Here is a 72,089-nt window from a genome sequence, read left to right as displayed (position 1 = left end):
ATGGATACTCTCAAAGTACGCCTAGGAACGAAATGTTGCAATCCTGATACACTGATTTACAAAACGAATATGACTATTCCATGGCAGATTTCTATCATAAGTGGCAACATCAACCTCTTTGATTTCCTCTCAAGCTATGTTCAGTTTACCATTTAAAGCCTCTTTCTACTTATCAACATGAAATACGTTTTCATTGAATTGAGTTTTTTTTTAGCAATGCAACAATTTTTCTGTGTGTTGTTCATTACTTCATCCACATTAATTTTGCCATGGTCAGCTGGAAAAGTATGAATTGTGTTTAATAGAATCATCGGCAAACAGCCGCAAATTGAAATAATTAGTTACTGATGGCAGATCAATTATATATATATATATATATATATATATACATATATCAAAAACAGAGTTGGCCCTAGTACTGATCCCTGTGGAACACCACATCTTATCTTATATCTAATGGATAACGTTTAACCACATTGAACAATCTGTTACTAAGATAGTCCTTAAACTATACAAAAGGTTAAACTTGATTGCCACGATTAGAGAGCTTAGCTAGTCAGTATATTTAGATTAATGGTTTAAAAATTGCTTTCTTAAAATCGATGAATATGCCAAGAGTGAATCTCACCACTTCGTTCCTGTAAAAGTAACCAATATAATAATCTTGATGCAGCGAAGCATATAAGAGGGTAAACGTTTACACACTAATGGGTATAATGTACTTATAATTGAATAAGGTTTACGCAATATTGGGTAGTAATGATTTACCCAACCAACAATTCTTTAACTAATGTTTGGTCAATTTTATAGGCCAAAATTGTTCTCATATTTTAACCCGACGCTGGATTAAGACTTTTGTCAAAAAAGTAGTTAAAAAAAAAAAAATTGGGCAGAGATCTAAGTTTTCCTTCAAACTAGATTTTAGACCCTGAATAGGACGTAAATGAATCAGGAAAATACGGACCTTATAGTATACCTTTATTATGTTTCGTGCAAATCTAATGATTTGGTTTGTTAAAACCAAATGACAGGTAGTTGGTAGATGTAGGTTGTAGGAATAAAGAGGCATAGATCCTGGATTAAAGGGTGATATGGAACAGATTGAGCTAGTTCCCTAATCACTGGAGTCTGTGTCATCATCTTCCATTTGATCCTTCCGAGAATCAGCTGACTTTGTTCTCTCACACGCATAGTTCTCGCAGAGCTCTTGACAATCCCCACGATTCATGCGTTCGAACGCCTTGGCCAAGTCCCCAATGTTCTGAATCTTCTTTTGACTCTCTGCAAGTACGAGTAGTTCTTCAGTCGGATTCTTGCACTGCTCCAGTGATTGTATGTAGTCTCCAAGTCCCAGCTGATCGGCAAGACCCCTCCGGTCACCAAAAACTGGGCTTTCTCTGTTCAACCGGCAACGCAGCTCATGCTGTAGCATAGGAGGTACTATGGAAGCAATTGCAACAGGAGCATGGGCAACAATATTTCCTTGAGGATTATTCCCTTGGGGATTGTGGATGATCATCTCTCGGACGTAGATATTAACGTTCCCAGAACGCTGGTGCACTGGATCTGCTAAAGGTCCTGGGACCAATTCTTGAACAACGTTTGCCGCAAATGCATGTGGGGCTAAGACTCCCATTGCCTCCTCTGCTGAAGACTCTAATGAATAGTCGGGCACTGTCGATGATGTCGGAGCTTAAAACAAATTCGAACAAAAAGATGATGTCGTAAAATCAATAACATCGATCAAATTTCAGAAGAGAGTGTAAAGGAAATAAGCGTATATCACAATTTTATGTGCTTCCAAAGTACTTAATATATTATTACCCCGGTTAAGTTCCAGCAACTATTTCAGGTAGCCTATACCCAGTTATTACACATAGGTCGAATGTAGCATACATAGATTAATGATTTGCCAAAGGATTTCGTTCGTTACTATTTGTAACATAACATCAAATGTCACCTTAACGTTGCGATTGATTGAGGAGATAAGCGTAATTTTGTTGAGGTACAATTGACTTTGTTGTTGTTACAGAGCCCAGAACACGACTTTATCTTTCAGCTCCTTACCAACTGTCTCTGTCTCTGTTACCAAGGCATGTGTGACTTGATAGGCATCTTCACATGACAGTGACTCAATTGATGATGGAGTAAACGGTCTAGGTCCTGTAAGGACTTCAGCATGACTACTTCCGTCTGAAATAAAGCAACGTAGAAAAAGGTTTTAGAAAATGATTAAACCTGACCTGTGCTGTAAAGAGTTCTGACTGATCCGTTATAAATCGCAAGTCGACCCTTTGAATTATAATGCATTAGTTTGGTTTATTGACATGATTGAGATAAAATCATGGAACATGTAGCAAAGAGATAAAAATTATACGATATAAAAAATGCATTGATAATACATTAAAGGATATTTAAAACAAAGTCTAATTTAAAGAATATGGACCGCAGTAGCTGTTCTATAGCCTCCTCCTCATAACAAAAGCACATGTAGAAAACGAATGCTTGAAGACCACACACCCTGCAACCCCCCCCCCTGCCCCCAAAAGAGAACAACATAAACATGTATTCCTCCAGAACCGCTCCTGATAGGACATAGTCTTACCCTTTGTGTCTGCAGGCTCAGGTGATGTTAAACCTATCGTTTCAAGATGATGCTCGCTTTTCGTCAGCTGTTCGGGGAGCTGAGATGCTGAAAATGCAATGTTCAATCAACATCAAATCAGAATCGAACCAGGATAGCACAAATACATGGTTATTTGTTCGATTTCGTTCAAATCGTCTCTTTACAATAAGGAAATTGTTTCATATAACAAGCTCGCCGAAATCCCATGAATGCGTGTTATTTTTACACTCGTTTTTCACTTGTTTACCCATGACGCTTTCGTGAAACGATGCCCTGCATACCAAAAGGTTTGTGTATGAAAAAAAACAAAAAACAGACAAACAGAAAAGAAAAAAAAGTATTAATACATTTTTTTTAAATCTTACATTTGGATGTTCCCCGTCCAACATCAGATGGTTTAGCTTTGCCTTTGCACGATGCAGTTCCTGTCGGGGTTGATTGGGCAATTGGATTCTCATGCATCACATCTAAATTGTGAATATATTATACCAACGTGATTAGAAGCGATTAGCCTAAAATGATTATTATTCCAAATTCGACTCTCTTGCCATGTTGCTATTCTTCACTAAATGATTGCTCCTAAAAATAATGTATATATATTATATATATAATTATATAGAAATAATAATCAAAACAATTCTAGAAATAAAAATCCTTAAAGTTCTCTTCTTCAATATGACCGGTTTCATTTTCATTTCAAGTGTCTTAATTATTATTAATGAATAGACACAAACAGGGTGGCCCAATATAAACGGAATATCAAACTATCAATGATGTTGGGTCAAATTCACTCGAAAAAGCAGTAGTATAATCTCTTCACATAAAAAAAATGATACCAGGATCGACAAAACTGGTAAAAAGTTTAATTTTGTTTTCGTGAGCATTACATCTGGTATAAAAAAAAAAATGCGTTTTTTTAAATTCGTATAATATCATGTCTTTACTACACAAGTCATTGAAAAGAAATAAAGTTTGTGGAAAGTAATTTTTGTGTTAAATCTGATGTTTTGTCACAGCTTGTTCGAAGCTCAGGCAAATAACCATTCCTGAAACTGCACAAGAATACGATTTTCTCTGCCAGCACTGCCAGTGAAAGTCTTTAAGCCACCCCCTCCCTCCCCATCCCCTCCCCCGAAAAGAATTCATGCTCTTGATATTACCGTTGTACTGTACTGGAAAGGTGATCTTCTTCGTGATTTTTTGCTTCAAGATGAGAGTGACGAGAACTCCAGATACTATTTGTTCACGTGGCTGAAGAGTGAACGGCATCCGATGGGTCGTCATGTCAAAGAAAGCACATTCTTCAAGTTCCTAAGGAAATCAGAGATAACCATTAATTAATATCCTACGAAGTTATAGGGAACGGTGCCATTGTCGAAATTTAAATGTTATATCATGAATCATGACCCATGTTTGAATCGAGTTTCCTGAAATTATATTATAATGAGATGATGTTGTGCAATGAACAGTATGCTAAGGTGGAAAGTTCATCAGTTCGATATCGCTTTAAGAAAGCTCTATTTCTTTGGTAATGTAAAAGATATATCTATTAAGACCTGCAGAATAGGTAACGGATGATTTGTTTGTCAGGTTAATTTTCTTCGGGGAAAACAACAGTAACAATTATATTGGGATTGTTACCTCTTTTGACACTTCCTCTTTGTTTTCCAGATGTCTGACAGAAAGGGGTCCTTTCCCCCAATATACACAGTACTGCTCACCAAGAAAGGCTACCTGGTAGTCTCGTATGGTATCCTGCAAAAGGTTGAACATATATGAATCAATTTGAAAGAATGATAATGACAATAATAGTAATTATAATAATAATAATAGTTGCAATAATTGCACTGAATATACACTGAATATTTACTTCAAGTGTTTGCTATACAAAAAAAAAAAATTATTATATATCTTAGTTGCATGGACTTACTAAAGGATTTCCTGTACAATTAAACTTTCATTTAAATTCAATAAATGTTAAAAATGGACTTCAAATTCTTATTCAGCTAAAACTATACCGAACCGTTAATTTGTGATAAATATACCTCTTTCATGCCACAGAAGTCGTCTTTAATGACGAGATAGATGCGGTTTAACACATCTCTGTATGTTGATAGCGGAACGTAAGGCGTACAGATGAGCCGTTTACCGATGAAGTATCTCCTGATTAGGGAGATAATCCACCATTCCGAGAAATGGTCTAAGTACAGAGTGAGGTGATTTTTGGCGACTACACACCGAGCAGCTTTGTCAGAAGCAAGAACTATCCTTGAAAATTCATCAGACTCTGTCAACAACAACAACAAAAGAAAGGGAACCGTGTTAATTTTGTTACGCAGTGAAATGTCATACTCTGGGATTTACTTTCACAAATAAAGAAATTAAATAAGTTTTGCGGGTTCACTGAGGAGCCTTGTTGGAGGTAATTGTTGACGATGATGATCATTGACGTAGACAAAAATGTCAAATGCTTTTTGGTAATTGGCTATTAACAAAATGTTTTATGCATTAAATCATTCTCATATTTTCCTTCGATCTTTCTACAAGAATCCCGAAAAGAGCGGCTGTTTGAACTGTGCGATGTAAAAGTTATTCAAACACAAAGACTGAAACAGTTTTTATTTCAAGCGAATTTCTATTCTAATAGAAATTTATCAAGTAAAACTCAGTGAATAAGAACATTCTGAAAGGAATATAAACATTGAAGTGAGGTCATATGATACCAAGAATAGTAGGGAAGCATTAATTTTGTGTGAACACCTCTGTCATAATTGTGATGGTTTCGTCGTGGTAGTCAGGGGCTCTCTGCACTGTCACAACGAGAGAAAGGAATTTATATGGAAATATGGGATCTATGATAATAGGAAGATCTTGCCAGTTCTTCGGGTGTATAGCACAATTTCTGCCTTGTCTGGGTTGGTGAAAATAGCGCTATGCGAGACCGTGACTTCTACCGGAGTTTTAAACTGAAGACCAGGAGGGGATAGCTTGAGCCCAACTGAGATGATAACTTCGTCTTTCTCCAGCTTTAAGTCAGGTGGAATGGTTGTCAATGCTTCTGCTGTGATATATTTGGCTCTGTCCACATCGTCTGGTGAAATTGGAACCTTGATGCTGTACTCGTCTAGACTTATAATCTTTGTCTCTTCTGTGATACTCTTCCTCGAGGAGCTAGAGATGTCTTGTTTACTGGTAAGATATGGATCGTCTGTTGGGGAGTATGGGCGGGGCATTAAGCTAGGGAGAGCCTTACTACCGAACGTACTGGGAAGGTAGTCATAGTGGTCCTCTTCATTAGCAAGTTTCCCCAGGTCTGCACCTTTACTAACAAGGTATTTGACAATATCAAGATAACCATTGAATGATGCTCTGTGGAGAGCTGTAACCCCATCTTTATTACCAATTTCAATGCATGCTCCTTCGTTCACAAGAAACTCGACGACTTCAAGATGGCCTTTTTGGGAAGCATAAGACAAGGGTGTCCTGTAGTTGTTGTCACATATGTCAAGCTGTGCCCCTTTCCTAACAAGGTATTTGACATTATCAAGATGACCCTTGAATGATGCAATGTGAAGAGCTGTAACCCCATCTTTATCACCAATTTCAATGCCTGCCCCTTCGTTCACGATATACTCGACGACTTCTAGATGGCCTTCTTGAGAAGCATAAGACAAGGGTGTCCTGTCGATATCGTCACATTTGTCAAGCTGTGCCCCTTCGTTAACGAGAACTTTGACAATGTTAAGGTGTCCCTCCAATGAAGCCAAACTAAGTGCGGTCTTACCATCTTCAGTGCTCCTATCCAGCTCAGCTCCATGACTGGTTAGATATTTCACTCCATCAATGTTACCAGTTTGTGAGGCAGTATGTAGAGCTGTACATCCACCTTTACCACACCTATTAATGTTGGCTTTTTTTGTCAAAAGGTACTCCGCGATGTCTAGATGGCCACCGTCTAAAGCAAGGTTTAGTGGTGTCCAGTAATCATTAGCAAGTCTCTCCAGCTCTGCCCCTTTGCTAACAAGGTATTTGACAATGTCAACATGACCCTCGAATGATGCTATGTGAAGAGCTGTAAACTCATCTTTGTCACAAATTTCAATATCTGCTCCTTCCTTCACTAACAGCTCTACCACATGAAGATGGCCTATCTTTGAGCATAAGTGAACCGATGTCTGTAGGTTAGCATCGATTACATTCACTTTTGCTCCATGATGGGTAAGCCATTCAACCGTTTGCAAATGTCCGTTTTCCGAAGCAATGTGAAGGGGTGTCTTGCCAGACGCATCCGAGCAGTTTACATCAACTCCTCCCGAACCCTTTGATTTGTCTTCTGAGACGATTAATGATTGTATCTTCAGGACGTCTCCTTTTGCTGCTGCTGAAAACAGCGCCATGTTAAACGTAATTCAAACCCGCAACGTTTTTGTCTCTATGATATTACCGTGCTTTCCAAACACCATGTTACTTATTGTAATGTGACATTGAAATACTGGGTAAATTGGCACGTACCCTTTAGTAGCGTTTTCTATTTGGTCTATTCTGTAGGAGCAATCAAGCGTGATTATATGAAAACATTTCATAAATTGGACTTTGCACTCATATCCCTATCGGCTTTAGAAGTCTGAAAACAATACTGGACAGTGTATTACAACAATACAATCCTATTGCCAAAAATATACCTGGTTTCTGATTTGCGGGAAAAAAGAAAAAAAGAGAAAGACGAAAGGGAGAGAAAAAAAAATGGTCTCTATCATCGCTTTCCTTGAACACTCTATAGATTGTGAAATGCTGTTACCTGTTGATGTAGAGTGCTCGCTTCATTTCTCTAGAATTGTCAGGATATAAACCAAACTTGTCAGTATATCTTCATCAATTAGTCATTATAACATGCTATTAAACAAGGTGCTTACTATTCGTCTTTCTTAATTTAAATATGCACTTCATACCCGAGCCCTTCGCTCATAATTCATGCATTTGCAATAATCTCATATTTAATACATTCTCAGAACTTTGTTAGTGAAAAAGATAAACTAACATCCTCTTTTTTTGAAAACTAGTTCTTCAAATGAAAGAGAGAAATTTAGATTCACGGATTGTTCAACTAACAGAAGACGCCAGACCGACAAAAGACCGGACACACTATTATATTGCCCCGAATCGCCGAGAATCGGTCGATTTGAAGTCGGTTTTTTGGAGGTATGATTAATACCTCAGTCACACTGCATGGCAAACCGACTTTGCACTGACTCCAAAGAGTCCAAACTGACTTATTTTTGGCCACTGTGGATAATGTAATCGGTTGTCTGGTCTGGGTGCACGTGGATGTCTTTGTATTGGATTTGTAGTACGTAGTACGTATTTGATTTCTAGTTCGTAGTACGTATTACAAGATAAGGTTCACTTCTATATTTCTCCGAGGATCTACTTAAATATCACCTTTATTTATGTATTCCATTAAGAAGAAAATATTATGTTTCATGATTTTTGTGTCACTGTCCTCCAAAATGTTCAGAATATATAATTGTTATAGTGATGGACTTTGACAAACTATCCCTTTATTGTACTTTTCTTTTCTTAAATGTAAAAGGAACCAGGGAAAAGAACAAAAAATCTCAGATATTTACTTAGTGCAAGGATAAATATTCTAACTTCTGTACAAGTAACCTAAGTCTGCCCATATCAAATAGTATACAAACTGGAGTACTGGATCCGAGAAAGGCGTTGCTGAAGGTTCATTTGTGGGTTGAAATACCCTTAACATATCTTTAATTCAGTATTCTGAAAATCAGAAGTTTTCAGAATATCACCCACAATATGAATAGCTTGGTGGTATAAAATATGAATCTGTTGTAAGTAAATTGCCCCTAGAATGGTCAAAAGCTGTGGCGCTGAAGTTTTAAAATCATTGCCAAGAATCGGGTAATTCTCTAAAACAACCAGCAGCTACCTACATGCAACTTAATTCTAAGAGCGTATACTGATTAGCGTTCACTTTGTTACCAAATACACACACGGATGATACATGTAATAATCTCGGCAATTTATTGTCTTTCTGCCAAAATTATATGTGTATAAACCCCTCGACTGATGAAGCATTGAGAGCTCTACAGAGTGAGTCAGAAAAAAAATGTCCCACTTTTTAAAAGTTGTATTGTTTGAAGTATGAATATTTAATCGCTGATTTCATGATATCTCTTGATAGAGTTATCCTCCCAGTACATTTAGGTACCATTTTCATTTGAATCTCTGCATGCATGACTGAACATCAGACATTCTTTACAGGACTGCCATATTTCACTTGCGCCAAGTAGCTAGGTGAGGAATAGAATAGTGTTTTGAACACAGACTGCCAGGCCGACAAGGACCACCCAAACCGTTACTTTTTGTCGGGAATTCTTCTTCTCGTACGAAAAGTGGCCGCAGTCCTCTTGGTGCGTATTGGCGGATGTTGTGCTTCATGATGATGATGATGATGATGATCGAAGATTAAGATGATAATGATGATGATGATGACATGATGGTGGTAGTGAATTTGTACTAAAGGGAAATATTGTCAGGGCTATGCCACTTAAACATTCAGCGATCTTGATAAAAATCATTGCTTAATCAGAAAGGGGAAATTATGAAATAATCGTCAAGGTGTGTGCTGTGTGTGCGTGTGTCTGTGAGTCTGTTTCTGTCTGACTGCCTTTGTTCAATGCACTGTTTTATACCTCACCCAGTAACTTGGCGCAAGTGAGATCTGGCAGTATTGTAAAGATTGTCTGATGTTCAGTCATGCATGCAGAGATTCAAATGAAAATGGTACCTAAATGTACTAGGAGGATAACTCTATCAAGACATATCATGAAACCCATGATTAAATATTCATACTTCAAACATTACAACTTTTAAAAAGTGGGACATTTTTTATGACTCACTCTATATAGAACCGCGTTCCAGTCAATGCCCTTTTTGAATGACTGGTATTCTAACGTCATTGGTAGTGCAAACATGTAATTTCTTTTCAAACTGAGATTCTCACAATATATTCAATTTAATTCGATTCAATTTATTTCAAACACAAATAAAAACACATATCATATAAAATATATAATATAATATGCTATCCATAATACATTGTATGTAGGAGTGCCCCATGGAAGAAGGCACTAAGGAGAAAAACAGAAAATACTGATATTTGTGTACACAAAAAACGAAATAATTGTCCACGAATACAGTCATCACAATCCATTGACCCGATTGCCAATTTGAGATTCGCATATAGATTAAGAGATATAATGTTTCAAACATTCATAACTGCTTCATTATTTGACCGATTTATTCAAACGTTTGCAATCATGGATTTCTTATTTTTCTGCTTTCACACAAAATTAATGAACTTATATATAACAAAGGAGCGCCTATCATACCTATCTATAACGAATATCATCATGATAACATAAAATTTCAATCAATCCATTGCAATTAAATATTTATATATGTACATAAAGTATACATACACGGTTTGATAAGTATGAAGAAGAATAAACGTGGAATAAAGGTGACATAAAAGACGAACCCCTTTGTAATAAATGTTTGAATGAGAAGGATCTCACGCAAAACGTAATAATGTTCAGTTTTTATGAGGGATCCCCTTTATTCCCCGCTATTTGTCAAGGTGTGTTAGTTTAATTAAATGCAAAGAATGCTATCAAAGAATGCTATCAATACATCTTTAATGTTGCGTTTTCCGGCTGTTGCCCCCCCCCCCAAGGAATAAAATCGCTGGCTTTACATACAACAGGAGCTCATTGTTTTCATTAATAAACAAAATGTTCAATTTAACACCTGTGGTTCCTTCTGGATTCATTCAAATGTTGAATTCATTTCATTTGATGTGACTTGAGTTGATGTTAATTTATTTCCATATCCATCTACATCACTTTTATAATCCTGTCAATGTTAAGAATTTTTATGAGATTTTTGTATTCGATTGATTCATTTACCAACAGCAAATAAGAACCATGCATTTCATACAACGGTATTTATGTGAACAAGAAGAGAAAATATTGGTTGGTGAAATGGGCGAATAATAGCATATGTGCTAGTCAACCCTAACGTCTTACAGCTAAACCATGTATTTTGTACAAGTTACCTTCAGAAAACAAAACAAAAACAAAGAAATTGATTACCATTACAATCAATAATATAAAAATAAATAACTTTAACAACGTCTTACAAGATACAAACTGATGATATGAAAGATAATTTGTGTACATATACAGACTATTTGCATGGATTTTCGATTCATGATTTGTTCAACAAATGTGTTGTAACAGAATCTGACATTAATATGAAATCAAGTAACAGACCACAAGAGAATCTTCTGCTTGCCTTGTGGAGTAGCTATACTCTAGAATATCACAGTTATCTATCCAAATATGAGGCAAACTTTTATTAAACAGATCAAACACGAGAGTAGTTTAGCTGTATGAGTTCTTCACTCTCTCAATGCAAATGTATAGGCATACCCCCCCCCCTTTAAGTTGTTGTAAGTGATTTGTTATTTTTTGTAGCGTCCTTAATGTATTATGTTACAGGGTCAGCTAATCACAAGGCTTGTTCCTTTCTTGCTGTCCCTCTCATACTTAATCCAAATGTATACTTTGTTATTAATTTTTCTTGTGAATTTTACCCTTTGTATCATGTCGATTTATGAATGTTTGCATGTGTTTTCTGGATTTTTATGAGCAAATAAATTGAAATTAAAATTGAAATTGAAATTGAAAAAAGCACGAACTGCCATTTTCTGTGAATACTATATGCTTCTTAATAGGCTAACCTAATATTGCTTCCCCACACCTGTGTGGTTTTATCCACGTTTTATATGATAATGGATAATGTCAAAGTACGCCTAAGAACAAAATGTTGCAATCCTGATACACTGATTTACATAACGAATATGACTATTCCATGGCAGACGTGTATCATAATTGACAACATCAACCTCCTTGATATCCTATCAAGCTATTTCCAGTTTACCATTTATACCTGTTTTTACGCATACTACTTATGAACATGATATAAGTTTCATTGAACTAGTTGAAGTTTGTTTATAGCAATGTGCCAGTTTTTCTGTGTGTTGTAAACTACATCATCCACATTAATCTCGCACTGGTCAGCTTGATAAGTATGACTTATGTTAGAATCATTTGCAAAAATAACAGCAATAAATTGAAATAATCAGTTAATGATGGCAGATCATTTATATAGTTAAAAACAAAGTTGGCCCTAGTACTGATCCTGGTGGAACACCACATCTTATCTTATCTTATTATTATGAATATTCCAACAGTGAATCTCACTTCTTCGTTCTTTTAAAAGCAATCTTGATGCAGCGAAGCAGATAATAAGAGGGTAAGCGTCTACACAATAGGTATAATGTACTCCAAATTGAATAAGGTTTACGCAATATTGGGGAATAATATATCCGACAAACATGCATATATTCTCTTTAACTAATGTTTAGTCACTTTTATAGGCCCGAATTGTGCTAGTATTTAAACCTGGCGCTGGATTCAGACTTTTGTCCATAAAAGCAGGTTCAAAAAGGAAATAGGTCTGTCATTCTAAGTTTTCTTTTAAACATGAATTTTATACTCTGAATATGGCTTAAATAAATCAGGGGAATACGACCTTAAAGTATACCTTTATTATTCTTCGAGCAAATCCAATTGTTGTGTTTTTAAACCAAATGACAGATAGCTGAATTATAAGTGGCGGACTACAACAACCATAAAGTGCTGTTTTGATAGGTTGTCCAAATAACGAGCCATAGACCCTGGATTAAAGGGTGATATGGAACAGATTAAGTCTGTTTTCTAATCACTGGTTTCTGTGTCATCATCTTCCATTTGATCCTTCCAAAGATCAGCCGACATTGTTCTCTCAAACGCATAGTCCTCACATAGCTCTTGACAATCCCCACGATTCATGCGTTCGAACGCCTTAGCCAGGTCCCCAAGGTTCTGAATCTTCTTTTGACTCTCAGCAAGAACGAGTAGTTCTTCAGTCGGGTTTTTGCACTGCCCCAGTGTTTGTATGTAGTCTCCAAGTCCCAGCTGATTGGCAAGACCCCTCCAGTCATCAAAAACTGGGCTTTCTCTGTTCAACCGACAACGCAGCTCATGCTGTAGCGTAGGAGGTACTATGGATACTTTATAAGAGCGTGTAAAGGAAATAAGCGTATATCACAATTATATGTGCTTGCAAAGTACTTAATATATTATTAACCCGTTCAAGTTTCCAGTAACCATTTCAGGTATCCTACCTACTTTTACACATCGGACAAGTGTAGCATATATAGATTGATGTTTTGTCAAAAGGGTGTTTGTTCGTTACTATCTGTAACATAACATCAAATGTCACCTTAAATTTACGATTGATCGAGGAGATAAACTTAATTTTTTGGAGGTACAATTGACATTTGTGTTGTTACGGAGCCCAGAACATGACTTTATCTTTCAGCTCCTTACCAACTGTCTCTGTCTCTGTTACCAAATCATGTGTGACTTGGTAGGCATTTTCACATGGCGGTGACTCTATCGCCGTTGGAGTCAACGGCCTAGGTATTGTAAGTACTTCAGTAGGACTACTTCTATCTGAAATAAAGCAACGTAAAAAAGGCTTTAAGAAATGATTAAAACCAGACTTCAACCTGTGCTGTATTGTAAAGAACTGTGACTCATCTGTTATTTATCCCAAGTCGGCCCTTGGATTATATTGTATTAGGTTGGGTTATCGAAATGATTGAGATAAAATCATGGAATATGTAGCAAAAAGATAAAATGGTTCAATTTACAGAGTAAAAATTATACGGTATAAAAATACATTGATTGAACATTAAATAATATCTAAAACAAAAACTAATTTCAAGAATATGGGCCGCAGAAGCGGTTCTAATGCCCCTCCCCCTTCCCCCAAAAGAAGCACATAATGCTAGAAGACCCCACCTCCTGTTACTCCCTCCTGCCCCCTCCCCCCCCCCAAAAAAAAGAAGAAGATATTCATAGGTATTCCTCCAGAACCGCTCCTGATAGGCCATAGTCTTACCCTTTGTGCCTGCAGGCTCAGGTGATGTTGAACCTATCGCTTCAAGATCATGATGCTCGCTTCTTGTCAGCTCTTCGGAGAGCTGAGATGCTGATAAAGCAAAAATCAATCAAAATCAAATCAGAATAGCACAAATACAATTCATCTCGCAATCACGAGAGTAAATCGCAAGATTAAAAGCTTTTGTGTGTCTCCTTACAATGTTATTATTTCGATTTTGTTCAAATCGTCTGAAAATAAGGACATTGTTTCATGTAACAAGCTCGCCGGTATCCCATTGAAAAGCGTGTTAATTTTTCTACACACATTTCCCATTTGTACTCATGACGCTTTCGTAAAACGATGCCCTGCATATCGAAATTTGTGTATGAAACAAACAAAACAAATAAAAGGAAAAAATAGTACTAATACATTTTCTTTTAATCTTACATTTGGATGTTCCCCGTCCAACATCATTTGGTTCAGCTTTGCCTTTGGACGATGCAGATCCTTTCGGAGTTGATTGGGTAACTGGATTCTCGTCGGGGACATCTAAATTGTGAATACATGATATCAAAGTGATGAGAAGCGATTAGCCTAAAATGATACTTTTTTCGAAATAGGACTAACTTGCCATGGTTCTTTTGCTACCCTAAATGAAATATTTAGCATTGCACGTAAACAAATTGTACATTAAACACATATATATATATATATACCTACAGGCTGGACCAGTATAAACGCACTAGCATACTTCCAATGATGTGGGGTGAAATTCACTGGTACCAGCGGTGTAGAATCTGTTCACATGAAAAAATAGTGCCAGGATCGACAAAACTGGTAGAGGGTTAATTTTTTTTTTTTTTTTTTTGGGGGGGGGAGCATTTCGTTCAGTTTCAATAAAAATGCGTAACAAAATTCGTGTAAACTCGTGTCTTTTTCAGTACACAAGTCATTACAAATTATCTCAAATGAAAGAAATAATGTTATTGGAGTTTGTTTGGGTTTATTGTGAAGATATGTTACAGCTTGTTCGAAGCTCAGGCAAATAATCATTCCTGAAACTGCAGAAGAATACTATTTTCTCTGCCAGCACTGCCAGTGAGAGGTTTTAAGCCACCCCCTCCCCAAAAAGGAATTCATTGATATTACCTTTGTACCATACTGTAAAGCCGATTTCCTTCGTGATTTTTTGCTTCAAGATGAAAGTGACGAGAACTCCGGATACTATTTTTTCACGTCGCTGAAGAATGAACGGCATCCGATGGGTTGTCATGTCAAAGAAAGCACATTCTTCAAGTTCCTAAGAAAATCAGAGATAACCATCAATCAAGCGTATCAGTATAGCCCCACTACACTACTTATAGCTACTTGCGCCCTCTATATAGCAAACAATGCCTAATCGGTGACAGTTGGTCCCCCATGGTCCCCTTTTTCTTATGTTAAATGAGAGATGATTTGAGGAGATAACCACCTGTCAGTCACCATGCAGGGAGGTCTAATCAATCCTGGTCAAACTAGTGCGGATAGGCTTTAAGGTATTGGATTACACACTGTTGGAAAATAGACCATGAGATACCGATGCGCAATGAACAGTACGCTAAGGCAGAAATTTCATCAGTTCAGTCTCGCTATAAGAAAGCTCTAGCTTGTGTCTTTGGTAATGTAGACAAATATATATTAGGCCATGCAGAATAAGTAACGGACGATCGTTTGTCAGGATAATTTCCTTCGGGGGAAACAATAAAATTATTTCTTACCTTGTTTGAAACCTCGTCTTCGTTTTCCTGATGTCTGACAAAAAGGGGTCCCTTTCCCCAATATACACAGTACTGCTCACCAGGAAAGGCTACCTGGTAGTCTCGTATGGTATCCTGCAAAAGGTTGAACATATATGAATTAGCATTGATAGAATGATAATGACAATGACAATAATGATAATGATAATTGAAAAAAATAACGAGAACAAACTTTGAAATAATGCTGTTCTTCCACAGGGTACTACAATATACTTCAGCAATTGTCAGGTACTCGGTTACACTTTCGTGTAAAATATGGATTAATGTCTTGCCCAAGAACGTTAAAGCCGGGCTAGCATTCGATCCTTTAACCCTTGAATTCGGAGTCAATTGAATGAACGACTATACCACGACACCTCCTCAAAACGGGCTATTAATCTTTCATGGGTGTCGAAATGATTATCTACTCCAAGATGTGAAACGGGTATCCCGTTTGAATTGAATTGACAGTCATCTCAATAAATATGGTTATGAAACTTTTTGTCCCAACTCCAGTGTTTGCTAAACAAACAAAATTACAGTGGAAGTTCCATGAACTTACTATGAGATTTCCTATTCATTTTAACATGTAGTTAATTCAAATGCATATTTGTGCACTTTAATTTAACTCTAAGAATCCGGGATCGTGCAAATGTCAAATTTAATCTAGAAATCATGTCATCCAAGTTAGCCAATAGTCAATCAATATCAACGCTTGTTCATTTATTTCCGTCAGATTTCATTCGAATTCGTCTCACGGTGCGGTCCAAATTCGTCCTTGTGCAATCAATTACAAGAGAATTCCATTCAAATTCGTTGGATAGCATGACCTTTTAACGAACGAAGGATGTATTTGAATGACGCTTTGACGAAATCGATTGCAAAAGGGGCAAAAAAATGTCATTCAATTGTACGTTGGCAGCCAAGGATGACGAACTTGATTTGACTTTGACGAAATTAGATGTACAATGATGAAATAGATTGGACAAAGTCTGAAAATTAATCTCCAAATACGAAATACGTTTAATTCATAATAAAACTACCTCTTTCATGCCGTAGAAGTCGTCTTTAATGACGAGATAGATGCGGTTCAACACGTCTCTGTATGTTGACAGGGGAACGTATGGCGTACAGATGAGCCGTTTACCGATGAAGTATCTCCTGATTAAGGAGATAATCCACCATTCCGAGAAATGATCTAAGTACAGAATAAGGTGATTCTTTGCGACTACACACCGAGCAGCTTTGTCAGAAGCAGGAACTATCCTTGAAAATTCATCAGACCCTTTCAACAAGACACACATAGAAAGAAGGGACCGTGTTAATTTTGCTACGCGGTGAACTGTCAACGCTCAGGGATTTAGTATAACAAAGAAAGGAAAGTATTTTTGGAGTAAGGTTCGCAGATTGACTGAGAAGCTATGTTGGAAGGTCATTGTTTATTATGAGCAATGTCATTAAAAGATGTCAACTGCTATTTGGTGATTGGCTATTAACAAACAATTTCATGTATTAGATCATGCTTAATCTTTAGTTGTTTAATTCCCACAATTCCCTTCCATCTTTCCACAAGAATCTGGAAATTGGCGGATGTATTAACTGTGAGACTTATAAGTTATTCAAACACAAAGACTAACAAGAAAAATTAAAGTGAACTTTTATTCTAATAGAAGTTTATCAAGTAAAACTCAGTGAAAAAGAACATTCTGAGAGGAATATCAACATTGAAGTGAGGTCATATGATACCAGGAATAGTAGGGAAGCATTAATTTTGTGTGAAGATCTCTGTCATAATGGTGATGGACGGGTTCGTCCGGGCAGTCAGGGGCTCTCTGCACTGTCACAACAAGAGAAAGGAATTTATATGGAAATATGGGATCTATAGTAATAGGAAGTTCTAACCAGTTCTTCGGGTGTATAGTACAATTTCTGCCTTGTCTGGGTTGGTGAAAATAGCGCTATGTGAGACCGTGACTTCCACCGGGGTTTTAAACTGAAGACCAGGAGGGGATAGCTTAAGCCCAACTGAGATGATAACTTCGTCTTTGCTCAACTTTAAGTCAGGTGGAATGGTTGAAATTGCTTCTGCTGTGATATATTTAGCACTGTCCACATCTTCTAGTGAAAGTGGAACCTTGATGCTGTACTCGTTGAGACTTATAATCATTGTGTCTTCTGTGATGCTTTTCCTCGAGGAGCGAGAGATGTCTTGTGGACTGGCAAGAGATGGACCGTATGGTCGGGAGTATGGACGGGGCATTGGGCTAGGCAGAGCCTCACCGCTACAAGTACTGAGAAGGTCGCCAAAGTGGTCCTCTTCAAACCCAATGAATGGCTTAACGATCTGTGTTGCTTCTCTATTTAAAAGATAGTCATGTATACCCAGATGGCCACCATTAAGAGCAAGGCCTGAAGGTGTCCAGTAATCATCAGTAAGTCTCCACAGGTCTGCCCCTTTACTAACAAGGTATTTGACAACATCAAGATGACCCTCGGTTGATGCTCTGTGAAGAGCTGTAAATCCATTTTTATCAGCAATTTCAATGCCTGCTCCTTTGTTCACGATATACTCGACGACTTCAAGATGGCCTTCTCGAGAAGCACAAGCCAAGGGTGTCCTGTCGGTTTTGTCACATTTGTCAAGCTGTGCCCCTTTCCTAACAAGGTATTTGACAACATCAAGATGACCCTCGGTTGATGCTATGTGAAGAGCTGTAAACCCATTTTTATCAGGAATTTCAATGCCTGCTCCTTTGTTCACGATATACTCGACGACTTCAAGATGGCCTTCTTGAGAAGCACAAGACAAGGATGTCCTGTGGATTTTGTCACATTTGTCAAGCTGTGCCCCTTTGCTAACAAGATGATGCACTATTTCAACGTGTCCATTAGACGATGCAATGTGGAGTGCTGTTAACCCGTCTCGATTACAGTTATCAATATTTGCTCCTACGTTCAGTAAGACCTCGATAATACCCATATGGCCTCTGTTTGTTGCAAGACACAAGGGTGTCATCCCGCTCCTGAGTGCTTTGTCAACCTCTACCCCTTCGTTAACGAGAACTTTGACAATGTCAAGGTGTTCCCCAAACAAGGCCAGACTAAGTGGGGTCCAACCATCGTCAGTGCTCCTATCCAGCTCTACTCCATGACTGGTTAGATATTTCACTCCATCAATATTACCAGTTTTGGATGCATCATGTAGTGCTGTATATCCACCTTTACCACACGCGTTGATATTGGCTCCTTCTGTCAAAAGGTACTCTACAACGTGGAGATGACTTTCGTCTAAAGCAAGGTGTAGAGGTGTCCAGTAATCATTAGCTAGTCTCCCCAGGTCTGACCCTTTCCTAACAAGGGATTTGATAATGTCAAGATGACCCTTAAGTGATGCTATGTGAAGAGCTGTAAACCCATCTTTATCACCAATATCAATACCTTCTCCTTTGTTCACGATATACTCGACGACTTCAAGATGACCTTCCTGAGAAGCACAATACAAGGGTGTCCTACCGGTACTGTCACATTTGTCAAGCTGTGCCCCTTTGCTAACAAGATGGTGCACTATTTCAACGTGTCCATTGGACGATGCGATGTGGAGTGCTGTTTTCCCGTTTCGATTACAGTTATCAATTATTGCTCCTACGTTCAGTAAGACTTCGACAATACCCAAATGGCCTTTTTTTGTTGCCAGAAACAAGGGTGTCATTCCGTTCCTGAGTGCTTTGTCAACCTCTACCCCTTCGTTAACGAGAACTTTGACAATGTCAAGGTGTCCCCTAAATGAAGCCAAACTAAGTGCGGTCCAACCATCGTCAGTGCTCCTATCCAGTTCTGCTCCATGACTGGTTAGATATTTCACTCCATCAATATTACCAGTTTGTGATGCAGTATGTAGAGCTGTACATTCCCCTTTACCACAAGTGTTAATGTTGGCTCCTTCTGTCAAAAGGTACTCTGCAATGTCAAGATGGCCATCGTCTAAAGCAAGGTTTAGAGGTGTCCAGTAATCATTAGCAAGTCTCCCTAGGTCTGCCCCTCTTCTAACAAGGCATTTGACAATATCAAGATGACCCTCGAATGATGCTATGTGAAGAGGTGTAAACCCATCTTTGTCACCAATTTCAATATCTGCTCCTTTGTTCACTAACAGCTCTACCACACGAAGGTGGCCTTCCTTTGAGCATAAGTGAACCGATGTCTGTAGGTTAGCATCGACAGCATTCACTTTTGCTCCATGATTGGTTAGGCATTTAACCGTTTGCAAATGTCCATTTTCCGAAGCAATGTGGAGGGCCGTCTTGCCGGACGCATCCGAGCAGTTTACATCAACTCCTCCCGAATCCTCTGACTTGTCTTCTGAGCTGATTAATGATTGTATCTTCAGGACGTCTCCTTTTGCTGCTGATGAAAACAGCGCCATGTTAAACGTAATTCACACCTACAACGTTTTTCTCATTATGATATTACCGTGCTCTCCAAACACCATGTTACTTATACATAATGTGACATTGAACTACTGTGTAAACTAGCCTGTACCCTGTAGTACCGATGATATTTGGTCTATTCTGAAGGAACACTCAAGCGTGATTATATGAAAGCATTTCATGAATTGGACTTTGCATTCAGATCCGTATTCGGCTGTAGAAGTCTGCCTACATTACTGTGCTGCGTATTGCAACAACACAGTCCTATTTCCTTGCCATTTCTCTGTATTTTTTGTGGGCCTGAAATATACCTGGTTTTAGATCTGCGTGAAAGAAAAAGAACATGGCGGATCAATATTTAATTACGCCTCATTCATAACCATTGCTAGGTTGATATGCCCCCCCCCTTCCCCACGCACCAAACACACACTAAAAAACATCGAATACTAAGAAATATAAGAGAGAACAGGAAAAAAAGAGATATACGAAAGGGACAGAGAATGATAAAGAATTCCACATATAAGATCGCTTTTCTGTTAAACTCTACATGAATGTGTAATGATGTAATCGGTTGGTGTAGAATACTCGCTTCATACCTCTAGAATTGGCAAAATATAAACCAAATTTGTCATTGTATCGCCATCAATTAAGCATTATAAAATGCTAACAAAGTGCATATTATTCGCCTCTCTTCATGTACATATGCACTTCATAATCGAACCCTTTGCTCAAAATGTATGACTTTCATTTTTCTCATATTTAATACATTCTCAGAATTTTGTTTAGTAAAAAAAAATGGACTATCATCCTATATCTTGAAAATGAGTTCTAAAAAAAAAATAGACAAATTTTGATTCATGGGTGGTTCAACTGACAGAAGATGCCAGCTAGACCAACAACAGACCGGACACACTAATATATTGCCCCGAATCGCAGATAATCGGTCGGTTTGAAGTCAGTTTGGAGATATGATTAATACCCCCAGTTACACTGGCAAACCTACTTCGCACCGACTCCAAAGAGTCTAAACTGACTGTTTTTGGCCACTGTGGATAGTTTAATCGGATGTCTGGTATGGTCTGGGTGTGGATGTGTGTGTGGGTGTAGACAATCTATCCTTTCTTGTACTTTTCTTTTCGTAAATGAAAAAATCAGGGAAAAGAATCAAAGATCCCATATATTTTCTCAGTGCAAGGATAAATATGTAGATATTATATTGCAAGAAACATACAGTACTTCTGATATAGAAGATACATGTAGTTTAATGTGGGATGGGAGTTGGTATTTCAGTCATGATAGTACTTTACAAAGTAAAGGTGTTCTTGTGTTGATTAATTCACATTTAGATTTTAAGGTTCTTTCTTTAGTTTAAGATCAAATCATGAGATACATTCCAATGAAAGTATTTTACAGGGTTTTGTGTATTTTGTGTATTCTCCAGTAAGAGGAAAGAGGTCTTAAAGGCCAGAGTTTTCGCATGAATTTGAAAGAGATTTGGATAATACGGGTAAGGGAAATGAGATAATTATAATAGGAGGATATAGTATTATTATCATGAGTAGTCAGTATGGTATCGGTCTCATTGGTATGATTGAGATATAAGGTTAGAAAGGGTAGGTCACACATAAACATCAACAATGAAATCGGTCTGTGTAGAATAATGTGTAGACCAGTTCGTAATTAGCACATGGTTCGAATCACCTCAAACATCCACATATATTCTAACTTCTGTACAAAGTAACCTAAGTCTCCCAGTGTCAAATTGTGTATACAAACTGGAGTAATGGATCCGAGAAAGTCGTTGCTGAAGGCTCATTTGTGGGTTCATCTGTGAGTTGAAATACCCTAGCTATACCTTTAATACAGTATTCCGAAAATCAGAAGTTTTCAGAATATCACCCCAACATGTATTGCTTTATGGAATGAAATATATATTGCCCCTAGAATCATTGCCAAGAATCGGGTAATTCTCTAAAACAACCAGCAGCTACCTACGTGCAATTTAATTCTAAGAACGTATACTGATTAGCGTTTACTTTGTTGCCAAATACACACACGCATGATACATGTAATAATCTCAGCAGTTTATTCTCTTTCTGCCAAATTTATTTGTGTATGAAACCCTTGACTGATGAAGCATTGAGAGCTCTACAGAGTGAGTCAGAAAAATTGTCCCACTTTTTAAAAGTTGTATTGTTTGAGGTATGAATATTTAATCGTGGATTTCATGATATGTCTTGATAGAGTTATCCTCCCAGTACATTAAGGTACCATTTTCATTTGAATGTCTTCATGCATGACTGAACATCAGACATTGTTTACAAGACTGCCGTATCTCACTTGCGCCAAGTAGCAAGGTGAGGAATACTATAGTGTTTTTAACAAAGACTGCTAGACAGACAAGGCCCACCCAAACTGTTACTTTTTGACGGGAATTCTACCTCTCGTACGGAAAGTTGAGTGGCCGCTGTCCTCTTGGTGCGTATTGGCGAATGTTGTGCTTCATGATGATGATGATGATGAAGATTAAGATGATGACAATGATGATGATGATGATGACATGATGGTGGTAGTGAATTTGTACTAAAGGGAAATATTGCCAGGGCTATGCCACTTAAACATTCAACGATCTTGATAAAAATAATTGCTTAATCAGAAAAGGGGAAATTATGAAACAATTGTCACGGTGTGTGCGTGTGGGTTTGCATGTGCTTGCGTGTGTGTGTGTCTGTCTGTCTGACTGTCTTTGTTTAATGCACTGTTTTATTCCTCACCCGGTAACTTGGCGCAAGTGAGATCTGGCAGTCTTGTAAAGATTGTCTGATGTTCAGTCATGCATGCAGAGATTCAAATGAAAATAGTACCTAAATGTACTAGGAGGATAACTCTATCAAGACATAGCATGAAACCCATGATTAAATATTCATACTTCAAACATTACAACTTGTACAAAGTGGGACATTTGTTCTGACTCACTTTGTATAGGACCGCGTTCCAGTCAATGCCCTTTTTGAATGACTGGTATTCTAACGTCATTGGGTGTGCAAATATGTAATTACTTTTCAAACTGAGATTCTCACAATATATTCAATTTAATTCGATTAAATTTATTTTAAACACAAATGAAAATACATATCATATAAAATATATAATGTAATGTGCTATCCATAATACATTGTATATAGGAGTGCCCCATGGAAGAAGGCACTAAGGAGAAAAACAGAAAATCCTGATATTTTTTAACACAACAAACGAAAGAATTGTCCACGAATACGGTCCATTGACCCAATTGCCAATTTGAGATTCGCATATAGATTTAGAGATATCATTTTTCAAATATTAATAACTGCTTTATTATTTGACCGATTTATTCAAACGTTTGCAATCATGAGTTTCTTTTTTGTTTGCTTTCACACAAAATTAATGAACTTATAACAAAGGAGCACCTATCATACCTATCTATAACGAATATCATCATGATATACATAAAAGTTCAATTAATCCAATGCAATTAAAAATATATATGTACATAAAGTATACATAAACAGTTTGATAAGTATGAAGAAGAATAAACGTCGAATAAAGGTAACATAAAAGACGAACCCCTTTGTAATAAACGTTTGAATGAGAAGGATCTCAGTACGCAAAACGTAATAATGTTCAGTTTTTTTTATGAGGGATCCCCTTTAATTTGACAGATTACTTCCTTCCTTAGTTGTCTTCTTTATAACGATTTCGTCTCTCCAATATATATTTTTTGTTTTTTAATGACATTAAAAAAAAGGATACTCGCATATGAAAGGCAATAAAATCGCTGGTCTTGCCTTGCTCCTGGCCACAGGAGCTAATTGTTTTAATAATCTTAAACAAAATATTCAATTTAACACCTGTGGTTCCTTCTAGATACTTTCAAATGTTGAATTCATTTCATTTGATGTGATTTGAGTTGATGTTAATTCACTTCCATATACATGTACATCACTTTTCTGGTTACAATCCTGTCAATGTTTATTATTCTTATTAGATTTTTGTATTTGATAGATTTATTTACGAAAAGCAAATAAGTACCATTTATTTCATACATATTTATATGTACAAGAAGAGAAAATATTGGTCGGTAAAAATGGGCGGATAAAAGCATATGTGCTAGTTAACCTAACGCCTTATGCACAGCTCAAAAATGTATTTTGTACAAGTAACTTTCAGAAAACAAAACACAAACAAAGAAATTAAGGTACTATTGCAATCAATACTATATAAATATATAACTTTAACAATGTCTTACAAAATACTAAATATAATTGTTGTACACATACAGACTATTTGCATGGACTTTTTATTCATGATTTGTTCAACAAATGTGTTGTAACATAATCTGACATTAATAGGTAATCAAGTAACTAACCACAAGAGACAATGGAAATCGACCATGTGTCGTTCTAAATTTTGGCAGACGTAATTGTTAACCTTCTGTTTGCCCTGTGGAGTAACTATACTCTCTCTCTCTCTCTCTCTCTCTCTATATATATATATATATAAATATATATATACTCTATACACTATATATCAACATATGAGACAAACTTCTATTAAACAGATCAAAAATAAAAGCAGTTGAGCTGTATGAGTAATTCACTCTCTAAATGAAAAAAAGCACGAACTGCTATTTTCTGTGAATACAATATGCTTCTTTATAGGCTAACCTTATGTTGATTCCCCACACCTGTGTGGTTTTATCCACGTTTTATATGATAATGGATACTCTCAAAGTACGCCTAGGAACGAAATATTGCAATCCTGATACACTGATTTACATAACGATAATGACTATTCCATGGCAGACGTGTATCATAAGTGGCAACATCAACCCCTTTGATTTCCTCTCCAGCTATGTTCAGTTTACCATTTAATACCTCTTTCTACTTATCAACATGAAATACGTTTTCATTCAATTGATTTTTTTTTAGCAATGCAACCATTTTTCTGTGTGTTGCTTATTACTTCATCCACATAAATTTCGCCCTGGTCAGCTGGAAAAGTATAAATTATGTTAGAATCATCGGCAAACAGCCGCAAATCGAAATAATTAGTTACTGATGGCAGATCAATTATACATATAAAAACTGAGTTGGCCCTAGTACTGATCCTGGTAGAATACCATATCGTATCTTATTCCATTCAAATACGTTTGACTACTTTGAACAATATGAGATCTGCTACTGAGATAGTCCTTAAACCATGCAAGAGGTAAACCTCGAATGCCATATAATAGAGTTTAGCTAGTGAATAATGATTACCGAAAATATTGGTCGGTAAAAATGGGCGGATAAAAGCATATGTGCTAGTTAACCTAACGCCTTATGCACAGCTCAAAAATGTATTTTGTACAAGTAACTTTCAGAAAACAAAACACAAACAAAGAAATTAAGGTACTATTGCAATCAATACTATACAAATATATAACTTTAACAAGGTCTTACAAAATACTAAATATAACTGTTGTACACATACAGACTATTTGCATGGACTTTTTATTCATGATGTGTTCAACAAATGTGTTGTAACATAATCTGACATTAATAGGTAATCAAGTAACTAACCACAAGAGACAATGGAAATCGACCATGTGTCGTTCTAAATTTTGGCAGACGTAATTGTTAACCTTCTGTTTGCCCTGTGGAGTAACTATACTCTCTCTCTCTCTCTCTCTCTATATATATATATATATATAAATATATATATACTCTATACACTATATATCAACATATGAGACAAACTTCTATTAAACAGATCAAAAATAAAAGCAGTTGAGCTGTATGAGTAATTCACTCTCTAAATGAAAAAAAGCACGAACTGCTATTTTCTGTGAATACAATATGCTTCTTTATAGGCTAACCTTATGTTGATTCCCCACACCTGTGTGGTTTTATCCACGTTTTATATGATAATGGATACTCTCAAAGTACGCCTAGGAACGAAATGTTGCAATCCTGATACACTGATTTACATAACGATAATGACTATTCCATGGCAGACGTGTATCATAAGTGGCAACATCAACCTCTTTGATTTCCTCTCCAGCTATGTTCAGTTTACCATTTAATACCTCTTTCTACTTATCAACATGAAATACGTTTTCATTCAATTGATTTTTTTTTTAGCAATGCAACCATTTTTCTGTGTGTTGCTTATTACTCCATCCACATAAATTTCGCCCTGGTCAGCTGGAAAAGTATAAATTATGTTAGAATCATCGGCAAACAGCCGCAAATCGAAATAATTAGTTACTGATGGCAGATAAATTATACATATAAAAACAGAGTTGGCCCTAGTACTGATCCTGGTGGAATACCATATCGTATCTTATTCCATTCAAATACGTTTGACTACTTTGAACAATATGAGATCTGCTACTGAGATAGTCCTTAAACCATGCAAGAGGTAAACCTCGAATGCCATATAATAGAGTTTAGCTAGTGAATAATGATTACCGAAAATATTGGTCGGTAAAAATGGGCGGATAAAAGCATATGTGCTAGTTGACCCTAACGCCTTATGCACAGCTCAAAAATGTATTTTGTACAAGTAACTTTCAGAAAACAAAACACAAACAAAGAAATTAAGGTACTATTGCAATCAATACTATATAAATATATAACTTTAACAAGGTCTTACAAAATACTAAATATAACTGTTGTACACATACAGACTATTTGCATGGACTTTTTATTCATGATGTGTTCAACAAATGTGTTGTAACATAATCTGACATTAATAGGTAATCAAGTAACTAACCACAAGAGACAATGGAAATCGACCATGTGTCGTTCTAAATTTTGGCAGACGTAATTGTTAACCTTCTGTTTGCCCTGTGGAGTAACTATACTCTCTCTCTCTCTCTCTCTCTCTCTCTCTCTCTCTCTATATATATATAAATATATATATACTCTATACACTATATATCAACATATGAGACAAACTTCTATTAAACAGATCAAAAATAAAAGCAGTTGAGCTGTATGAGTAATTCACTCTCTAAATGAAAAAAAGCACGAACTGCTATTTTCTGTGAATACAATATGCTTCTTTATAGGCTAACCTTATGTTGATTCCCCACACCTGTGTGGTTTTATCCACGTTTTATATGATAATGGATACTCTCAAAGTACGCCTAGGAACGAAATGTTGCAATCCTGATACACTGATTTACATAACGATAATGACTATTCCATGGCAGACGTGTATCATAAGTGGCAACATCAACCTCTTTGATTTCCTCTCCAGCTATGTTCAGTTTACCATTTAATACCTCTTTCTACTTATCAACATGAAATACGTTTTCATTCAATTGATTTTTTTTTTAGCAATGCAACCATTTTTCTGTGTGTTGCTTATTACTCCATCCACATAAATTTCGCCCTGGTCAGCTGGAAAAGTATAAATTATGTTAGAATCATCGGCAAACAGCCGCAAATCGAAATAATTAGTTACTGATGGCAGATAAATTATACATATAAAAACAGAGTTGGCCCTAGTACTGATCCTGGTGGAATACCATATCGTATCTTATTCCATTCAAATACGTTTGACTACTTTGAACAATATGAGATCTGCTACTGAGATAGTCCTTAAACCATGCAAGAGGTAAACCTCGAATGCCATATAATAGAGTTTAGCTAGTGAATAATGATTACCGAAAATATTGGTCGGTAAAAATGGGCGGATAAAAGCATATGTGCTAGTTGACCCTAACGCCTTATGCACAGCTCAAAAATGTATTTTGTACAAGTAACTTTCAGAAAACAAAACACAAACAAAGAAATTAAGGTACTATTGCAATCAATACTATATAAATATATAACTTTAACAATGTCTTACAAAATACTAAATATAATTGTTGTACACATACAGACTATTTGCATGGACTTTTTATTCATGATTTGTTCAACAAATGTGTTGTAACATAATCTGACATTAATAGGTAATCAAGTAACTAACCACAAGAGACAATGGAAATCGACCATGTGTCGTTCTAAATTTTGGCAGACGTAATTGTTAACCTTCTGTTTGCCCTGTGGAGTAACTATACTCTCTCTCTCTCTATATATATATATATATATATATGAAGAGCTTGATTCCAAAAGGAGCTAAATCCATATTTTATAAAAACTGAGTTTTTGTCTTAAAATAATGGTTTCCTACATGGGAACAAAATGCACTATATCGCATTCTAAAATTTTACCAGGAAGTATGAATTTTTTTAGTTACAATATCATGTTTCATTCCAAAAAGAGCTAAATCCAAATTGGTTTCATTCCAAAAGGAGCTAAATCCACTTTGGGTAAATCAACTTTTTTGTTTCTCCACTTTCCCTTCAGCCATGTACCTTTATGTTGTCATTTATGTTAAAGGTGTCGCCATGGACCAATAATATATGATAAGAAAAAAATCTACCAGTTATTTCTGATTTTTTACTAAATTATTAAAATTTATGGATTTAGCTCCTTTTGGAATGAAACATGGATTTAGCTCCTTTTGGAATGAAACGGATTTAGCTCCTTTTGGAATGAAACTGTGATATATTGTTTACTTTCTTTGCAAAAGGTAATTTTAGATGTGATTTCACTGTTATTATTTAAAAGGAAAGGTTTGCAACTAATTTAAATAAATTTCAGTGACTTTATTGAGAAAATATTCTAAAATTTCACAAATTTTAGGTACAATATCATGTTTCATTCCAAAAGGAGCTAAATCCACGAAAAATAAAAATCTAAAAATTAATAAAAAATCAGAAACAACTTCTAGATTTTTTTAAATCATATATTATTGGTCAAAGTTGACACCTTTAACATCTATAACAGCATGAAGGTACATGGCTGAAGGGAAAGTGGAGAAATAAAAAAAGGCGATTTACTCAGAATTACCCAAAGTGGATTTAGCTCCTTTTGGAATGAAACTCTTCATATATATATATATATATATATAAATATATACTCTATACACTATATATCAACATATGAGACAAACTTCTATTAAACAGATCAAAAATAAAAGCAGTTGAGCTGTATGAGTAATTCACTCTCTAAATGAAAAAAAGCACGAACTGCTATTTTCTGTGAATACAATATGCTTCTTTATAGGCTAACCTTATGTTGATTCCCCACACCTGTGTGGTTTTATCCACGTTTTATATGATAATGGATACTCTCAAAGTACGCCTAGGAACGAAATGTTGCAATCCTGATACACTGATTTACATAACGATAATGACTATTCCATGGCAGACGTGTATCATAAGTGGCAACATCAACCTCTTTGATTTCCTCTCCAGCTATGTTCAGTTTACCATTTAAAACCTCTTTCTACTTATCAACATGAAATACGTTTCCATTGAATTGAGTTTTTTTGGGGGCAATGCAACAATTTTTCTGTGTGTTGTTCATTACTTCATCCACATTAATTTTGCCCTGATCAGCTGGAAAAGTATGAATTATGTTAGAATCATCGGCAAACAGCCGCAAATCGAAATAATTAGTTACTGATGGCAGATCAATTATATATATATATATATATATATATATATATAAAAACAGAGTTGGCCCTAGTACTGATCCCTGTGGAACACCACATCTTATCTTATATCTTATGGATAACGTTTAACCACATTGAACAATCTGTTACTAAGATAGTCCTTAAACCATGCAAAAGGTTAAACTTGATTGCCACGATTAGAGAGTTTTGCTAGTCAGTATATTTAGATTAATGGTTTAAAAATTGCTTTCTTAAAATCGATGAATTTGCCAAGAGTGAACCTCACTTCTTCGTTCCTGTAAAAGTAACCAATATAATAATCTTGATGCAGCGAAGCATATAAGAGGGTAAACGTTTCCTTACTAATGTGTATAATGTACTTATAATTGAATAAGGTTTACGCAATATTGGGTAGTAATGATTTACCCAACCAACAATTCTTTAACTAATGTTTGGTCAATTTTATAGGCCAAAATTGTTCTCATATTTTAACCCGACGCTGGATTTAGACTTTTGTCAAAAAAGTAGTTTAAAAAAGAAAATTGGGCAGAGATTTAAGTTTTCTTTCAAACTAGATTTTGGACCCTGAATAGGACGTAAATGAATCAGGAAAATATGGACCTTATAGTATACCTTTATTATGTTTCGTGCAAATCTAATGATTTGGTTTGTTAAAACCAAATTACGGGTAGTTGGTAGATGTAGGTTGTAGGAATAAAGAGGCATAGATCCTGGATTAAAGGGTGATATGGAACAGATTGAGCTAGTTCCCTAATCACTGGAGTCTGTGTCATCATCTTCCATTTGATCATTCCGAGGATCAGCTGACTTTGTCCTCTCAAACACATAGTTCTCGCAGAGCTCTTGACAATCCCCACGATTCATGCGTTCGAACGCCTTGGCCAAGTCCCCAAGGTTCTGAATCTTCTTTTGACTCTCCGCAAGAACGAGTAGTTCTTCAGTCGGGTTCTTGCACTGCTCCAGTGATTGTATGTAGTCTCCAAGTCCCAGCTGATCGGCAAGACCCCTCCAGTCACCAAAAACTGGGCTTTCTCTGTTCAACCGGCAACGCAGCTCATGCTGTAGCCTAGGAGGTACTATGGAAGCAATTGCAACAGGAGCATGGGCAACAATATTTCCTTGAGGATTATTCCCTTGGGGATTGTGGATGACCATCTCTCGGACGTAGATATTGACGTTCCCAGAACGCTGGTGCACTGGATCTGCTAAAGGTCCTGGAACCAATTCTTGGACAACGTTTGCCGCAAATGCTTGTGGGGCTAAGACTCCCATTGCCTCCTCTGCTGCAGAATCTAATGAATGGACGGGCTCTGTCGATGATGTCGGAGCTTAAAACAAATTTGAACAAAAAGACGATGTCGTAAACCAATAATATCTTTCGAATTTCCGAAGAGCGTGTGAAGGATATAAGCGTATATCACAATTATTTGTGCTTCCAAAGTACTTAAGTTATTATGAACCCGGTTAAGTTCCAGCAACCATTTCAGGTAGCCTGCCCACTTATTACACATGGATCGAGTGTAGCATAAATATGAACAATAATGTTTTGCCAAAAGATTTCATTCGTTACTATCTGTAACATAACATCAAATGTCACCTTAAAGTTACGATTGATAAGAGGAGATAAGCTTAATTGTGTTGAGGTACTAATGACATTTGTGTTGTTACTGAACGTAGAACACGACTTTATCTTTCAGCTCCTTACCAACTGTCTCTATTTCTGTTAACAATTCATGTGTGACTTGGTAGGCATGTTCACATGACGGTGACTCTAGCGATGGTGGAGTCAGCGGCCTAGGTCTTGTAAGGACTTCAGTAGGACTACTTCCGTCTGAAAAAAATTCAACGTAAAAAAAGCATTTACAAAATGATTAAAACCAGACTTCGACCAGTGTTGTAAAGAACTCTGACTGATCCGTTATCTATCGCAAGTCGACCCTCGGATTGTATTGTATTAGTTTGGGTTATTGAAATGATTGAGATAAAATCATTGGACATGACTTTTTTGTAGCAAAAAGATGAAATAGTATAATTTACAGAGTAAAAATTATACGATATAAAAATACATTAATAATAAAGTAAAGGAACAAAGGCCAATTTCAAGAATATAGGCCGCATTAGCGGTTCTAATGCCCCGCCCCTCCCCCCAAAAGAAGCATATGTAGAAAACGAATGCTAGAAGACCCCACTCCCTGCTACCCCCTCCCCTCTCCTGCCCCCCCCCCCACAATAAAAACATATTCATATGTATTCCTCAAGGACTACTCCTGATCGATGATAGTCTTACCCTTTGTGTCTGTAGGCTCAGTTGATGTTGAACCTATCGTTTCAAGATGATGCTCGCTTCTCGTCAGCTCTTCGGAGAGCTGAGCTGCTGAAAATGCAATTATCAGTCAAAATCAAATCAGAATCAAATCAAAATAGCACAAATATAATGTTGTGTTTTTCCAATTTTGTTAAAATTGTCTCTTTACGAAATAAGGACATTATTTCATGCTACAAGCTTGCCAACACCCCATTGAAAGCGTGTCAATTTCTTTTACACACGTTTTTCACTTATAGCCATGTCGGTTTCATGAAACGATGCCCTGCATATCAAAAAGTTTGTATATCAATCATACAAAGCAAGAACAACAAAAAAAGAAAAACTATATTAATACATTTTTTAAATCTTACATTTGGATGTTCCCCGTCCAACATCATGTTGTTCAGCTCTGCCTTTGGACGATGCAGATCCTGTCGGAGTTGATTGGGCAATTGGATTCTCACGCGGCACAACTAAATTATGAATACATGATATCAAAGTGATGAGAAGCGATTAGCATAAAATGATAATTATTCCAACTTGAATTCACTTGCCATGGTGCTTTTGCTACAATAAATGAACTGTATAGCATTGCACGTAAACACAATATACATATATATGACATATATAAATATATAAATATATATTGAATAAGGAAGACTAATTGAACATGGTTGCAACTCCGAGTTTCACGCCTTGCGAGCGATCATCAGGCAACTGGTAGCATTCTTAAAAGTACATGATTACTCTACAACCTGGGTGCAAATACACTCAAAATAAGACATAACTAATAAAATAAAATACATAAGATTTACTTATGGGAAATATATGTACAGGGTGGCCCAATATAAACGACTAGCATACTTCCAATGATGTGAGGCCAAATTCACTGGTGCCAGCAGTGGTAGAATCTTTTCAAATGAAGAACTATCAGGATAGCAGGGTCTACGAAATTGGTAAAAATGTCTTTTGTAGTTTTCGGGAGCATTTTGTCCAGTATTAATACAAATACGTTTTAAAAAATTGGACAATCTCACGTCTTTCTAACACAAGTCATTAAACAATATCTAAAATGAAAGAAATAATGTTTTTGGAATGTTATGTTCGTGTTAAATCTGATGTTTTTCACAGCTTGTCCGAAACTCAGGAAAATAATCATTCCTGGAACTGCAGAAGAATACGTTTTTCTCTACCAGCACTGCCAGTTATAGTCTTTACGCAACCCCCCCCCCCCAAAAAAAAAGGGGGAATTCATGCCCTTAATGTTACCGTTGTACAGAACTCTGAAGGCGATACGCTTCGTGATTGTTTGCTTCAAGATGAAAGTGACCAGAACTCCGGATACCATTTGTTCACGTGACTGAAGAGTGAACGGCATCCGATTGGTCGTCATGTCAAAGAAAGCACGTACTTCAAGTTCCTAAGAAAATCAGAGATTCCCATCAATTAACATCCTACGAAGTTAAAGAAATTGTGCCATGGTACATTCTAATTTAACAGTGATACCATGAATTCAATTGATTGATTTGATTTCATACAATAATTTACAAGAAGAGAAACTATTGGTTGGTAAAAGGGGCCAGATAATAGCACATGTGCTAGTTGAGCCTAACCCCTATGGCCCATGTTTTAATCGTTTTTCCTAAAATAATATTATAATGAGAACCAAGTAACCTCATCAAGACCAGGGGGGGGGGTAAAAGAAAGGAGGCGAAACTCTTGTAAATTATTCAAACGCATCCACGAGTTCCAAAGCGTAACAATGGGATGTGTTACATTCCACTTGGCTTTGAAGTTCCATGCTCCGAACAGTGCTTCCAATGTGGGGACTATTGGAAGCCAGGCACCAGTTTTATATTTATTACAACATATTACATTACCGGCAAAATGTCGGTGAAAATCAAAAAATTATATGGGGATTAGATTGGGAATAGTGCATCAAACAATTGTTCGAATTTAGTACTCCGTCCTTCCTATAATTTGTTTGCCAGAGTTGGTAAAAGAAGAATTACATCCTGACAAAAACTCAATATTTTAGGATAATGCGCTAATTTGTACATGTTTTAATGTCCCTGTTATTTAATCAATGATTTAAAATCTTCAATAACATTAAGTTTGTAAATGCATGTTTTTCCGTGTTTTTTATATTTTTGAAGTTAAAAAAAGAATGAAATTACACACGTCTGTGTTCGCTTGTTCTACTCTTTACACATTCAACAACGGATGAGAAATCATTGAAAGGGACAACGAACAGTTGCTGTGATATCATTTTCTGATGTAGGAATTCTAAATCCTGAAATTTCCTGCGCTCTTTTATCTCACCACCTGGTCAACAGTTGCCGATTAGCGTATAACCTTTCGGCGGCTTGGAGCATAGGGGTCAAAGGAAAGCGGTTTGATTCCAGTCCTTCTCTACCACGTCCCTGTCAAGACCACGTACAAGCGCTTCAACACAGAAACAGCGTTTACATACATATACACTGTGGTCATGAAGGTGGAATATTATTTTTTACCCGAATTTATGGAATAATTTTGACAATGATTTATTCATAATAGATCTAGATAATAGTAAACATTCTCATGTCTTTAAGTCATAACTGACGGTAATGAGGATAAAGCCTCACAAAAGGGCACTAATATAGCTGATCGACACGGTTTTGATCCTGGGGCCTCAAAGTTACGAGGCCATTGCTTTGAATCTTGACTGTACGCAGTCCACAAAAAGGGGGCAGCCCATACATAAAACAAACAACCCCAAAATGCAATAAATTATCGTGAATTCATTGCAATTTCCCCGGTCCCTAACAGGAAAAATTCATCTGCACGGCCATGCATTATGGTTCAAGACATGGCCACACACAGGAATTTTCCTGTTGGGGACCGGGGGAAAATGCAATAAGTTATTGATAATTTATTGCATTTTCTTTGTTTTTGTTTTTATTTGTGGGGGCTGCCCCATACCTTAGCCCCCGCTGCGTACAGTCATGATTCAGTGGCAAAGCTATAGCCTAGTAACTGTGAGGCCCCATGATCAAAACCGTGTCGATGTACTATATTACTACCCTTTTATGAGACATTAATCCTCATTACCGTCAGTTATGACTTAAGGACGTAGGTCCCCTAGTTGATAAGCATAGTATCATACACATGCTTGAGCAGTCACGCAAAACAAGCACTCGCCAATTAATATTCAATAACACATGAGAATGTATGCTATTATCTAGATCTATTAGGAATAAATAATTGTTGAAATCATTCCACCTTTATGACCAAAACTGTATATAGAAATACAGTATACAAACGTGATTGCGGCAAGTCGCGTTTATCAACTCTTCGCGATTTGAAATGAAAGCCTTGTCTCTTCGCAGCTGCTTTGCGCCGTTTGGCCCAGGAACCAAAGAGTTGCTCGGAGGTCAAGTAGGGAGCGCGATGTTTTTATGTTCGATCGCCCCGCCGCGCTGGTGATTATGATACGGCCGCGATTTGTTTTTCTTTTAAAACAGGTTTGCTATTACTAATATTTCCGGTCTTCTGATTGGCTGATATGTTTTACTTTATTTACAATCTTAGAGTTGTGGGTTTAAATCCCAGTAATTATTCCGTCATATTTTTCCCTTTATAAATGGTGAGGCAAAGCAATAAATAATTAAAGTCTAATTGTTTGTAATTCTCTTTACAAGCTGCTAATGACATAAAAGTAAAACATATCAGTCAATCAGAAGACCGGAAACACAAACCTGTATGTTTGGGGAAAATCCGCTGCCCGGCCGCCGAGCAGGCTACTTCTCGGGTTGGGACCATGGCTTAAAGGGAGTGTGTCATGATGAGACTGTGTGTCTTTCCCATGGCCCTACTCCTGGCCAATCGGGTATAATACGACTACGGACGACGCGACCGCAGCATTCACGTGCGTGCAACGTACGCGAAACCGAAGCGTAAGAAGAACTTCTGTCTGTTTCGCGAACGCTAGCGTGCGCTGACCCAGTTAATCAAGTCCATTCGTTTACGTGCAGTTGTCCAAAAGAAGACGTAGATGGCATTAACCAGTATATCCCATGATACACTCCCTTTAACTTGGTATCATGATTTTTTTTTTGTCTACTTATGAAATGTGATTTATTGCATACATACTCTCATTGTGGTTTTTTCATTGTATTTCAATCAGGACCGTGATAAAAACAGCTTTACTGATCAAATTTATCCTGCATAAAGTTGTTCATTCAAATAAATATCCTGCAAAGTAATTTCATGCATTGGTCCGCCTAACGTGTTAATGAAAGCCACAGTGTACTACAGGCGCGGATCCAGGGGGGCCGAGCGTGCCTTGGCCCCCCCCCCCCCGCCAAAAAAAAAAAAAAAAAAAAGGAGAGAGAGAGAAGGAAAAAAAGGGAAAGAGGAGAGAAAGGGAAAAAAGAAGAGGAAGAAGAAAAGAAAAGAGGGAAGAAGGAGATCGGGGGGAAAGACTTGCCTCCCCCCTCCCCCCCCCCAATAAAAAAATTAAAGAGAAGGAAGGAAAGGGAAAGAAAAAAAATAAAGAGGAGATAAAGGTGCAGTTGCAATTTTTCCCGCCAACAAGGTGTAGATCGGAGGGGGAGGGGGGGGGGCACTGGCATTCTGATAGGGGATGGGGGGGGGGGGTTGGAGAAATAGAATTTAAACGTGGTTTATTTATAATTCCATAACGGTGGTTAACAAATAATGCTGAAATGAGATAATTTTCCTCACTACATGCGTTTGTTGGAAAATGACAAATTCCTAAATTTACAGCCAGGCAAGAAAATGCTTCTTGAGATGCCTACATATCAGGGCCCGCGGAACGGCGGGTATCGGGATCCTCGAGCCCCTCCCCCCACACTTTCTTTGAAAAAGTATATTAAATAGAAATAGAAAGAAAGAGAGCGAGAAAGAAAAAATAGTTAACTGCCAGTGTCACATTATAATGGGGTATCAAAATATGCTCATCTGACCATGATTAAAATTAATGCCTAAAATCCTAAGGGCTCTGCCCCCTGGATTCCAGCTAGGGCCCTAAGGCGGGCCCTTAAATGCTCATATGACGGTCATTTAATGCCTAAAACTCCTGATTTCTGGGGGCTCTGCCCCCTGGACCCCACGCCAAATAGTGTCCTGCTAGTGTCACAAATAATAAGGTATCAAAAATGCTCATCTGACCGTAATTAAACGCCTAAAACCCCTGAGCTTCTGGGGGATCTGCCCCCTGGACCCAACTAAGAGCCCTTAGGCGGACCCCTCGATACTCATCTGACCGTAATTGAGTGCCTAAAACCCTTGAGATTCCGGAGCTCCGCCCCCTGAACCCCAAGCCAATTAGTGACCTGCCATTGTAACAATTAGATATCAAAATAATGCTCATCTGACCGTAATTAAATGCCTAAACTCCTGAACTTCCGGGGCTCTGCCCCCTGGACCCCGTCTAGGGCGCTAAGGCGGACCCCTGAATGCTAATCTGACCGTAAATTAAAACCTTAAACCCCTGAGCTTCTGGGGCGGACAAGGTATCAACATATGTTCATCTGACAGCAGGCGCGTAGCCAGGGGGGCGGTGGGGTGGTCCCCCAATAAACGCCGGCCAAAAATGAGAGGAGTGTAAAGGAAGAGGACGTAGGAAGAAAAGGGAATAGACAAAGAACATATTTGAAATTCAGACAAGGATTTAGAGTCGAGAACGGTACAACGAATCGTCTTTTTTCTCTAATGAATTAATGAAACGTCAAAGCTTCCGCGCTACGCGCGGGGGAGGGCAGGGGGAACTTAATCCAGACGAGGATAGTTTTCGGGAACAATACAACGAATCGTCTTCTTTCTATAATAATTTAATGAAACGTCGAAGATTCCGCGCTTTGCGCGGAAGGGGGGGGGGGGGAATTGATATAGTCAAGGATTAAGAGTCGAGAACGGTACGTCTAATCTTCCTCTTTCTCTAATGATTTAATGAAAAGTAAAAGCTTCCGCGCTTTGCGCGGGTGGGGGAAACAAAATTATTTTCGACAGCGGAACAACGAATCGTCTTCATTCTCTAAAAATTTAATGAAATGTCGAAGCGGGGGGAAAACTGAATTTAGACAAAGATTAAGAGTCGAGAACGGTACAACGAATCGTCTTCTTTCTTTAATGATTTAATGAAACGTAAAAGCTTCCGCGCTTCGCGTGGGAGGGAGGAAACTGAATTTAGACAAGGATTAAAAGTCATAACGGTACAACGTATCGTCTTATTTCGCTAATGATTTAATGAAACGTAAAAGCTGTATTCAGACGAGGATTATTTTCGAGAACGGTACAACGAATCGTCTTCTTTCTCTAATGATTTAATGAAACGTACAAGCTTCCGCGCTTCGCGCGGGATGGAGGAGGGGAAAACTGAATTCAGATGAGGATTAAGAGTCGAGAACGGTACAACGAATCGTCTTCTTTCTCTAATGATTTAATGAAACGTAAAAACTATTTTCAGACGAGTAGGCACGTACGGAAAGAGGGAGGGGGTTAGGAGGTTGACCCTCCCCCCTTCAGTTTTTATGTGTGTATTTTGGAGCAACCCCCCCCCCCTTTTCTGTGATTTTTTTATTTTTTTATTATTAATTTTAAAAAAAAATTAAAAAAAATATGCCAATGGCTGACCTAAAAAAGGGTGACCCCCCCCCCCCACGGTACAAAATGTCAAATTTTCAAATTTCGAGACCCCCCCCCCCCAAAAAAAAGGTGTCCTCTTCCCACCCCCCCCCCCCCCCTCTTATTTAGCGGCTGGCTGAGTCGTTACGATTTTTTTTTCGGACCAAAAAAAAAAAGTGGGCCCCCCCCCTAAGAAATACTGGATTTGCGCCTGGTGTACTAAAAGCGTTACCACAAAATCCCATCTAGCGCTATCTGGGGTCAGCTGTAGCAGTATGGTCTTGTAACCAAAAAACTGTGAAATACGTATTTTACAGTTCGGTGCCCGTAACTCGCTGAAATGATAAGTATCGCTTCCAGCCCTCTGTCTGCGAAGCGGAAACAAAGTATTGGATTACACAATGTTGGCAAATTGACCATGAGATGGCGCTGTACAATGAACAGTACGCTATGGCAGAAAGTACATCAAGTCAGTGTCGCTTAAAGAAAGCTCTAGCCCGCGTCTTTGGTAATGTAACAACATATATACATTAGGCCCTGTCGAATAAGAAACGGACGATTTGTTTTTCAGGATAATTTACTTCGGGAGAAACAACAGTAACAATTATATTGCGATTCTTACCTGTGTTGACACTTCGTCTTCGTTTTCCAGATGTCTGACAAGTAGGGGTCCTTGTCTCCAATATACACAGTACTGCTCACCAGGATAGGCTACCTTGTACTCTTGTATGGTATCCTGCAAACGATTGAACATATGAATCAATATTGAACAAAATAATAGTGATAAAATAATAATAGTGATACTAATTGGGGGGGGGGGGGGGGACTAAAAAGAGATTATGATAAGAAAACTTTGAGATAATGCTGTTCTTCCAGAGGGCACTGCAAGAACCTCCAGCAATTGCCAGAAGTTATGGGACACCTACCCCCTGGGACAACTACCCCTAGGACAACTACCCCCTAGGGCAACCACCCTCTAAGACGACTACCCCCGGACAACTACCCCGTAGGGCAACTACCCCCTTGGTCAACTACCCCCCGACAACTACCCGCATGACAACTACCCCCTAGGAAAACTACCCTCGGACAACTACTCCCCGGGCAACTACCCCCAGAGAACTAACCCCTACGACAACAACCTCTAGGACAACTACCTCCCGGACAACTATCCTATGGGGTAATTGCCCTGGGGTAGGATAAGGTATTTGAATGATGCTCTAACGAAATTGGTTGCAAACTGACAAAATTGTTTCATGCATTGTACGTTAGCAGCCAAGGATGATGAACTTGATTTGACTTTGACGAAGTTAGATGCAAAATGATGAAATCGATTGGACAAAGTCTGAAAATGAATGACCAAATACGAAATTGACTATGAGATGTGCAGGATTAGAAATTTTCGTGACGAAATGAGAAGGAAAAAAAGATCATTACACATAACATGAACCAGAAATATACCGGATTGTTAATTCGTTACAAAATTACCTCTTTCATGCCGTCGAAGTCGTCTTTAATGACGAGCAAGATGGGGTTCATGCCGTCTCTAGATGTTGACAGGGGAACGTATGGCGTACAGATGAGCCGTTTACCGATGAAGTATCTCTTGATTAAGGAGATAATCCACCATTCCGAGAAATGGTCTAAGTACAGAGTAAGGTGATTCTTTGTGACTACACACCGGGCAGCTTTGTCAGAAGCAGGAACTATCCTCGAAAATTCATCAGACACTATCAAAAAGACATACACAAAAAGAGGGGACCGTGTTAATTTTGTTAAGCAGTGAACTGTCAATGATCAGGGATTTACTTTCATATGATAAAGAAAAAAATATTTTTTGTAAGGTTTGCGGATCAACAGTACACCTTAAATTAAATATAAATCCAAGAGCGAATTAAAAATGATTAGACGAAGTGCGGGAAATAAAAGGAAACACAGCGGAAGGGAAAGGAATTTATATGGAAATATGGGATCTATGGTAATAGGAAGATCTTACCAGTCCTTCGGGTGTATAGCACAATTTCTGCCTTGTCTGGGTTGGTGAAAATAGCGCTATGCGAGACCGTGACTTCCACCGGAGTTTTAAACTGAAGACCAGGAGGGGATAGCTTAAGCCCAACTGAGATGATAACTTCGTCTTTGTCCAGATTTAAGTCAGGTGGAATGGTTGTCAATGCTTCTGCTGTGATATATTTGGCTCTGTCCACATCGTCTGGTGAAATTGGAACCTTGATGCTGTACTCGTCAAGACTAATAATCATTGTCTCTTCTGTGCTGCTCTTCCTCGAGGAGCGAGATCTGTCTTGTGGACTGGTAAGATATGGATCGTATGTTCGGGAGTATTGGGGCATTAAGCCAGGGAAAGCCTCACTACCAAACGTACTGCGAAGGTAGTCATAGTGGTCCTCTTCAAACCCAATGAATGGCTTAACGATCTTTGTTGCTTCTCTATTTAAAAGAAAGTCATGTATACCCAGATGGCCGCCATTAAGAGCAAGGCGTGAAGGTGTCCAGTAATCATCAGTAAGTTTCCCCGGGTCTGCACCCTTACTAACGAGGTATTTGACAATATCAAGATGACCATTGAGTGATGCTATGTGAAGAACTGTAAACCCATCTTTATCACCGATTCCAATGCTTGCTCCTTTGTTCACGATATACACGACGACTTCAAGATGGCCTTCTTGAGAAGCACAAGCCAAGGGTGTTCTGTAGTTTTTGTCACATATGTCAAGCCGGGCCCCTTTCTTAACAAGGTATTTGACAATATCAAGATGACCCTTGAATGATGCTATGTGAAGAGCAGTTAACCCATTTTGATCAACGATATCAATGCCTGCTCCTTTGTTCACGATATACTCGACGACTTCAAGATGGCCTTCTTGAGAAGCACAAGACAAGGGTGTCCTGCCGGTTTTGTCACATTTGTCAAGCTGTGCCCCTTTCCCAACAAGGTATTTGACAATATCAAGATGACCCTTGAATGATGCAATGTGAAGAGCAGTAAACCCATACTTATCACCAATTTCAATGCCTGCTCCTTTGTCCACGATATACTCCACGACTTCAAGATAGCCTTCCTGAGAAGCACAAAACAAGGGTGACCTGTCGTTTTTGTCACATTTGTCAAGCTGTGCCCCTTTCCTAACAAGGTATTTGACAATGTCAAGATGACCCTCCAATGATGCTCTGTGAAGAGCCGTAAACCCATCTTTGTCGCCAATTTCAATGCCGGCGTCTTTGTTCACGATATACTCGACGACTTCAAGATGGCCTTCTCGAGAAGCACAATACAAGGGCGTCTTGTCAGTTTTGTCACATTTGTCAAGCTGTGCCCCTTTGCTAACAAGATGATGAACTATTTCAACGTGTCCATTGGACGATGCAATGTGGAGTGCTGTTAACCCGTCTCGATTACAGTTATCAATATTTGCTCCTACGTTCAGTAAGACCTCGACAATACCCAAATGGCCTCTTTCTGCTGCGAGAAACAAGGGTGTCATCCCGTTCCTGGGTTCATTGTCAATCTCTACCCCTCCGTTAACAAGAACTTTGACAATATCAAGGTGTCCCCAAAATGAAGCCAAACTAAGTGCGGTCCATCCATCGTCAGTGCTTTTATCCAGCTCTGCTCTTTGACTGGTTAGATATTTTACTCTATCAATATTACCAGCTTTTGATGCAGAATGAAGAGCTGTATATCCACCTTTACCACACGTGTTAATGTTGGCTCCTTCTGTCAAAAGGTACTCTGCAATGTCAAGATGGCCACCGTCTAAAGCAAGGTGTAAAGGTGTCCAGTAATCATTATCAAGTCTCTCCAGCTCTGCCCCTTTACTAACAAGGTATTTGACAATATCAAGATGACCCTCGAGTGATGCTATGTGAAGAGCTTTATCACCAATGCCAATGCCTGCTCCTTTGTACAAGATATACTCGACGACTTCAAGATGGCCTTTTTGAGAAGCACAAGACAAGGGTGTCCTGCTGTTTTTGTCACATTTGTCAAGCTGTGCCCCTTTCCTAACAAGGTATTTGACAATATCAAGATGACCCTTGAATGATGCTATGTGCAGAGCTGTAACCCCATCTTGATCACCAATTTCAACGCCTGCTCCTTTGTCCACGATATACTCGACGACTTCAAGATGGCCTTCTTGAGAAGCACAAGACAAGGGTGTCCTGCTGTTTTTGTCACATTTGTCAAGCTGTGCCCCTTTCCTAACAAGGTATTTTACAATATCAAGATGACCCTTGAATGATGCTATGTGAAGAGCAGTTAATCCATTTTTATCAACGATATCAATGCCTGCTCCTTTGTTAACGATACACTCGACGACTTCAAGATGGCCTTTTGAGAAGCACAAGACAAGGGTGTCATGTTGGTGTTGTTACATTTTTCAGGCTGTGCCCCTTTGCTAACAAGATGATGAACTATTTCAACGTGTCCATTGGACGATGCGATGTGGAGTGCTGTTTGCCCGTTTCGATTACAGTTATCAATATTTGCTCCTACGTTCAGTAAGACTTCGACAATACCCAAATGGCCTTTTTTTGTTGCCAGAAACAAGGGTGTCATCCCGTTCCTGAGTGCTTTGTCAACCTCTACCCCTTCGTTAACGAGAACTTTGACAATGTCAAGGTGTCCCCTAAATGAAGCCAGACTCAGCGCGGTCCAACCATCCTCAGTGATCTTATTTTGCTCTGCTCCTTGACTAGTTAGATATTTCACTCCATCAATATTACCAGTTTGTGATGCAGCATGTAGAGCTGTACATCCACCTTTACCACACGTGTTAATGTTGGCTCCTTCTGTCAAAAGGTACTCTGCAATGTCAAGATGGCCACCGTTTAATGCAAGGTGTAGAGGTGTCCAATAATCATTAGCAAGTCTCTCCAGCTCTGCCCCTTTACTAACAAGGTATTTGACAATGTCAACATGACCCTCGAATGATGCTATGTGAAGAGCTGTAAACCCATCTTTGTCGCCAATTTTAATATCTGCTCCTTCGTTCACTAACAGCTCTACCACATGAAGATGGCCTTTCTTTGAACATAAGTGAACCGATGTCTGTAGGTTAGCATCGATTACATTCACCTTTGCTCCATGATTGGTTAGGCATTTAACCGTTTGCAAATGTCCGTTTGCCGAAGCAATGTGAAGGGGTGTCTTGCCAGATGCATCCGAGCAGTTTACATCAACTCCTCTCGAATCCTCGGACTTGTCTTCTGAGTCGATTAATGATTGTATCTTCTGGACGTCTCCTTTTGCCGCTGCAGAAAACAGCGCCATGTTAAACGTAATTCACACCCACTACGTTTTGCACATCATGATATTACCGTGCTCTTCAAACATCAAGTTACGTATTGTCATGTGACATTGAAATACTGTGTAAATTGGCCCGTACCCTTTAGTAGCGTTTTCTATTCTGTAGGAGCAATCAAGCGTGATTATATGAAAACATTTCATAAATTGGACTTTGCACTCATATCCCTATTGGCTTCAGAAGTCTGACTACATTACTGTACAGTGTATTACAACAAAACAGACCAATTGCCAAAATATACTTGGTTTCCGATTTGCGGAAAAAAGAAAAAGAGAGAAAGACGAAAGGGAGAAAGAAAGAGAAAAAATACGGTCTCTATCATCGCTTTTCTTGAACACTCTATAGTTTGTGAAATGCTGTAACCTGTTGATGTAGAGTACTCGCTTCATTTCTCTAGAATTGGCAGGATATAAACCAAATTTGTCAGTATATTTTCATCAATTAGGCATTATAAACTGCTAACAAGGTGCTTACTATTCGTCTCTCTTCATGTAAATATGCACTTCATACCCGAGCCCTTCGCTCAAAATTCATGCATTTGCAATATTCTCATATTTAATACATTCTCAGAACTTTGTTAGTGAAGAAGATAAACTAACATCCTCTTTTTTGAAAATGAGTTCTTAAAATGAAATAGAGAAATTTAAATTCACGGATTGTTCAACTAACAGAAGATGCCAGACCGACAACCGGACACATTATTACATTGCCCCGAATCGCTGAGAAACGGTCGATTTGAAGTCGGTTTTCGAGGTATGATTAATACCCCAGTCACACTGGCAAACCGACTTTGCACCGACTCCAAAGAGTCCAAACTGACTTATTGTTGGCCTCTTTGGATAATGTAATCGATTGTCTGGTCTGGTCTGGGTGTGGATGTCTTTGTATTTGATTTGTCGTAGTACGTATTACTAGATAAGGTTCACTTTTATTTTTCTTCGAGGATCTTTTTCGGTGGACTACAACTACTTAAATATCACCTTTATTTTGTATTCTATAAATAAGACAATGTAATGATTTGTTATTGTTGTGTCACTGTCCTCCAAAGTGTTCAGAATATCTTATTATATTGTTGTTATAGTGATTGATTTTAACAATTTATCCTTTCTTGTACTTTTCTTTTCTTAAATGAAAGAGGAATCAGGGAAAAGAACAAAAGATCTCAGATATTTTCTGAGAGCAAGAATAAATATGCAGATATTATGTTGCAAGAAATATATGGAGTTTCAATGTGGGATTGGAGTTGGTATTTAAGTCATGGCACTTTACACAGTATAGGTGTTCTTGTGTTGATTAATTCACATTTAGGTTTAAAGGTCCTTTCTTTAATTTCAGACCAATTTGGGAGATACATTCCAATGAAAGGTATTCAACAGGATTTAGAAATTATCATACATACAAATGTATATCTACAAGTACGAGGAAAGGTGTTACAAAGGCTAGAGTTTTTGTCTGAATTTGAAGAGAGATTTGGATGATACCTGTAGGGGAGGATATTGTATTATGATGAGTAGTCTGATATCGGTTTAATTTATATTGTTGAGATATAAGTTGAGAAAGGATTGGTCACACATAAACATCAACAATTACATTGGTCTGTGTAGAATAATTTGTAGACCAGTTCGTAAATAGCACATGGTTCAAATCACCTCAAACATCCTCAGATATCTGACTTCTGTACAAAGTAATCTAAGTCTGCCCATATCAAATTGTATACAAACTGGAGTACTGGATCCGAGAAAGTCGTTGCTGAAGGTTCATTTGTCGGTTGAAATACCCTTACTATACCTTTAATTCAGTATTCCGAAAATCAGAAGTTTTCAGAATATCACCCCAACATGTATTGCTTTATGGTATGAAATATATATTGCCCCTAAAATGCTCAAAACCCTTATTGCGCTGAATTTTTAAAATCATTGCCAAGAATCGGGTAATTCTCTAAAACAACCAGCAGCTACCTACATGCAATTTAATTCTAAGAGCGTATACTGATTAGCGTTCACTTTGTTGCCAAATACACACACGCATGATACAGGTAATAATCTCAGCAATTTATAAATATAATTTATTATTATTATTATAATTAATTTATTCTCCTTCTGCCAAAATTAGTTGTGTGTGAAACCCTTGACTGATGAAGCATTGAGAGCTCTACTGTCTCTACAGAGTGAGTCAGAACAAATTTCAACCTTTTTAAAAGTTTTATTGTTTGAGGTATGAATATTTAATCATGGATTTCAAGATATGTCTTGATAGAGTTATCCTCCAAGTACATGTAGGTACCATTCTCATTTGAATCTCTGCATGCATGACTGAACATGAGACATTCTTTACAAGACTGCCAGATCTCACTCGCGCCAAGTAGCTAGGTGAGGAATAAAAAGTGTTTTGAACACATACTGCCAGACAGGCAAGGCCCAGCCAAACTGTTACTTTTTGTCGGGAATTCTTCTTCTCGTACGAAAAGTTGAGTGGCCGCTGTCCTCTTGGTGCGTATTGGCGGATGTTGTGCTTCATGATGATGATGATGATGATGAAGATTAAGATGATGACAATGATGATGACATGACGGTGGTAGTGAATTTGTACTAAAGGGAAATATTGTCAGGGCTATGCCACTTCAGCGATCTTGATACAAATCATTGCTTAATCAGAAAAGGGGAAATTATGAAACAATTGTCACGGTGTGTGCTGTGTGTTCGTGTTTTCGTGCGTGTGCATGCATGTGTGTGTGCGTGTGCGTGTGTGTCTGTGTCTGTCTGACTGTCTTTGTTCAATGCACTGTTTTATTCCTCACCCAGTAACTTGGCGCAAGTGAGGTCTGGCAATCTTGTAAAGATTGTCTGATGTTCAGTCATGCATGCATTGATTCAAATGAAAATGGTACCTAAATGTACTACGAGGATAACTCTATCAAGACATATCATGAAACCCATGATTAAATATTCATACTTCAAACAGTACAACTTTTAAAAAGTGGGACATTTTTTCTGACCCACTCTGTATAGGACCGCGTTCGAGTCAATGCTCTTTTTGAATGACTGGTATTCTAACGTCATTGGGTGTGCAAAATCTGTAATTTCTTTTCAAATTGAGATTCTCACAATATATTCAATTGAATTCGATTCAATTTATTTCAAACACAAATAATAACACATATCATATAAAATATATAATATAATATGCTATCCATATTACATTGTATAGGAGTGCCCTAAGGAAGAAGGCACTAAGGAGAAAAACAGAAAATACTGATATTTTTGTACACAACAAACGAAAGAATTGTCCACGAATACATCACAATCCATTAACACGAATGCCAATTTGAGATTCGCATATAGATTGAGAGATATCATTTTTCAAACATTCATAACTGCTTTATTATTTGACCTATTTATTCAAACTTTTGCAATAATGAGATCTTATTTTTCTGCTTTCACACAAAATTAATAAACTTATAACAAAGGAGCGCCTATCATACCTATCTATAACGAATATAATCATGATATACATAAAAGTTCAATTAATCCAATGCAATTAAAAATATATATGTACATAAAGTACACATAAACAATTTGATAAGTATGAAGAAGAATAAACGTCGAATAAAGGTAACATAAAAGACGAACCCCTTTGTAATAAACATTTGAATGAGAAGGATCTCGGTACGAAAAACGTAATAATGTTCAGTTTTTTATGAGGGATCCCCTTCAATTTGGCAGATTTCTTCCTTCTTTAGTTGTCTTTTTTATAAAGATTTTGTCTCTCTCATATATATATTTTGTTTTTTAATGACATTAAAAAAAGGTACTCCATATGAAAGGCAATAAAATCGCTGGTCTTGCCTTGCTCCTGGCCACAGGAGCTCTTTGTTTTCATTATCTTAAACAAAATATTTAATTTAACACCTGGGGTTCCTTCTAGATACTTTCAAATGTTGAATTCATTTAATTTGATGTGTTTCGAGGTGATGTTAATTCACTTCCATATACATGTACATCTTTTTTCTGGTTACAATCCTGCCAATGTTTATTATTTTTATTAGATGTTCGTATTTGATTGATTTATTTACGAACAGCAAATAAGTACCATTTATTTCATACAACGATATTTATATGTACAAGAAGAGAAAATATTGCTTGGTTAAATGGGCGGATAATAGCATAATTATGTGCTTGTCGACCCTAACGCCTTACAGCTAAACAATGTATTTTGTACAAGTAACCTTCAAAAAACAAAATAAAAACAAAGAAATTAATTTACCATTGCAATCAATACTATAAAAACAGATAACTTTAACAATGTCTTACAAGATACAAACTGATAATGCGAAATATAATTTTTATACATATACAACAATTTTGCATGGATTTTCGATTCATGATTTGTTCAATTAATGTGTTGTAACATAATCTGACATTATAGGTGATTAAGTAACTAACCACAAGGTACAATGGAAATCGACCATGTGTCGTTCTAAATTTTGGCAGACGTAATTGTTCACCTTCTGTTTGCCTTGTGGAGTAGCTATACTCTAGAATATCACAGTAATCTATCAACATATCAGGCAAACTTGTATTAAACAGATCAAACATGAGAGTAGTTGAGCTGTATGAGTTCTTCTCTCTCTAAATGCAAAAAAAACACGAACTGCCATTTTCTGTGAATAAAACATGCTTCTTAATAGGCTAACCTTATATTGCTTCCCCACACCTGTGTGGTTTTATCCACGTTTTATATGATAATGGATACTGTCAAAGTACGCCTAGGAACAAAATGTCGCAATCCTGATACACTGATTTACATAACGAATATGACTATTCCATGGCAGACGTGTATCTTTAGTGGTAACTCTCCAGCTATGTTCAGTTTACCCTTTATACCTTTTTTTTAACAATTTTCCATGTGTTGTTCATTACTTCATCCACATTAATGTCGCCCTGATGAGCTGGGAAAGTATGAATTATATTAGAAACATCGGCAAACAGCCGCAAATTGAAATAATCAGTTACTGATGGCAGTCTTGGCAGATCATTTATATAAATAAAAACAGAGTTGGTCCTAGCGCTGATCATTGTGGAACACCATATATTATCTTTTTTCTTATAGATAACGTTTGACCACACTGAACAATCTGGATCTTTATTAAACACGAATGCCATAATTTAAGAGTTTTGCTAGCAGTACATTAAGATTAATGGTGTCAAAATTGCTTTCTTAAAATCGATGAATATGCCAAGAGTGAATCTCAATTCTTCGTTCCTGTAAAAGCAATCGACGAAATAATCTTCATGCAGCATATAAGAGGGTAAAAGCTTACACAATTCTAGGTAATTGACTCAAACTTTAATAAGCTTTCCGCAATATTGGGAGGTGATATACCCAACAAACATGCATATTTCCTCTTTAACCAATGTTTGGTCAATTATAGAGGCCCGAATAGTACTAATACTAAAACCCGACGCTGGACTTAGAACTATGTCTAAACAGTGGTTTAAAAAAAGGAAATTGGTCTGAGATCTAAATTTTCTTTTAAACATGATTATAGACCCAGGGCAAGGAATAAATGATTAGGAGAATACGGACTTTACAGTTTACCTTTATTATTTTTCGAGCAAATTTAATTTTTTTTTTGTTTAAACCAAATGACAGGTACTTGGTGGATTACAACAACTATAATTATAGTGCTGTGTCGCTGAATAACGATGCTTAGACCCTGGATTAAAGGGTGACATAGAACAGATTGAGTCTGTTCCCTAATCACTGATGTCTGTGTCATCATCTTCCATTGGATCCTTCCGAGGATCAGCTGACTTTGTTCTCTCAAACGCATAGTTCTCGCAGAGCTCTTGGCAATCCCCACGATTCATGCGTTCGAACGCCTTGGCCAAGTCCCCAAGGTTCTGAATCTTCTTTTGACTCTCTGCAAGTACGAGTAGTTCTTCAGTCGGATTCTTGCACTGCTCCAGTGATTGTATGTAGTCTTGAAGTTCAAGCTGATCGGCAAGACCCCTCCAGTCATCAAAGACTGGACTTTCTCTGTTCAACCGACAACGCAGTTCATGCTGTAGCATAGGAGGTACTATGGAAGCAATTGCAACAGGAGCATGGGCAACAGTATTTCCTTGAGGATCATTCCCTTGGGGATTGTGGATGACCATCTCTCGGACGTAGATATTGACGTTCCCAGAATGCTGGGGCACTGGATCTGCTAAAGATCCTGGAACCAATTCTTGGACAACGTTTGCCGCAAATGCTTGTGGGGCCAGGACTCCAATTGTTTCCTCTGCTGCAGACTCTAATGAATAGTCGGGCACTGTCGATGATGTCGAAGCTTAAAACAAATTCGAACAAAAAGATGATGTCGTAAATCAATAACATCGTTCGATTTTCAGAAGAGAGTGTAAAGGAAATAAGCGTATATCACAATTATATGTGCTTCCAAAGTACTTAATATATTAGTAACCCGGTTAAGTTCCAGCAACTATTTCAGGTAGCCTATACCCACTTATTACACATGGGTCGAGTGTAGCATACATAGATTACTGTTTTGCCAAAGGATTTCGTTCGTTACTATTTGTAACATAACATCAAATGTCACCTTAAAGTTGTGATTGATTGAGGAGATAAGCGTAATTTTGTTGAGGTACAATTGACTTGTTTGTTACAGAGCCCAGGACACACCTTAATCTTTTAGCTCCTTACCAATTGCTCCTCTTTCTGTTACCAAATCAGGTGTGACTTGGTAGGCATGTTCACATGACGGTGACTCTATCGATGGCGGAGTCAACGGCCTAGGTCTTGTAAGGTCTTCAGTATGACTACTTCTACCTGAAATAAAGCAACATAAAAAAAGGTTTTAGAAAATGATTAAACCAGACTCCGACTTGTGCTGTAAAGAACTCTGACTGATCCGTTATCTATCGCAAGTCGACCGTTTGAATTGTATTTTATTACTCTTTTGTATTGACATGATTGAGATAATATCATGGAACATGTAGTGAAGAGTTACAATTGTTCAATTTACAGAGTAAAAATCAGAACCGCTCCTGAGAGGATATAGTCTTACCCTTTGTGCCTGCAGGCTCAGGTGATGTTGAACCTATCGTTTCAAGATGCTGATGCCTGCTTATCGTCAGCTCTTCGGGGAGCTGAGGTGCTGAAAATGCAATAATCACTCAAAATGAAATCAGAATGAAATCACAGTAGCACAAATACAATGTTTTTTTTCTTCAAATTTTGTTGAAATTGTCTCTTTACCAAATTTTATTTCATGCAACAAGCCTGCCAACATCCCATTGAAAGCGTATCATTTTTTACACACGTTTTTCACTTATAGCCATGTCGGTTTCATGAAACGATGCCCTGCATATCAAAAAGTTTGTGTATCAAACATACAAAGCAAAAACAACAAAAAAAGAAAAAACTATATTAATACATTTTTTAAATCTTACATTTGGATGTTCCCCGTCCAACATCATGTTGTTCAGCTCTGCCTTTGGACGATGCAGTTCCTGTCGGAGTTGATTGGGCAATTGGATTCTCATGCGGCACATCTTAATTGTGAATACATGATTTCAAAGTGATGAGAACCGATTAGCCTAAAATAATAACTATTCCAAATTGGAGTCACTTGACATGGCGCTTTTGCTACACTAATTGAACTGTATAGCATTACACGTAAACATAATATACATATATATGATATATATTCATATATATATATATATATATATATACAGGGTGGCCCAATATAAACGTACTAGCACACTTCTAATAATGTGGGGCCAAATTCACTGGTACCAGCAGTAGTAAAATCTTTCCAAATTAAAAAAATGATAGCAGGATCTACGAAATTGGTAAAAATGTCTTTTGTTGATTTCGGGAGCATTTTGTCCAGTATCAATAGAAATGCGTTTAAAAAATTCGGACAATCTAACGTCTTTCTTGCACAAGTCATTAAAAATTATCTAAAATGAAAGAAAAAACAATGTTTTTGGAATGTTATGTTCGTGTTTACCGAAGCTCAGGCAAATAGCCATTTCTGAAACTGCACAAGAATACAATCTTCTCTGACAGCACTGCCAGTGGAAGTCTTTAAGCCACCCCCTCCTTCCCCTCCCCCTCCCCCGAAGGGAATCATGCTCTTGATATTACCGATGTACTGTACTGGGAAGGTGATCTTCTTCGTGATTTTTTGCTTCAAGATGAGAGTGACGAGAACTCCGGATACTATCCTTTCACGTGGCTGAAGATTGAACGGCATGCGATGGGTCGTCATGTCAAAGAAAGCACATTCTTCAAGTTCCTAAGAAAGTCAGAGATAACCATCAATAATACCTTACGAAGTTATAGGGAACGGTACCATTGTCCTAATTAAAAAGTTATACCATGAATTATTACCCATGCTTGAATCGAGTTTTCTGAAATTATATCATAACGAGAACCAATTAACCCGCAAAGTAATGCCGTGTATTGGTCCGGCTGAATTGTAATACAAAATAGCGACAGTGTACTAGAAGCACTTAAACTGTAAAATCAAATCTAGCGCCATCTCGGGTCAGCTGTAGCAGTATGGTCCCGTAACTCGCTGCGATGATGGCACAGAACTGTATTCTGGGGGTGATGGTTATCGCTTCGAGCCCTCTGTCTGCGAGACGGAAACAAGGTATTAGATTACACACTGTTGGCAAAATAAACATGAGATGGCGTTGTGCAATGAACAGTAGGCTAAGGCAGAAAGATCATCAGTTCGGTATCAGCTCTAGCCTGTGTCTTTGGCAATGTAGAAAAATATATATTAGGCCCTGCATAATAGGTTATACCCCCTTCACATACACGGATTTTTCTTACGAGTCCTTACGGATCGCAACAACTCGTATACACTCTTAAGGATCCGTTAAAGGAGAGGCAAATTTTTTGACATGTCAAAAATCTTCTTACGATTGTCCACGGATTGATTTGTCCGCAAATAGCTTGTAAATAACTTGTAACAATCCGTAACCATCCGTAAACCGCACGCAACGACACGTACCCATCCGTAAACTGCTCGCAAGAATCCGTAAATGACTCGTAACAGATTTTTGTAACGATTCGTTACGGTTAGTTTACGATTTGTTTACGGATTACTTACGGATTATTGCGATCAGTTTATGAATGGTTACGTATGCTTATGTGTTGTTTACGATTTTATTCGGGTCACTTTACGATGGCTTTACGGATTGATACGGGTTATTACGAGCATTTTACGTGTAGTTACGAGGACTTTACGAATAGATACATTTACTTTACGTATGCTTACGAACTGTTTACGATTTGAGGAAAGGTATAAAAGCTTCAAATTCGAAGACTTTCTTTTCAGATGTTATTTTTTGGCTAAAAATCGTAAGGACTCGTTAATACTCGTAACTTACTCGCAACTATTCGTAACAACACATAAACAGGTCGTAACTAACACGTTAGTTGCTCGTAGTTATCCGTGACAACTCGTAACAAATCTTGGACTGTTGCCGTAAATACATCGTAATAACTCGTAATAATCCGTAATAAACCGCAAACAGCTCGTAATAACTCTTAAACCGGTCGTAAAAGTGGCCAAATCGTAAGGATCCGTGAAAGATCCGTGAATTTGTGCGATCCGTAAGGACTCGTAAGAAAAATCCGTGTATGTGAAGGGGGTATAACGGACGATTTGTTTGTCAGGATAATGATTTACTTCGGGGGCAGCAACAGTAAAAAAATATATTGAGATTGTTACCTCTTTTGACACTTCCTCTTTGTTTTCCAGGTGTCTGACAAAAAGGGGTCCCTTTCCCCAATATACACAGTACTGCTCACCAGGAAAGGCTACCTTGTAATCTCGTATGGTATCCTACAAAAGGTTGAACATATATGAATCAACATTGAAAGAATGTTAATGACAATAATAATAATAATAATAGTTGCAATAATTGCAATAATGCTGTTCTTCCAGAAGGCACTGCAATGTACTGCAGCAATTGCAAGTTACTCTGATACACCCGGGCGGCAATTATGGATGAATCTTTTAGTCTCGAGTCTCGAGCTGATTATTTACTTCAAGATGCGAAATGCTTATCGGGTTTGAATATTATATCTGTGATTTGTTTTACATTTGTTGTGACCACCCCCCCCCCCCTCCTCCCTCCCCTCGGTCCATGGACCCTTCTACTCAGAAAACGTTACACAAACTAGTTTTGCATCGTAACCACTGGAAGATCGTGGACAAAACAAAAAGTTATTTCAATGAACATGGTAACAAAGTTTCTGTCCGAATACCAGTGCTATACACACAAAAATATCATATATATAAGTTGCATGGACTTACTAAAGGATTTCATGTCCATTTTAACATTTATTCTTTTTCAGCTAAAACAATACCGAACTGTTAATTCATGATAAATCTACCTCTTTCATGCCGCAGAAGTCATCTCTAATATTGAGCAGGATGTAGTTCATGACGTCTCTAGATGTTGACAGGGGAACGTATGGCGTACAGATGAGCCGTTTACCGATGAAGTATCTCCTGATTAAGGAGATAATCCACCATTCCGAGAAATGGTCTAAGTACAGAGTAATGTGATTCTTTGCAACTACACACCGAGCAGCTTTGTCAGAAGCAGGAACGATCCTTGAAAATTCATCAGACCCTTTAAACAAGAAGGGCACAAAAAAGGGGGACCGTGTTAATTTTGGTATGCAGTGAACTGTCAATGGTAAGGGATTTGCTTTCATAAAATAAAGAAAGAAAAGTATTTTTTTAATGTTTGCGGATTGACTGGGGTCTGGGGAGCGTTGTTGGAGGGTCATTGTTTATTCATGAGCTATGTCGTTAACAAAATGTCAACTGCTATTTGGTGATTGGCTATTAACGAACAATTTTATGTATTAGATCATGCCTAATATTTGTTTGTTTAATTCCCACAATTCCCCACGATCTTTCCACAAGAATCTGGAAAATGGCGGCTGTATGAACTGTGCGACTTATAAGTTATTCAAACACAAAGACTGAAGAAAAACAAATTAAAGTGAATTTCTATTCTAATGAAAGTTTATCAAGTAAAACTCAGTGAATAAGAACATTCTGAGAGGAATATCAACATTGAAGTGAGGTCATATGATACCAAGAATAGTAGGGAAGGATTCATTTTGTGTGAAGATCTCTGTCATAATTGTGATGGGTTCGTCGTGGCAGTCAGGGGCTCTCTGCACTGTCACAGCGAGAGAAAGGTTCAAGAAGCGAGTTCAAGAACATTAGACGGACGAAGAGAGGGAAATTAATGGAACGGAAGCAAAAGGAATTAATATGGAAATATGGGATCTATGGTAAAAGGAAGATCTTACCAGTTCTTCGGGTGTATAGCACAATTTCTGCCTTGTCTGGGTTGGTGAAAATAGCGCTATGCGAGACCGTGACTTCCACCGGAGTTTTAAACTGAAGACCAGGAGGGGATAGCTTGAGCCCAACTGAGATGATAACTTCGTCTTTGTCCAGCTTTAAGTCAGGTGGAATGGTTGTCAATGCTTCTGCTGTGATATATTTGGCTCTGTCCACATCGTCTGGTGAAATTGGAACCTTGATGCTGTACTCGTCTAGACTTATAATCTTTGTCTCTTCTGTGATACTCTTCCTCGAGGAGCTAGAGCTGTCTTGTTTACTGGTAAGATATGGATCGTATGTTGGGGAGTATGGGCGGGGCATTAAGCTAGGGAGAGCCTTACTACCGAACGTACTGCGAAGGTAGTCATAGTGGTCCTCTTCATTAGCAAGTTTCCCCAGGTCTGCACCTTTACTAACAAGGTATTTGACAATATCAAGATAACCATTGAATGATGCTCTGTGGAGAGCTGTAACCCCATCTTTATTACCAATTTCAATGCATGCTCCTTCGTTCACAAGAAACTCGACGACTTCAAGATGGCCTTTTTGGGAAGCACAAGACAAGGGTGTCCTGTCGCTTTTGTTACATTTGTTAAGCTGTGCCCCTTTCCTAACAAGGTATTTGACAATATCAAGATGACCCTTGAAGGATGCAATGTGAAGAGCTGTATACCCATCTTTATCACCAATTTCAATGCCTGCTCCCTTGTTCACGATATACTGGACGACTTCAAAATGGCCTTCTTGAGAAGCACAATACAAGGGGGTCCTGTCGGCTTTGTCACATTTGTCAAGCTGAGACCCTTTACTAACAAGGTATTTGACAATGTCAAGGCGTCCGCCAAATGAAGCCAAAATAAGTGCGGTCCAACCATCGTCAGTGCTCCTATCCACTTCTGCTCCTTGACTGGTTAGATATTTCACTACCTCAATATCACCAGTTTGTGATGCAGTATGTAGAGCTGAATATCCATCTTTACCACATGTGTTAATGTTGGCTCCTTCTGTCAAAAGGTAATCTGCAATATCAAGATGGCCACTGTCTAAAGCAAGGTGTAGAGGTGTCCAGTAATCATTAGCAAGTCTCCCCAGGTCTGCCCCTTTACTAACAAGGTATTTGACAATATCAAGATGACCATTGAATGATGCTATGTGAAGAGCTGTAAACCCGTCTTTATCACTAATTTCAATGTCTGCTCCTTCGTTCACAATAAACTCGACGACTTCAAGATGGCCTTTTTTGGAAGCACAACACAAGGGTGTCCTGTCGTTTTTGTCACATTTATCAAGCTGTGCCCCTTTGCTAACAAGATGATGAACTATTTCAACGTGTCCATTAGACGATGCAATGTGGAGTGATGTTTGCCCGTCTCGATTACAGTTATCAATATTTGCTCCTACGTTCAGTAAGACCTCGACAATGCCCAGATGACCTCTTTTTGTTGCAAGACACAAGGGTGTCATCCCGTTCCTGAGTGCTTTGTCAACCTCTACCCCTTCCTTAACGAGAACTTTAACAATATCAAGGTGTCCCCTAAATGAAGCCAAACTTAGTGCATTCTTACCGTCGTCGGTACTCCTATCCAGCTCTGCTCCTTGACTGGTTAGATATTTCACTCCATCTATATTTCCGGTTTGTGATGCAGCATGTAGTGCTGTACATCCCCCTTTACTACACGCGTTAATATTGGCTCCTTCTGTCAAAAGGTACTCTGCAATGTCAAGATGGCCACTGTATAAAGCAAGGTGTAGAGGGGTCCAGTAATCATTAGCAATTCTCCCTAAGTCTGCCCCTTTACTAACGAGATATTTGACAGTATCAAGATGACCATTGAATGTTGCTATATGAAGAGCTGTAAACCCAATGTCGTCACCAACATCAATATCTGCCCCTTCGTTCACTAACAGCTCTATCACACGAAGATGGCCTTTCTTTGAGCATAAGTGAACCGATGTCTGTAGGTTAGCATCCACCATATTCACTTTTGCTCCATGATGGGTAAGGCATTTAACCGTTTGCAAATGTCCGTTTTCCGAAGCAATGTGAAGGAGTGTCTTGCCGTACGCATCCGAGCAGTTTACATCAACTCCTCCCGAATCCTCTGACTTGTCTTCTGGGTCGATTAATGATTGTATCTTCAGGACGTCTCCTTTTGCTGCTGCTGAAAACAGCGCCATGTTGAACGTAATTCACATCCACAATGTTTTTTTCTCTAAGATATTACCGTGCTCTCTAAACACCAAGTTACTTATACATGTATGTGACATTGAACTACTATGTAAATTATCCCGTACCCTGTAGTACCGATGATATTTGGTCTATTCTGAAGGAACACTCAAGCGTGATTATATGAAAGCAGTACATAAATTGGACTTTGCATTCAGATCCGTATTCGGCTGTAGAAGTCTGCCTATATTACTGTACTGCGTATTGCGACAATACAGTCCTAATGCCTTGCCATTTATCTGTATTTTTTTGGCCTGAAATATACCTGGTTTTAAGTCTGCGCGAAAGAAAAAGAACATGGCGGATCAATATTCCATTAAGTCTAATACATTAACAGTGCTAGGTTGACCTGCCCCCCCTTCCCGAAGCACACAAACACACACATACACACACACGCACACGCACACACACACACACACACATGGACACACACACACACACACACACACTCAAAAACATCGAAACTAAGAAATATGACAGAAAACAGGAAAGAGAGAGAAATACGAAAGGGACAGAGAATGATAAAGAATTCCACCTTTAAGATCGTTTTTCTTTAACACTCTACATGACTGTGTAATGATGTAATCGGTTTATGTAGAGTACTCGCTTCATTTATCTAGAATTGGCGGGATATAAACCAAATTTGTCGGTATATCTCCATCAATAATAAGCATTATGAGATGCTAACAAAGTGCTAGTCATTCGTCTTTCTCCATGTACATATATTATGCACTTTGCTCAAAATGTATTTCTTTCATAATTCTCATATTGAATACATTCTCAGAATGATATAGGACTATCATCCTATATCTTGAGAATGAGTTCTTAAAATGAAATAGAGAAATTTTGATTCACGGATTGTTCAACTAACAGAAGATGCCAGACCGACAACCGGACACATTATTACATTGCCCCGAATCGCTGAGAATCGGTCGATTTGAAGTCGGTTTGGAGGTATGATTAATATCCCAGTCACACTAGCAAACCGACTTCGAATTGAATCCAAAGAGTCCAAACTGACTTATTGTTGGCCTCTGTGGATAATGTTATCGGTTGCCTGATCTGGTCTGGGTGTGGATGTCTTTGTATTTGAGTTGTCGTAGTACGTATTACACTTCTATATTTCTTCGAGGATCTTTTTCGGTGGACTTCAACTACTTTAATATCACCTTTATTGTGTATTCTATTAATAAGACAATGTTATCATTTGTTATTGTTGTGTTACTGTCCTCCGAAGTGTTCAGAATATATTATTGTTATATTGATGGATTTTAACAATTTATCATTTCCTGTACTTTTCTTTTCTTAAATGAAAAAAGGAATAGGGAGAAAGACGAAAGATCCCATATATTTTCTGAGTGCAAGGATAAATATTCTGATAACGAAGATACATAGAGTTTAATTTGGGTCGAAGTTGTTATTCTAGTCATATACTTTACACATTTAGATTTGATGGATCTTTCTTTAATTTCAGATTAAATCGGGAGATACATTCTAATGAAAGATATTTAACAGGGTTTAAAAATGATGATACATTGTAAATGTATATTTTCCAGTAAGATGAAAGGGTCTACAAAGGCAAGAGTTTTTGCATGAATTTAAAAAGAGATTTGGATAATACGGGTAGGGGAAATGAGATAATTATAATATGAGGATATTTTTTCGTGATGAGTAGTCTGGTATTGGTCTCATTTATTTGATTGGGATATAAGGTTAGAGAGGATTGATCACACATAAACAACAACAATTAAATCGGTCTGTGTATAATAATGTGTAGACCAGTTCGTAATTAGCACATGGTTCAAATCACCTCAAACAGCCACATATATTTCAAATTGTGTACAAAGTAACCTAGGTCTTCCCATGTCAAATTGTATAAAGGGAACTGGAGTACTGGATCCGAGAAAGTCGTTGCTGAAGGTTCATTTGTGGGTTGAAATACCCTTAACATACCTCTAATTCAGTATTCTGAAAGTCTGAAGTTTTCAGATTATCACCCAAACATGTATTGCTTGATGGTTACGAAATATATATCTGTTGTTAGTAAATTGCCCCTAGAATAGTCAAAACGTGTGGCGCTGAATTTTTAAAAATAATTGCCAAGAATCGGGTAATTCTCTAAAAACAATCAGCAGTTACCTACATGCAATTTAATTCTAAGAGCGTATACTGATTAGCGTTCACTTTGTTGCCAAATACACACGCATGATACATGTAATAATCTCAGCAATTTATTCTCTTTCTGCCAACATTTATTTGTGTATGAAACCCTTGACTGATGAAACATTGAGAGCTCTACAGAGTGAATCAGAAAAAATGGCCCACTTTTTAAAAGTTGTATTGTTTGAAGTATGAATATTTTATCGTGGATTTCATGATATGTCTTGATAGAGTTATCCTCCCAGTACATTTAGGTACCATTTGTATTTGAATCTCTGCATGCATGACTGAACATCAGACATTCTTTACAAGACTGTCAGATCTCACTTGCGCCAAGTAGCTAGGTAAGTATAAAATAGTGTTTTAAACAAAGACTACCAGACGGACAAACACACACACAAACAAACACGCGCACCCACAAACACACACACACCCACACACGCACAAACACACACACGCACAGGCACACACACACACACACAAATGATCGTTCCATTCCCGACAAGGCCCACCCAAACTGTTACTTTTTGTCGGAATTCTTCTTCTCGTACGAAAAGTTGAGTGGCCGCTGTTCTCTTGTTGCGTATTGGCGGATGTTGTGCTTCATGATGATGATGATGATGATGATGATGATGATGATAGTGATGATGATAATGACGATTAAGATGATGACAACGATGGTGATGATGATATGATGGGGAAATATTGTCAGGGTTATATGCCACAGCGATCTTGATAAAAATCATTGGTTAATCAGAAAAGGGGAAATTATTGACACGGTGTGCGTGTGTTTTTGCGTGTGTGTGTGTGTCTGTGTCTGTCTGACTGTCTTTATTTAATGCACTGTTTTATTCCTCACCCAGTAACTTGGCGCAGGTGAGATCCGGCAGTCTTGTAAAGATTGTCTGATGTTCAGTCATGCATGCAGAGATTCAAATGAAAATGGTATCAAGACATATCATGAAACCCATGATTAAATATTCATACTTCAAACATTACAACTTTTAAAAAATGGGACATTTTTTCTGACTCACTCTGTATAGGACCGCGTTCCAGTCATTGCCCTTTTTGAATGACTGGTATTCTAACGTCATTGGGTGTGCAAATATGTCATTTCTATTCAAACTGAGATTCTCACAATATATTCAATTTAATTCGATTCAATTTATTTCAAACACAAATGTAAACACATACCATATAATATATATAATATAATATGCTATCCATAATACATTGTATGTAGGAGTGCCCCATGGAAGAAGGCACTAGGAAAAACAGAAAATACTGATATTTTTGTACACAACAAACGAAACAATTGTCCACGGATACATCACAATCCACTGACCCAATTGCCAATTTGAAATTCGCATATAGATTTAGAGATACCTTTTTTTCAAACATTCATAACTGCTCTATTATTTGACCGATTTATGCAAACGTTTGCAGTCATGAGTTTCTTATTTTTCTGCTTTCACGCAAAATTAATGAACTTATAACAAAGGAGCGCCTATCATACCTATCTATAACGAATATCATCATGATATACATAAAAGTTCAATTAATCCAATGCAATTAAAAATATATATGCACATAAAGTATACATAAACAGTTTGATAAGTATGAAGAAGAATAAACGTCGAATAAAGGTAACATAAAAGACGAACCCCTTTGTAATAAACGTTTGAATGAGAAGGATCTCACGCAAATGTTAATAATGTTCAGTTTTTATAAGGAGTCCCCTTTATTCCCCGCTATTTGTCAAGTTGTGTTAGTTTAATTAAATGCAAAGAATGCTATCAATACGTCTTGAATGTTGCATTTTCCGGCTGTTGCACCCCCCCCCCCGAGGAAAGGCAATAAAATCGCTGGCTTAACATGCAACAGGAGCTCATTGTTTTCATTATCTTAAACAAAATGTTCATTTTAACACCTGCGGTTCCTTCTAGATAATTCAAATCTTGAATTCATTTAATTTGATGTGATTTGAGTTGATGTTAATACATTTCCATGTTCATGTACATCACTTTTCTGGTTACAATCCTGTCAATGTTTATTATTTTTTTCATTAGATTTTTGTATTTGATTGATTATTTACGAACAGCAAACAAGTACTATTCATTTCATACAACCATATTTATATGTACAAGAAGAAAAAATATTGGTTGGTAAATTGGGCGGATAATAGCATATGTGCTAGTCGACCCTAACGCCTTATGCACAGCTCAACAATGTATTTTGTACAAGTAACTTTCAGAAAACAAAACAAAAACAAAGAAATTAATGTACTATTGCAATCAATACTATACAAAAATATTTAACTTTGATAATGTCTTACAAAATACGAAATATAATTTTTGTACACATACAGACCATTTGCATGGATTTTTTATTCATGATTTGTTTAACTAATGTGTCTGACAGCATCTGACATTATAATAATCAAGTAACTAATCACAAGAGACAATGAAAATTGACCATGTGTCGTTCTAAATTTTGGCAGACGTAATTGTTAACCTTCTGTTTGCCCTGTGGAGTAGCTATACTCTAGAATATCACAGTAATCTATCAAAATATGAGGCAAACTTTTATTAAACAGATCAAATATGAAAGTAGTGGAGCTGTATGAGTTCTTCTCTCTCTCAATGAAAAAAGCACGAACTGCCATTTTATGTGAATACAATGTTTTTAATATTCTTAATACTGCTTCCCCACACCTGTGTGGTTTTATCCACGTTTTATATGATAATGGATAATGTCAAAGTACTCCAATTTCCATCCTGATACACTAATTTACTTAACGATAATGACTATTTCATGGCAGATTTATATCATAAGTGGCAACATCAACCTCTTTGATGTCCTCTCCAGCTATGTTCAGTTTACCATTTATAACCTACTTTTACTCTCTCTACTTATCAACATGAAATACGCTTTCATTGAATTGAGGTTATTTAGCAATGCAACAATTTGTCTGTGTGTTGTTCATTACTTCATCCACACAAATTCGCCCTGGTCAGCTGGAAAAGTATGAATTATGTTAGAATCATCGGCAAACAGCCGCAAATTTAAATAATCAGCTACTGATGGCAGATTAATTATATAAAAAACAGAGTTGGCTCTAGTACTGATCCTTGTCGAACACCACATCTTATGTTATATCTTATGGGTATAACGTTTAACCACGTTGAACAATCTGTTACTAATGCTAGGAGTCCACTGGGCCGCGCCAGTTGGCGCCAGTTTGCGCCAATGCAATTTACTGTGGCGCCTAGTGTCGCCAATAAGGTGCCTAGTGGCGTGTAGTGGCTCAAACTGCCTCCCAACTGGCTCGTGGTGGCCCGTGATGCTAGGAGTCCACTGGGCCGGCGCCAGTTGGTGCCAGTTCGCGCCAAAGATTATGTGATTGGCGCGTAGTGGCTCGCTGTGGCGCCGAATTAATGTCCGCTCGGCATGTGTCGCCAAGTGGAATAAACTGGGTGCCATATGGCGTGCGCCAAATGCCACCCGGCTTGCTCCAAAATGTTGCGCCAGTTCGCGCCAGTTTGCGCCATTACACGGCCATTTGATTCCAAAATTCACCCTGTTGGCGCCATTCGCGCCAATAGACGGCTACTTTGCGCCACTTGGTGATTAGTTTGTGCCAAATGTCGCCAAATTGGTTTGAACTTGCCGCCGCTTGGCGCTACTTGCCGACTAAATAAATACCGGCCATTGGCTACCTGGTTCAGACCCTCCTCAGCTGCTGTATGAACAACATCTCTACTAAATATTTACAATTTTGATATGTCTGAGGCTTTTGATAATGTTGGAGTGATGATGCTGCTCCATCAGAAGATGATGAGAGATTCTGAGGTGGCCACTGCCTATCAACTTATGCTGGCCAATCCTGAAGAAGAAGAGCCTCCTAAGAAGAAAAGGAAGCACAACTGGTGGTTTAGACCCATGCTCCACCCAGTTAAGGGCCGAACGTGGACAGTACCACACTTTGATGGAAGAGCTGAGTGAGAATGACAGGAGGAAGTTCAAGAACTACACCAGGGTGTCCCCAGAGATGTTTGATGACCTGTTGGTCAGGCTTACACCCCACTTGCAGAGAAAGGACACCCACATCAGGAAGGCCATTCCCCTGGTCTCAAGTTGTCCGTATTCCTGCGCCATCTCGCCAATGGGGCCACCTATGCCGAGCTGTCTTTCAACTTCCGAATGGGCAAGGAAACCATCCAGAAGTTTGTCCCTGATGTAGCCAGAGCGGTAGTGGATGAGTATGCTGCAGAAGTCATCTCCCTCCCCACAACCAATGAAGGCTGGCTTGAGGTTGCAGGTGATTTTGAAGCCAGATGGAATCTTCCTCACTGTCTTGGAGGCTATGATGGAAAGCACATCCGTCTCCAGAAGCCCAACATATCAGGCAGCCTTTACTTCAACTACAAGCAGTTCTTCTCGGTTGTCCTGATGGCTCTGGTAGATTCAAAGTACCAGTTCCTGTGGATCGATGTGGGTGGGGTTGGCCATCAGTCTGATGCCCAGATCTACAACAACAGTGAACTGAAGGAGTGCATTGAAGCTGGCACTTTAGGCATCCCAGATCCAGCTCCTCTTCCCCATGATGATGAAGAGCACCCTATGCCGTACTTCTTCGTGGGAGACTATGCCTTCGCCATGAGGACGTACATGATGAAGCCTTATGGCCGTCGTAACATGGACCAACAGCAGAAGATCTTCAACTACAGGCTGTCCAGGGCAAGGCGTGTGGTTGAAAATGCCTTTGGTATTCTGGCTCTGCGGTTCCAGTGCTTCCTTGGCCAGATGAGACAGGAACCAGACACAGTCCGCTTGCTCATTGAAGCTGCCGTCATGCTGCACAACCTCATCAGGAAGCACTATCAGGCATGGGACGTCCTAGAGCTTGGAGAACTGCCGCCATCACTGTGAGAAAGTCCTGCGATGCCGCCCTGCTGTTATAGGCGGCAAGTGGCGCCGAATGGCGGGCAATCAGGTGGCATTTGGCGCGAAGTAGTCACCAATCGGGTGCCGTTTGGCTCGCGTAGTGGCGCAAACAAGGTGCCCCTTGGCGCCAAGTGGCGCCATGTGGCGCAAAATCTCATTGGCGCAACTTGGCGCGCGCCATTACATTCCAGTGGATTCCAATAGGCGGATTGTTTGCGCCAAAGGGAGATATGTTCGCGCCATTTGGTGCCATTTGGCGGACACTTGGCGCTGATTGCTCGATGCAAGTGGCGCGACGAAAATTTCAAACATTTTGAAATTTTCTTGCCGCCACATTCAAATTTGGTGCCGTTACGGGCCACCACGAGCCAGTTGGGAGGCAGTTTGTGCCACTACACGCCACTAGGCACCTTATTGGCGACACTAGGCGCCACAGTAAATTGCATTGGCGCAAACTGGCGCCAACTGGCGCGGCCCAGTGGACTCCTAGCATGACGGCACCAAATTTGAATGTGGCGGCAAGAAAATTTCAAAATGTTTGAAATTTTCGTCGCGCCACTTGCATCGAGCAATCAGCGCCAAGTGTCCGCCAAATGGCACCAAATGGCGCGAACATATCGCCCTTTGGCGCAAACAATCCGCCTAATGGAATCCACTGGAATGTAATGGCGCGCGCCAAGTTGCGCCAATGAGATTTCGCGCCACATGGCGCCACTTGGCGCCAAGGGGCACCTTTTTTGCGCCACTACGCGAGCCAAACGGCACCTGATTGGTGACTACTTCGCGCCAAATGCCACCTGATTGCCCGCCATTCGGCGCCACTTGCCGCCTATAACAGCAGGGCGGCATCGCAGGACTTTCTCACAGTGATGGCGGCAGTTCTCCAAGCTCTAGGGATGAGGTTGTGCTGGGCATCCTCCTGGTCCAACATGCGGACGTCCCATGCCTGATAGTGCTTCCTGATAAGGTTGTGCAGCATGACGGCAGCTTTAATGAGCAGGCGGACTGTGTCTGGTTCCTGTCTCATCTGGCCAAGGAAGCACTGGAACCGCAGAGCCAGAATACCAAAGGCATTTTCAACCACACGACTTGCCCTGGACAGCCTGTAGTTGAAGATCTTCTGCTGTTGGTCCATGTTACGACGGCCATAAGGCTTCATCATGTACGTCCTCATGGCGAAGGCATAGTCTCCCACGAAGAAGTAAGGCATAGGGTGCTCTTCATCATCATGGGGAAGAGGAGCTGGATCTGGGATGCCGAAAGTGCCAGCTTCAATGCACTCCTTCAGTTCACTGTTGTTGTAGATCTGGGCATCAGACTGATGGCCAACCCCACCCACATCGATCCACAGGAACTGGTACTTTGAATCTACCAGAGCCATCAGGACAACCGAGAAGAACTGCTTGAAGTTGAAGTAAAGGCTGCCTGATTTGTTGGGCTTCTGGAGACGGATGTGCTTTCCATCATAGCCTCCCAGACAGTGAGGAAGATTCCATCTGGCTTCAAAATCACCTGCAACCTCAAGCCAGCCTTCATTGGTTGTGGGGAGGGAGATGACTTCTGCAGCATACTCATCCACTACCGCTCTGGCTACATCAGGGACAAACTTCTGGATGGTTTCCTTGCCCATTCGGAAGTTGAAATACAGCTCGGCATAGGTGGCCCCATTGGCGAGATGGCGCAGGAAGACGGACAACTTGAGACCAGGGGAATGGCCTTCCTGATGTGGGTGTCCTTTTTCTGCAAGTGGGGTGTAAGCCTGACCAACAGGTCATCAAACATCTCTGGGGACACCCTGGTGTAGTTCTTGAACTTCCTCCTGTCATTCTTACTCAGCTCTTCCATCAAAGTGTGGTACTGTCCACGTTCGGCCCTCATCTGTGGGTGGAGCATGGGTCTAAACCACCAGTTGTGCTTCCTTTTCTTCTTAGGAGGCTCTTCTTCTTCAGGATTGGCCAGCATAAGTTGATAGGCAGTGGCCACCTCAGCATCTCTCATCATCTTCTGATGGAGCAGCATCATCACTCCAACATTATCAAAAGCCTCAGACATATCAAAATTGTAAATATTTAGTAGAGATGTTGTTCATACAGCAGCTGAGGAGGGTCTGAACCAGGTAGCCAATGGCCGGTATTTATTTAGTCGGCAAGTAGCGCCAAGCGGCGGCAAGTTCAAACCAATTTGGCGACCTTTGGCACAAACTAATCACGAAGTGGCGCAAAGTAGCCGTCTATTGGCGCGAATGGCGCCAACAGGGTGAATTTTGAAATCAAATGGCCGTGTAATGGCGCAAACTGGCGCGAACTGGCGCAACATTTTGGAGCAAGCCGGGTGGCATTTGGCGCACGCCATATGGCACCCAGTTTATTCCACTTGGCGACACATGCCGAGCGGACATTAATTCGGCGCCACAGCGAGCCACTACGCGCCAATCACATAATCTTTGGCGCGAACTGGCACCAACTGGCGCCGGCCCAGTGGACTCCTAGCATCAGATAGTCCTTAAACCATGCAAAAGGTTAAACTCGATTGCCATAATTAGAGAGTTTAGCTAGCAGTATATTAAGATTAATGGTGTCAAAATTGCTTTCTTAAAATCGATGAATATGCCAAGAGTAAATCTCACTGCATCGTTCCTGCAAAAGTAACCAATATAATAATCTTGATGCAGCGAAGCATATAAGAGGGTAAAAGTTTACCCAATACTGGGTATAATTTACTCAAAATTGGATAAGGTTTACGCAATATTGGGTAGTAATATGCCCAACAAAGTGGTTTAAAAAAGAAAATTGGGCTGAGATCTAAGTCTTCTTTCAAACATGATTTTAGACCCTGGATAGGACTTAAATGAATAGGAGAATACGGACCTTAGAGTATACCTTTAATATGTTTCGAGAAAATCTAATGATTTGGTTTGTTAAAACCAAATGACAGTTACTTGGAAGATTACAACAACCATAATTATAGTGCTGTGTTATCTAAATAACGATGCTCAGACCCTGGATTAATGGGTGACATAGAACAGATTGTGTCTGTTTCTTAATCACTGGTGTCTGTGTCATCATCTTCCATTTGATCAGCTGACTTTGTTCTCTCAAACGCATAGTTCTCGCAGAGCTCTTGACAATCCCCACGATTCATGCGTTCGAACGCCTTAGTCAAGTCCCCAAGGTTCTGAATCTTCTTTTGACTCTCAGCAAGAACGAGTAGTTCTTCAGTCGGATTCTTGCACTCCTCCAGTGATTGTATGTAGGCCCCAAGTCCCAGCTCACTGGCAAGACCCCTCCAGTCATCAAAAACTGGGCTTTTTCTGTCCAACCGGCAACGCAACTCATGCTGTAGCCTAGGAGGTACTATGGAAGCAATGGGAACAGGGGGAGAGGCAACAGTATTTCCTTGAGGATTATTCACTTGGACCTGTTGGAAGCTGAAATAGAAGTTTCCAGAACGCTGATCTTCTGAAAATTTTGGACCCAATTCTTGTAAAACGTCTTTCGCCAATGCTGGTAGGGCTAAGGCTCCCATTGTAGGCCTACCCTCTGCTGCAGACTCTGCCGGATGGACGGGCACTGGCGATGATGTCGGAGCTTAAAACAAAACGAACAAAAGATGATATGACGTAAATCAATTACATCTTTCGAATTTCCGAAGAGCATGTGAAGCGTATATCACAATATATGCGCTTCCAAAGTACTTATGATATTATTACCCCGGTTAAGTTCCAGCAACCGTTCCAGGTAGCCTACCCACTCAGGCGCGTACGCAGGGGGGTGTTTGGGGGGTTAAACCCCCCCCCCCCCCCCCCTTTGGATTTTTTTTCTTTTTTTTTTTTTTTTTAATTATAAAAAAAAAAAAAAAAAAAAAAAAAAAAATACCCCCATGGCTGACCTAAGAAGGCCCCCCAACGGAGCAAAATGTCAAATTTTCAAATTTCGAGACCAAAAAAAAAAAAAAAAAGTGTCCTCTTATGTGTTTCTAAAGTACTCAAGATATTATTAACCCGGTTAAGTTCCAGCAACCATTTCAGGTAGCCTACCCACTTTTTACACATGGGTCGAGTTTAGCATATATAGATTAATGTTTTGCCAAAGGATGTTCGTTCGTTACTATCTGTAAAACAAAATTAAATATCAGTAACGATTCGTCTTAAAGTTACGATTCATCGAGGAGATGATAAGACTAATTTTTGGGAAATAAAATTGACTTTTTCGTTGTTACGGAGCACAGAACACGACTTTAACCTTCAGCTCCTTACCGATTGCTCCTGTCTCTGTTACCAAATCATGTGTGACTTGGTAGGGATGTTCACATAACTGTGACTTTGTCGATGGTGGAGTCAACGGGCTAGGCCTTGTAAGAATTTCAGTAGGACTACTTCCGTCTGGAAAAAAAGCAATGTAAAAATAAAAGCTTTTAGAAAATTATGTGTGACTTGATCCGTTATTTATCGCAAGTTGACCCTCGACTTATGTTGTATTAGTTTGGTTTATTGACATGATTGAGATAATATCATGGAACATGTAGCGAAGAGGTAAAAATTATAAGGTATAAAAACCATTGATAATACATTAAATAATATTTAAAACAAAGACTAATTTGAAGCATATAGGCCGCAGTAGCGGTTCTAATTCCGCTCCCCCCCCCCCTTCCCCAAAAAGAAGCACATGTAGAAAACGGATGCTAGAAGACCCCACCCCCTCCTTCCCCCGCCCCCCCCCCCCAAAAAAAAAACACACACATAAACATACATATGTATTCCTCCAGAACCGCTCCTGATAGGACATAGTCTTACCCTTTGTGTCTGCAGGCTCAGGCGATGTTGAACCTATCGTTTCAAGATCATGCTCGCTTGTCTGCCCCTTGGAGAGCTGAGATGCTGAAAATACAATAATCAATCACAATCGAACCAGAATAGCACAAATACATGGTTATTTGTTCGATTTCGTTCAAATCGTCTCTTTACAATAAGGAAATTGTTTCATATAACAAGCTCGCCGAAATAATAATAATAATATTTTTTTATTTTTATATAGCGCTTAATACAAATGTCTCTAAGCGCTTTACAAATATATTATTACCCCGGTCATTGGATTCAGTGCTTTCCCGCACACAATGTGTGCACAATCCCATTGAATGGAGTAATTCTACACTCGTTTTCACTTGTACCCATGACGCTTTCGTCAAACGATGCCCTACATGCCAAAAGGTTTGTGTTTGAAAAAACAAGAACAGAATAACAAAAAAGGCAAAAATAGTATTAATACATTTTATTAAATCTTACATTTGGATGTTCCCCGTCCAACATCAGTTGGTTCAGCTTTGCCTTTGGACGATGCAGATCCTGCCGGAGTCGATTGGGTAACTGGATTCTCACGCGGCACATCTAAATTGTGAATACATGATATCAAAGTGATGAGCCAATTAGCCTAAAATGATCATTATTCCAACTTGAAGTCACTTGCTAAGGTGCTTTAGCTACACTAAATAAAATGTTTAGCATTGCACGTAAACATAATGTGCATATATAAGTGTGTGTGTACAGGGTGGCCCAAAATATAAGCACTAGCATACTGGTACTAGCAGTAGTATAATCTTTCCAAATATCCAAATAGCATTTTGTCCGGTATCAATGAAAATGCGTTTTAAAAATTCAGATAATCGGACGTTTTTCTTACACCTGTCATTAAAAATTATCTTAATTGAAAGAAATAATGTTTTGAAGTGATATGTTTGTGTTTAATCTGACGTTTTGTTACAGCTTGTCCGAAGGTCAGGCAAATAACCATTCCTGAAATTGCACAAGAATACGATCTTCTCTGCCAGCACTGCCAGTGGAAGTCTTTAAGCCCCCCCCCCCCCTCCCTCCCCCGAAAGGAATCCATGCTCTTGACATTACCGTTGTACTGTACTGGAAAGGTGATCTTCTTCGTGATTTTTTGCTTCAAGATGAGAGTGACAAGAACTCCGGATACTATTCTTTCACGTGGCTGAAGAGTGAACGGCATCCGATGGGTCGTCATGTCAAAGAAAGCACATTCTTCAAGTTCCTATGGAAATTAGAGATAACCATTAATTAATATCCTACGAAGTTATAGGGAACGGTGCCATTGTCGTAATTTAAATGTTATATCATGAATCATGACCCATGTTTGAATCGAGTTTCCTGAAATTATATTATAATGAGATGGTGTTGTGCAATGAACAGTATGCTAAGGTGGAAAGTTCATCAGTTCGATATCGCTTTAAGAAAGCTCTATTTCTTTGGTAATGTAAAATATATATATATTAAGACCTGCAGAATAGGTAACGGATGATTTGTTTGTCAGGATAATTTTCTTCGGGGAAAACAACAGTAACAATTATATTGGGATTGTTACCTCTTTTGACACTTCCTCTTTGTTTTCCAGATGTCTGACAGAAAGGGGTCCTTTTCCCCAATATACACAGTACTGCTCACCAAGAAAGGCTACCTGGTAGTCTCGTATGGTATCCTGCAAAAGGTTGAACATATATGAATCAATTTGAAAGAATGATAATGACAATAATAGTAATTATAATAATAATAATAGTTGCAATAATTGCACTGAATATACACTGAATATTTACTTCAAGTGTTTGCTATACAAACAAAAAAAATTATTATATATCTTAGTTGCATGGACTTACTAAAGGATTTCCTGTACAATTAAACTTTCATTTAAATTCAATAAATGTTAAAAATGGACTTCAAATTCTTATTCAGCTAAAACTAAACCGAACCGTTAATTTGTGATAAATATACCTCTTTCATGCCACAGAAGTCGTCTTTAATGACGAGATAGATGCGGTTTAACACATCTCTGTATGTTGATAGCGGAACGTAGGGCGTACAGATGAGCCGTTTACCGATGAAGTATCTCCTGATTAGGGAGATAATCCACCATTCCGAGAAATGGTCTAAGTACAGAGTAAGGTGATTCTTTGCGACTACACATCGAGCAGCTTTGTCAGAAGCAGGAACTATCCTTGCAAATTCATCAGACTCTGTCAAGAAAACAAAAAAGGGGACCGTGTTTATTTTGTTACGCAGTGAACTGTCATACACTGGGATTTACTTTCACAAATAAAGAAAGGAAGTATTTTTCTGCAAGTTTTGCGGGTTTTCTGGGGAACCTTGTTGGAGAGTCATTGTTTTACTCATGAACAATGACATTACAAAATGACAATTGCTTTTTGGTGATTGGCTATTAACAACATGTTTTATGCATTAAATCATTCTCATAATTCCCTTCGATCTTTCCACACGAATCCTGAAAACAGCGGCTGTATATAAACTGTGCGATTTATAAGTTATTTAAACACAAAGACTGAAACAATTTTTCTTTAAGTGAATTTCTATTCTAATAGAATTTGATCATGTAAAACTCAGTGAATGAGAACATTCTCAGAGGAATATCAACGTCGAAGTGAGGTCATTTGATACCAAGAAAAGTAGGGAAGAATTAATTTTGTGTGAAGATCTCTGTCATAATTGTGATGAGGTCGTCGTGGCAGTCAGGTGCTCTCTGCACTGTCACAACAAGAGAAAGGAATTTATATGGAAATATGGGATATATGGTAATAGGAAGATCTTACCAGTCCTTCGGGTGTATAGCACAATTTC

General features: G+C 38.5%; 4 protein-coding genes and 1 long non-coding RNA gene across 5 annotated transcripts in view; all 5 read right to left on the bottom strand.

Moving 5' to 3' along the window:
* Nucleotides 1-12,952: 12,952 nt before the first annotated feature.
* On the bottom strand, nucleotides 12,953-40,862 carry LOC105443770. The gene is made up of 7 exons (XM_030986788.1): nucleotides 40,385-40,862; nucleotides 16,524-16,765; nucleotides 15,463-15,576; nucleotides 14,855-15,005; nucleotides 14,153-14,254; nucleotides 13,724-13,813; nucleotides 12,953-13,272 (listed from the first exon to the last, which is right to left on the bottom strand). Exons 1-7 carry the CDS (start codon nucleotides 40,737-40,739, stop codon nucleotides 13,106-13,108), a joined length of 1,221 nt encoding a protein of 406 aa, XP_030842648.1. The 5' UTR covers nucleotides 40,740-40,862; the 3' UTR covers nucleotides 12,953-13,105.
* A 1,805-nt stretch (nucleotides 40,863-42,667) lies between these two features.
* LOC115924675 (ankyrin repeat domain-containing protein 50-like) lies at nucleotides 42,668-43,681 on the bottom strand. The gene has a single exon (XM_030987399.1). It carries the CDS (start codon nucleotides 43,679-43,681, stop codon nucleotides 42,668-42,670), a length of 1,014 nt encoding a protein of 337 aa, XP_030843259.1.
* Nucleotides 43,682-50,400: 6,719 nt separating this feature from the next.
* On the bottom strand, nucleotides 50,401-57,291 carry LOC115924674 (ankyrin repeat domain-containing protein 50-like). The gene is made up of 7 exons (XM_030987398.1): nucleotides 55,077-57,291; nucleotides 54,141-54,382; nucleotides 53,473-53,586; nucleotides 51,873-52,023; nucleotides 51,170-51,271; nucleotides 50,785-50,874; nucleotides 50,401-50,546 (listed from the first exon to the last, which is right to left on the bottom strand). Exons 1-7 carry the CDS (start codon nucleotides 57,289-57,291, stop codon nucleotides 50,401-50,403), a joined length of 3,060 nt encoding a protein of 1,019 aa, XP_030843258.1.
* A 13,111-nt stretch (nucleotides 57,292-70,402) lies between these two features.
* On the bottom strand, nucleotides 70,403-71,315 carry LOC115924502. Its single transcript, XR_004064337.1, has 3 exons — nucleotides 71,229-71,315; nucleotides 70,825-70,938; nucleotides 70,403-70,494 (listed from the first exon to the last, which is right to left on the bottom strand). It is a non-coding gene; the product is annotated as an uncharacterized LOC115924502 (long non-coding RNA).
* Nucleotides 71,316-71,928: 613 nt separating this feature from the next.
* The window catches only part of LOC115924673 (ankyrin repeat domain-containing protein 50-like), a 1,937-nt gene continuing 1,776 nt past the window's right edge, over nucleotides 71,929-72,089 (bottom strand). The window contains exons 2-3 of the mRNA XM_030987397.1: nucleotides 72,062-72,089; nucleotides 71,929-71,996 (exon numbers count right to left, since the gene is read on the bottom strand). The exon at nucleotides 72,062-72,089 is cut by the window's right edge and continues 278 nt beyond it. Of these exons, the coding sequence (XP_030843257.1) occupies nucleotides 71,929-71,996; nucleotides 72,062-72,089 (96 nt within the window). The remainder of the gene's footprint in view (nucleotides 71,997-72,061) is intronic.

The sequence above is a fragment of the Strongylocentrotus purpuratus genome, unplaced genomic scaffold (genome assembly GCF_000002235.5).
Source record: "Strongylocentrotus purpuratus isolate Spur 01 unplaced genomic scaffold, Spur_5.0 spur5_scaffold_16, whole genome shotgun sequence".
Classification (NCBI taxonomy): Eukaryota; Metazoa; Echinodermata; class Echinoidea; order Camarodonta; family Strongylocentrotidae; genus Strongylocentrotus; species Strongylocentrotus purpuratus.
The sequence above is the reverse complement of the archived record's forward strand: the minus strand, read 5'-3'. Positions and strand labels throughout refer to the sequence as shown.

Coding starts and splice junctions, on each gene's coding strand:
- LOC105443770 (XM_030986788.1), bottom strand. CDS start 40,739: ATGCCCCAATACTCCCGAACATACGATCCATATCTTACCAGTCCACAA. Junction 13,814..14,152: donor TGGACGGGGAACATCCAAAT/GTAAGATTAAAA, acceptor TTGCTTTATCAG/CATCTCAGCTCTCCGAAGAG. Junction 13,273..13,723: donor TGAGCCTGCAGGCACAAAGG/GTAAGACTATGG, acceptor GCTTTATTTCAG/ATAGAAGTAGTCCTACTGAA.
- LOC115924675 (XM_030987399.1), bottom strand. CDS start 43,681: ATGGCGCTGTTTTCTGCAGCGGCAAAAGGAGACGTCCAGAAGATACAA.
- LOC115924674 (XM_030987398.1), bottom strand. CDS start 57,291: ATGGCGCTGTTTTCAGCAGCAGCAAAAGGAGACGTCCTGAAGATACAA. Junction 54,383..55,076: donor GCTATACACCCGAAGAACTG/GTAAGATCTTCC, acceptor TCTTGTTTAAAG/GGTCTGATGAATTTTCAAGG. Junction 51,272..51,872: donor CTTCCCAGTACAGTACATCG/GTAATATCAAGA, acceptor TTCACAATTAAG/ATGTGCCGCATGAGAATCCA.